The following is a 72089-nucleotide window of genomic DNA, read 5'->3' on the forward strand; positions in this document are numbered from 1 at the left end:
TGTATACTGGTCAGTACCTGTCTGTTGTGGTCACTTAATACCCGGATGTCCAGAACCTGCCTTAGAATAAGCCCAGGTCATCAGATAATCCATCAACTCTGTAGGCACACAGCTTTTGTGTGTAGGACAAGAGGAGAGAGTCCATTTTCTTCAGTTCAGTTTATATTTTCATCTACTTTGCTGAGGGAATTATTAGGGCCCAGTTCCCCAGGATAAGAGTTTCTATCACATACATGTGACAGAGTATTTGCTTTGATACTTGTGATCCTGAGATTCTAAGTAATCTTAAAATCAAAGCATATAAATAGTGTCTACCTTGCTTGCTCTGAGTTCACTTTCTTGGTGGGTCTCATATAGTTTACAATGTGATGGTCAGTTAAGACCAAAAATTTTACTTGAGCACCCTCCAGACAATGTCTCCACTCTTCACTGCTTGAAGTTTTCAATTCCCCACACTGTAGTTTTGCCCAGCTTGTGGAAGTTGGAGAAGTAACACATGAATAAAGTTTATGTCAGTCTTCCTGATTTTGGGATAATATCCAAGTAGCATTCACCTCCTCTTCAAACTGTGAACTGAGATCAGGATGCTTGTGTGAGATGGAAGATGGCAGCAGCAAACTTGGAACAGTTCGGTTTGAGAAGTTCACCTTTCAGGAGTGAGCTGAGGGAGGCTGTAGCGAAGCTAAATACACAAATGAATTAACAGTAAAAGTGAACAAATCCAAGAGAACAAGAGGTCTTTCATTGTTTTGAAAATAAACAGAGATTTTTCTCATCCATGTCTTCCACTTTGGAGCAGTTATGTACCTGGGGTTAGGAATTGGCTGAACAAACTGTCATTTGTTAGCTAATATAGTGGTCATGCCTAACATGTTCTGGAAGATGGATTTTTTTAAGCCACATGACATCACCAGGTACTCATAATAGCTGTTAGTGGTACTGAAGGCCATCTTCCACATATCTCCTTCTGGGTGGATGTGATTTTACATACTACACCTCTAGTAGTGCTCACCTCTGAGCTGCCTGATGACCACTGTCCCAGGGAGGAGGAGGTTGAAATACAAAAAGAAAAACAGTACAGAGGCAGGAGGGGCTTTCGAGCATCTTCTATGTACTCCTTACAATTTTGATCTAATCTAATCTCTATCAAACCAAAAGTAATTATTCTGTGGTATAGTTCCCAAGAACCCTTATTGGATCAAATTGGCATCTTTATTTTCAAGATAGCTTGTATACATTTATGCATGACGTTATTTTAGATTGATAAAATTTAAATAAAAAATCATTACACATGTCAAACATATTTTAAAACTCACTGTTGTAAAATCACTTGTGTAAAGCTGTACCATGGGTCACTGGTTATGATCTTTGAGGGCCAGCATACAGCACAGTTTGCTCTAATACATGTATTTCATCCTGGCAATTAACTGATGATTTGAAACAGATGTGTTAAAACAGGGAAAGCATCAAGCCTCTGGACTCTGGCCCTCAAGACCCAGAAAGACTCTAAATAAGCCCACAGTCAAGACTGGATAATGTGATAAAATTGGTTATTTGCCAAAGAAAATATTTTTGAGACATAATTCACAAGAGACAATATAACTCTGCCTATTTGCCAGAATGCATTTCTTTTAAGAGTTAATTGTGTAAATGCACTCTTTATGTAGGTTGTATGAAAATTCCATGAATCTGTTTTGTAAAGACAGTGGATCAGTGACTTCACAGGAAACTTTTTGCCCTTTAAAGGCTTTATCTTGTCATTTTGTAAGAAGGAGAAAATTGATTGACATCTATGCAGAGATGATAGTATTTTTACTGTGGTGCCCAGAAGATTTGTCCACACAGGGTTGGATAAAAATAGACTCTCAGGGATTATGATTTACAGAAATAAAAGCCAGTGTAGTGTGGAGGTGGGACCAGAGTACGCAAGACTACTGATGATACATTATTTAGGCTTAATTATTGTAATTTTCTTATCCTCATTTATTCACATGGATGGCATTGAAATAGCATCCTTTAGGTTTAGCTTTTGAAACTCCACACTTTTTTGTCGAATTCGTACTAATTAATCATATCTCATGCAAGCTAACCATTCTAGCATTTCACTGCTTTTGCGCATGGAATCTCTTGACATCCCTCAGACTGGCATATTACCCACCTTCATCATGGGGGTTGTTGCCTACTGCTTCATTCTCACCTGCAACCTCACCGTTTTGCTGACCATTGCTCTCGACAACAAACTCCACAAGCCCATGTATATTCTCCTGTTCAATCTGCCAGTGAATGATCTGATAGGAGCTACAGCTCTTTTTCCACAGCTTATTGCCAGCATTCACCTGCAGAACCGCAACATCTCCTTCCCAGCCTGTGTGTTCCAGGCACTGATGGTTCATCTGTACTGTGGTGGAACTCTCATCATCCTTACTGTTATGGCTTATGATCGCTATGTGGCCATCTGTCAGCCACTACATTATCACACTGTCATGACTCCCCGCAACCTGAGGAGAATGACTGTAGGCATATGGCTCACTGATGTGGTCTTGATAGGGGTTTTATTCCTCATGCTGACCCCTTTTAGCTTCTGTCAAAATCTTATTGCTGATATGTACTGTAATAATCCCTCTATTATGAAACTGACTTGTGAGATCACCACTGTCAATAATGCCTATGGACTGTTCTTGTCTGTGTTCCTACAGGGAGTATCTACCATTGTGGTTATATTCACCTACATTCAGATTCTAAAGACCTGTCTGCTCAATAAGCAGGCTGATACCAAAAGCAAGGCCATTCGGACCTGTGCAACACACTTAGTGGTGTTTATTGTGTTTCAAGTCACCACAATCTTCTCAGTTCTGTCTCACAGATTCAGTCAAGTGTCCCCCTATCTGCGGAGATCTGTGGGCATGTCCATTTTAGTTTTTCCTCCAATCCTAAATCCGCTTATATATGGCCTCAACACTAAAGAAATAAGAGAGAAAACAATGTTTCTCTTTATTAGAAACAAAATAACCTTCACCAAATAAATTGAAAAGAAGATACATATAATTCTTTCCATGTTTGACACACTAATCTTTTATTATGTAACTCTGATGTAGATCAATAATTGAACATTTATAAAAATAATAATGATGACTTTTAGTAAATGTTTGTATGCAACTATGCTATTCTGCTTAATGATATGCTAATTATTATATGTTGGATGAAATAGAGACTGAAATGTGACACTGTTGGACAAACATGATACAGTTCATAAAAAGTTCAAGTTTACAAAACTTTCAAGCACACTCAGTTGAATATGAGGCATGATATTGGCCTTCGCGCAAAAGTACAACCTTTTGGGCTTGTAAATGTTAATCAGAGATAAACTGCTGCATACTTTTAAAGTGTGGATTTGAATGTTATTCTTCAGCTGAGGTAATTCTGCTTTTTTGCACCCACTGTTTATAACAATCCAGTAAAAAAAGTCCAGAATCACTGTTTTTAATGATATAAAACCATTTTGTTGAAGATACATGTGTAAAATGCTTCTCTTATAATACTAACAATACATACATGTAAAGGCTTCAGTTTTATTGAAGGAACCTGTGAAAAATAAGGAAATGTTGGCTGTTTGCAGAATGATGAACAGAACTGTGGATGTTCCTGTAAGGGCAATTACAAGCATTGTAAATCTTTGAACAGTAGTGTATATGGGTATGTGTTTATTTTAAGTTCAAATGTAAATTTTTGAATAATAGTTTTTGAAAAATAGTTTTTGCTCTAATTCTAAATCCGCTTATATATGGCCTCCACATTAAGAGACAAAATAATGCTTCTTTTTAACAGAAACAAATTAGTATTAGTTTCACAGAATAAAACATGCAAGTATATTATTCTTGTATACACACACACTCACTTTCCAAGCCGCTTATTCTTCTGGGTTGTGGGGGAGCTGGAGCCTTTACCAGCAGTCACTGGGTGGAAGGCAGGATACACCCTGGGGAGATCTTGTTGTGTATAATTCTATGCAAAAATACTAACCGTTATTTAACAAGATACTGAATGAAAGAATGCCTTGAAGGACAATGAAAGTTCATAAGAAGTCCAAAAAAGTTTAATTGAGTTAAGCTGGTTAAGAAAGCTATAGTCTCTTCCAAAGGTATTGGATTGTTATGGTCAATTCTCTTGGTTTTGCAATACACTGAATATATTTGATATTTATGTGTTAAACTATTTAGAATATGGCACCTTTGGTGGCAAACCATGCTATTTTGCTGTTGAACAAAAGTAAAGGAACAGATTATCTTGATGTAAATTAAATAACATTAATATTTGGTTGCATATTTCATATTTGGTTGCATCAAGCCAGCAACCTACTGACATCACCAAAATGTTGCATTCTTCTGTGATATTGTTTCAGGCTTTTAATACATGACATGTGGCCCCAGTTTCACGACTGACTGGGGCCCCCCTTTGGGAAACCCACACTAAGCCCTCATATGAGGCTGCCACCACAGAAGCCCCATGGTGCATCGCATATATGCCCCCAGGAAGCCCACACTAAGCCCTTTAATGGCATGTGCGGGCGCCCAAGTTAGGGCCCTATGCTGGCAGCCTACGCTAAGCTCTCATATCAGGGCTTATGGTGCGCTTAAAACATAAGGGCCGCTTGTAACACTGGGGCCTGCATGTGGCGCAGTTTTATGACTTGGTGGGCTAAATTTTTAGTGCACATGTGCCCATCATTTCACATTATATGTAAGCAAACCACTCTTAGTGGCAGTATAAGGGCTAAGTGTGGGTTTGCATGCAATGGGGCCATTAACATTGTCGATATACATTACTATGTTAAGACTTAATATCTGTTCTAAACATTGAATGATAAAATGCTCAAATATATACATGACTACAAATAATTTTGTTTATTAAAAATCTTTATTCTGACAACATCCTAATAACCAACTTTAAAATGTAGCAGTTATTTGTAAACTACAATCAGGGAATTTTCACACTTGGGGCGTTTGAGCGTCTGAAGTGGACTAAAACCGCTGAGTTTCCGATGGTTTCTGTCGCATATGTGAAAACGCCAAACAAACTCAGACCCCTCTAAACGACAAACGTGTTAAAAGCTCGAGCTGGGCACGCAAGGCAGTTTTCAGCTACTTTCACACTGAACGCTGAATGAATGAAACTTCGCCGGGTGGAGCTTCAGTGAGGAACACAGCCGAAAACGGGGCCCACCCCGGTGGACCTGCAGGGCCATTTTTCCAATTTTGCTCAATACACTTTGGCCAATCGTTTCGGCACAGCCAATAGGAGAGGAGCAGGCTGGTCTGGTGGTTCTTCTCGACACCTGATTGGTCTGATTTTTCAGAGACCGCTGCCCACTTGGGGAGCGCTGTGCACACTGTGAGTGCTGTGAAAGGGGTCCGAGTTCTAATGGAGTTGTGGTCTGAACGAGACATGGTCTCAGATCCCAAAGGACCAGAAAGAAAACTGAGTCCTCTTTAGAGTTCACTTATTTTGTGAAAACTAAAGGACCTGAGGCCATTTGCACTTGGTTCCCCTCCTGGTTCACTTTAACAGAACTAGGTTCTTTTAAAATGAACTATATGTGAAAACACTGTCAGAATGCAAAGCTTCCAGGTGAGTGTGAGGTACAGAACTCCATGCTGCAAATGAATGTCCAGTGTCCAGAAACTTCTATTCTCAGACACTTTCTATCCATGCAAGCCTCAATCAAACACGCATTCACAAACACTACAGAGGCCTGCTAATATGAAAAATAAATTCAATTTTGAAAAACAAATATGAATTGTGGCAAAAACTATGTCACAATAGTTTCTTTTCATTCTTCATTTCATTGGAGATTGGATTGCTGAAGAAATTTGTTCAACTGGGAGTGACTTTAAATTAGCCATTCCCCCTTAAATGATACAGCAATTACATTCTGTTGCTTGGACATGTACCAGTATGAAATTTCTGCACTATTTGAGATGTGAAACAAAATTCAAATCAGTAACTTGGCTGCAAATACAGGAAGCAGTAAGTGGTAAAAACAGGGGATAAAGTTCTAAACAAAGCTGAAGTCAGACTTTTGCAAACTACATTTATCTTTTTCATTAAACTTTCCACCAGAGGGCAGTGTCATAAAACAAATAATGTCATATGCTCAGCCCACAAACAGCTATGCTGACCATCTGATGTATGTGTAAATACAAATGACACACTTCTGAATTTAGCCAAGGTGTTCAAAGCACTTATTGAGACAACACATGTGTGGATATGGTTTGTATCTTTGTAAGGTGGTTAGTCATGAGTGTTCTAAAAATGTTAACGTTTTCCCGGTATTTCTGAAACACTGCGTTCAAATGTCACCAATACATGAACTGCAGGATATGCACTTAGCTTAGTACTGTCCCCATGCAGTACAAAACCGCACGTGTAAACTTTAGAACATTATATATATATATACATGTCCATCTTTTTAAGTCATTCCATTGTATTAACTGATTTGATTAGAGAAACATACACAACATGTCCAAAAGTATGACTACTGAACATCACATCTAAATGTGCTTGCTGAACGTCTCACTCCAAAACTATCAACGTTAATATGGTGTTTCTCCCCTTCAGCATGATTTTGGAACCTAGCTACAGTGATTTGCTTCCATTCAGCCACAACAGCATTAGTGAAGTTAGGCACTGATGTTGGCTCACGGTTGCATTTTATCCCAGATATTCGTGGGGTTGAAGTCAGAGCTTTGTGCAGGCCAATCAAGTTCTTCTGTACTTGACTAAGGCAAATTGTTTCCTTGCTTTTAAATGCTTTCTGCATGGGACACTGAGGTGGGGCATGAAAACTCAACCACAGGAAACAGAAGTTGGGGGCAAGGGGGTATAGGATGTTGGATTGGAAGGAAAAGGGGTATCAGGCATGGTCCTCCATAATTCCATTTTGCAACTTCAGACCATGGCTTTTCCTTGGTATTATTAGAAGAGACTGTATAACTGAAAGAGAGAACAGAGCTCTGAGGAGTTACATTCAGAATGAAGGGTTGGTCAGATGGTAAAGCATCTGAGTGTCTGAATTAGATGTGGTACGCTATGACTTTTAATGCTTTTGTGGAGGGACTTAAACTGAGCAGGTAAAGAGAGATAAAGAGAAGGACCGCTTGAGTTGGCCCTTCTTGTGGTGCTTGGTAGTGAAAGCAGCAGAGGTGGTGAATTCAGGTCTAGAAAGTAAAAATCCTCTTTAGGACTTTGTTCCAACTACCTGGGCAGCTCTGCTGGTGGTTTTATCTAACTAGAGAAGCCAGGCCATTAGAACAAAATCCTGGGAAGGACCGCTAGAAAGCAGTATTTTGATCTTGAGGGGTTCAAGATCAGAGAAGATGGCAGAAAAAATAGAACATTCTGTGAAATTACTTGTTTAGAGGATTCAGGACATCTGGTTTTAAACCATAAATGAGCAAGCCAAGGGTGACAGTGGCAAGAAAAAACTCCCTGGGGCCTGAAGACGGAATCTAAGTTCAACAGGGGAACCTATACACCTCTGATTGACAACAGATTGCAAAGGCTGTGTTAGATGAACACAAGGCATTAGATATGAGAACATTGCAGGTAAAGGGTTAAATGAGTGTAAGGTAGATTATAACTTCTTGAAACTGAATGAACGTCATGTAGGAATTAACTATTAGAAGGTAATAGCTGAGTATGAAAGTTGATGAAAGTGATGGGTGTGGTGATTGTAAGTTGCTTGTAATTGAAGAAAGCCAGAGATGACGATGTAGCACAACCCCCATGGGATGACGCAGCGAAGTCAGCAGTTTGCGGGGAAGCAAGTCAGTGATGGCAGAAGCACAGGCAAAATTACTTGTAGATCAGCAGGTTAGCCTCTTCACAAAATATACCAATGCCAGTCCAGTCAAAGGGGGAAGAGTAAGACTAAAGGCCCACAACACATGTGTCATCCAGTGAAGGAGCAGATGGAGCAAGATTCAATTAGTGTTTGTGCTGGGGATGTTTGACCACAGAAAATCTTTAAACAGCATGAGAATAAGTGGGACACACAGGGTCAACCCATCTGTTTCAGCTGTGAAGAGGCATGCCATGTGCAGTCTCCAGCTTAGACCAATGTCAGGTTTTTAGAACCCAGACAGACAGTGCCCTCAGTCCCACCACAACAAGCAGCTGTGATTGGTGAGGGCAGTTTTACCTTAACTAGGTAAAGATCATGCGACAAGACAATAGAGGGAGAGGATTGGATGAAATAGAGATTTAGGTGGACAAGGGCCCCCAAGGACGTTTATGATGTCCAGGAACAACAGATAATGTTAGAACCTAACCAAGTGTTAGAGCCTAAACAACAGATAATGTTAGAACATTGCTAATCAGATATCATTGTCACTATGGGTTAAAACTCACCATATGAACGCACGAGCATAAGCTGAGGCCTCTGTATGACGCAAGCCCTAAGGCCTTATGCGTACCATAGGCCTGAACCCCATAGGTCATGATATAGTCATGGACCCAGGATTGTGCATTGATCAGTATGCGCTGACATTAGGATCTAACACAGTTAAGGTAAAAATGAATGACAATTGAATTCAGTGTCTTTTAGATATATATTTTCAGATGACACTATTCAGCCATTCAGTGTTTCAACTCTCATTAACTCTCCAAGAAACTGGTCCACAGATGGTGAAAGCAGCAAATGAACTGTGTACTCCAAAACTGTGCATGTCGATTTAACACATTAAAAAAACAGGTTTATGACATCCTAAGGCTTATTATTCAGTAACTGCAAGGACTTGCAAACTGGCAGGTCCATTACTGAGTTATAGAAGTGTGTAATAAAACATAGGGCCATTTAAGGGACTTAAAAGGAGGGAGGAGTTCCATTTCAACAGAAAGGCTTTTGTATTGTAGCTGATTTTTTTTTGACCCCAGATTCTGCTACAACAGGCAAGAGTATGATTTCACAATGTTGCCAATAGGCCGCACAGGGAGTACATCAAGAGGAAGCTGGTTTTAGTGTTCTAGCGTCTTCTTCAGTAGGCCCAGATCATTTGTTGGGTTTTATGGGCGTTTGCCTAGGGGTCCAAAACCACACAAATTTGTCATTGTGTTATGGTCGATTATAATCCTGAGGCTCTCCACATCTTTCCTAAATGTCCACTTTGGTAACTGTTACATTATCTGCCATTACCTGGGTCAATCTTTCAGTTTTCTGCTTCATTCTGCGTTCTGCTTCTAACTATATGGCATCTACAGCAACTTCCACAACAACAGAGCCTTCTGTTCAAAGAAGCAATTCCTTGTGCATCTGAATGCCTTCATTTGACTTCAGCAACACTGTGTTCACATGGTGAAACCAGTGTTTTTGAATTATTAACTGAAGCCTAAATTGTCTACTCATAACCATGTATATTCTCCTCTTCAATCTACAGGTCAAAGATCCAGCTTGCAACTGCTGGTCATCTGCCAGCCATTAAGTTACCACATTATCATGACCCTCACTAACCAGAGGAGTATTTCTGTGGGCATGTGGTAACTGATGTAGTCCTCATGATGACTTCTTTTGACGAGTCCTCATGATGACACTTTCCGACGAGCTGGCTAATGTACTGACCTCCATTTTCAATCTCTCTCTCAGCCAGAGCATTGTTCCCACCTGCTACAAAAGGACAGTCATTGTCCCCATTGCTAAGAAGAGCCCCCCCCACCTGCCTGAATGACTACAGACCAGTAGCACTCACTCCAATCATTATGAAGTGCTTTGAGAGAGTGGTGCTGGCCCACATCCAAGACAGCATCCCGGACACGCTGGACCCCCTACAGTACGCCTACCGTCACAACAGATCCACCTCGGATGCAGTCGCTGCTGCCCTTCACTACTCCCTCTCCCACCTGGAAAACAAAGACTCCTACATCAGGATGCTCTTTGTTGACTACAGCTCAGCCTTCAATACGGTCATCCCACACAAACTCACCCACAAACTCTCCACACTCGGCCTGCACCTCACCCTCTGTGACTGGCTTTTGGACTTTCTGACTGGCAGGCCCCAGTCTGTCAGGATCAGCAACAGGACTTCAGCCAGCATCACCACCTACATCGGCACTCCACAGGACTGCGTCCTCAGCCCTATTCTCTACACCCTGTTCACCCATGACTGTGTCGCCTCCCACAAGGACAACATCATCCTGAAGTTTGCTGACGACACAGCAGTGATAGGACGTATCACTGGTGGAGATGAAGCAGCCTACAGGAGGGAGGTGACCAGACTGGTGTCATGGTGTGATGAAAACAACCTCACCCTCAACACGGACAAGACGAAGGAGCTGATAGTGGACATGAGGAAGGAGAGGAGACCTCATCGGCCACTTTTCATCTGGGAGCTTGAGGTGGAGAGGGTGAGCAGCTTTAAATACCTGGGTGTCCATATCAGTGAGGACCTCACATGGTCACTGAACACCAAGCAGCTAGTCAGAAAGGCTCAACAGCGGCTGTACTTCCTGAGGAGGCTGAGGAAGTTTGGGATGTCTCCGGTGATCCTCAGCAATTTCTACAACTGCGTCACTGAGAGCCTCCTGACCAGCTGCATCACCTTGTGCAGAGAAGATCACCAATTCTCCACTGCACTCTCTGCAGAACATCTACAACCATAGAGTCCAAAGGAAGGCTGCCTCCATCATCAAAGACCCCACCCACCCCCAGCATGGACTGTTCAAACCTCTGCCCTCAGGCCGGAGGTATAGGAGTATGATGTGCAAGACCTCAAGACTAAAGAATTCCTTCTTCCCCACCGCAATCAGAGTTCTGAATCAGAAATAACTATTCACACTTCGGTCTGCCCAGACTTAGGTACAGATGTGTGATGTGTATCCCACTGGTAAAGAACTCTTTCCTCAGGAATAACCTGCACCTACTGTCACTTTACTGTAGCACATGTTTACAATTGCACTATTGCACTTTACTACTCATTTCTGCTGCAGATAATCATGTTCCCGGCAAGGCACAGCACTATCCATACCACTGTAATTTATACATTGTAACCTAACCTGTTGTAAATTTAAAAACCTCTATTTGTAGCCTATATTTAGTGTGTTATTTCTTGATTAATATATATGCTTGTATATATACTTTTTTGTATTTTTAATGTTATATTTGGCATTCTTAGCAAAGAGCAAAGTAAGCTTTTCATTGTATATAAGGAAACCTGTTTACTCTGTGCAAATGACAATAAACACTTTGAACTTGACAAACACTTTGAACTTGAGTAGGAAATACCAGTGTTATTAATACCTGTGGGGTGTTGCTTACTTCGTTCCTACATGGGGTACAATCTATTTACCTGCAGCCATATGGAAATGTTTTGGCTCCCCTGGTCAAATGGCATGTTTTGGTGTTTTTCTAACTGAAAATATGTTAACACATCCTCTACAGACAACCCACCTGCCCATTCACATTGTAAAAGAATAAAATAAAATGTAGACTCCGCAAATATTATGATACATTTTAAATTTGATGCTTTATTCTTTCCAATATGTTAAACTTAGGCAATACAATTTGCATCTTTACATTCCCTTCAGAGGATACATTTACTGATTTTTACACAGAAAATCAATAAAACGTAATTTACTGAGTAGTGCTGCTGTCCAACATAAACAAAATTAGTTGCTAATGGTGAATTCAGGAAATCGCTGCGGAAAAAAAATCAATTACATTAAATAAAAGAGCTGCCCTGCGATGGACTGGCAACCTGTCCAGGGTATATCCTGCCTTCCACCCGATGACAGTTGGGATAGGCTCTGGCACCCAAACCCACACCCCCACCCCCCCATGACCCTAAAGGAGAAGTGGCTTAGAAAATGTGTGTGTGTGTGTGTGAATAAAAGAGCATTGAGAAAGAAATATTATGTTCTATAGGAAAAACTAATGCAGTTCAGTGGAGACACAAACAAAGAAAAACATATATTAATATTAATAAAATAATATTTTTTAACATACATGACAATAAGGGGGCAGCTATGAGAATATAAGAGTAGCTGTTTGAAAATCTGTTACAGAGTACTTTGTCTCTATCTTGTGGTCACTGTGCTCACAGCAGCCTTCACTTCAAATCTTAGCAATATGTACATTGCTTTTTTAATCTACAGAAGGCTAAATTACCCTATGAAACCTAAACCGTCTTAGTCTGTAAAGCATAATCTGAACAGTTAACCAAGTTTCTTTGAAATCTGGAGTGAGGTGCCATTTATCTATTCATTTTAACCACAGTCTTTATTTTGACATCAACAAGCTTTTCATTTAAAAGTGAAAGGAGGACAAGAGTGAAAGTTCAAGATGTTTTAAATCCATTTTCACTCCAGAAGTACATTCCAGCAGACGATTGTGAAATGTCTGAACCTGAACTGAAAAGCCCGCCCTTTTTTTTTTCTTTTTTTTTTACCCTCATGGAGATTAGAGTATGAGTCTCCTAAAGTTGGGGAAAACAAAGTGAAAGCAGGATAGACTACATTTCAGCACCTCCACAGTAAGTGCACTCCTGTTAATACACGTGCTTGATCTCATCTTGTTACGTTTGTAGTCTGCATATGTTTCTGAGCTGCATATGTTACTGAGTAATCTTGCTGAGTAATGACTTTCTGTATTCATCACACTTAAGGTTGGATAGGAAATTTAGCTTTCAAAGTGTCTCTTATTACACTATTGCACACATTTTTGGGTACTAGGACAAAAAGCCTTTAATTGGTCCAGAATGTATACCAGTGCATGTAATTACAGAAAGCATTTAGTAATCTAGCTTCCCAGAGGGGAACACAGGACAACAGGGGAAAGCATTGTTCAGCAACACTGACAAGAGCATGTGAACTACTTTTTGTGAAATGACTATGTAGGTTTATGCGTGCACGCATATGTTTCTGCTTTGACAATTCTTAGAGAAGAAGTCAACTTCAAAAAAACTTTTCATGGTCCAACATATGTTCCATGTGTTGATTATTGGTTTTGGGTTTATCTTCCCGTGAAATATTACTAACACTGTTCATTCCACTTATCTCATAATATTATCTAAGGGATCAAAGGTCATTCCATAACTTCTGAAAACTGAAGTCACGCCTCTTTTTGAACATTTAACTCTTTGTTTGTCATTGACAGTCATTATAAAGCAGGTGTAATTAAAAAAAATATGATTAATTATTTCTCTTAACTCGAATCGAAACAAAGTGGCATTTTTTTATAATGTGCACATTCTATGTAGAAGAGGAAATTTTTTTTTTGAGAATAAAACAAAGTACAGACCTGTTGATACAGACTGTAAACTGAATGTAATATAATTCCTTGAGTATCTAACTATGTAATGTCACCTAATTGTGTTATTACATTTAAATAGTGTAGCAAAACAACAGTAATAACATCTAAGGGTTAACTGCTTTGTAGAGCTCAGCATGCTTGCAGGAGAGCAGTTAGTAACTTTGCTTTAAATGCAGCACATGATTCTGTGGGGAAAGAAGAACCTGAGTTATAGTAGGGAGTTAAATCCTCAGTAGATGAATAAAGACAGATAGATGCATAGATAGACAGATTCACATTTACATTCAGTGGTGTTTGGAATATGAAGTATTGTGACGAAACATTTTGTGCAAAAACAAAAAACATGAATGTAGTGTATAAAACATTCTGTGTTTACAGTTTGGGGTGTGTTGAATTCAGATAAACATGACATGCCAAGAACAACATCCTGTTGTTCCTAACTGCTTGAAATACGGGCTAAAACATCTGCTTACTGGTATTTGGTTGACATAATGCCTCCAGAATTGTTGTAAGAGAGCACTGATGCAACTTATTGTGACATGTTATCTAGAGCATGTTGTGCATGTTATTAAGAACCTCAGAAGCTTTCATTGTGAAGACTGTACTCAGGGCTGGCTCTAGCCTTTAGGGACACTAAGCAGAATTTTTTTGGGGTGCTTTCATCTTGCTATACTATATGTACTACACATTTTTAACTGGCTAACTATGTGTTGCTGTTGATTTGTTGCTGATTTTGGGTTCTAAGCCGCAACTGTGTTTCTTGGTCAGAAAGCCTGTTTAAGCTGCCACAACTGGACTATTTCTTGTTGTCCAACCGCAAACCATAACATTAAAACCACAAAAACAAACATGCCTTTGTCTTTAAGCCTTTTCTTTTCTTTTTGTTCTCTGTTTCGGCTCTAAACATATTGCTTTTTATTCACTCACTCAAGCATTTTAGACAACATGGTGCAGTATTACTCCAGAAGTTTTTAGGTGGCTGCAGGGCCCTTAGAAGCTGCTTATGTCTGTTATTAATTAGAGTCAGCACTTGTTGTTCTTGAAGTCTAATGTTCCAAACATGTTAAATGTTTTGAGTATCCATCATTAAAGCTTTGATCAAAGGTTGTCAACAGAAAATATAACACGGTATCACCTACATGTACTGCACTGTTGAGATAGCATCAGCCTGTGGAAAGGAAGAATACTTCAAATTCAACAATTGGACACATGAGACACAACAGATCACAAAATAGTAAAAAGCAAAAAGATTGTCCTCTGTGTTAATCTGTGTTGAATACCAGAATATAGCCTCTCTAGTCGAAAAATTTTCTAAGCGCAATTAAAAGGGAATGCATGAGGGGTGAGTGTGCAACAAAGTGCATCCTCAGTGCAGCCACTGTTAGACAAGCATTACTACTGCTGACTGGAACAAATAAAAATGTATTCTATTCAGTTCCAAAGAGAAACCTGTTGGAGATGCAGACGTCTTTTGTGAAACAATTCTTATTAGAAGAATCAAGTAATGAAAGTAGGTTAGTTGAAAGTATTTAGAAATGAGAGTGCTGTAATAATTTGGTCAGTCTATACTAGATGACTCACAGAAAGCTGTTTCACACGGCAGGTGAATCATAGCACACAGACATTTTGAGGTTGAATAATATGTGTTTGAGTCACAGAAATCTTAGTAATCTGTCATATCAAGATCTATTTGATGAGAGAGATGAAGATAAGATTCTGCTTGCCTACACACCTAACAGTACCAACATTCTTCTGTTCTCATATTAAAGGTGTGATATCACCATCATGCTTTCATAAATTTCCAGGAGCCTTGTTAAACCAGTGTGAATGTGTGGTGGAGAAGTATGGTAAAGGTAATTAGCAAGGAAGTACTGTATTAAAGGAATATGCAAGATTACCACAAGATTTCCGCTGTAAAATTGCACAGAATTTCCAGAATACATTAGCACAGCTCTGTTTTGCCAAGCACAAGTATATAACCCTAAGCCTTTGAAAACCAAAGGTCTTTGAGATCAAAGGTCCTAAGGGATTGTTTCAGATAGGCATGACAGCTGACATTAATATTATTTGTTTTTCACAGATTGTGTTTGACTGTGAAAGACTGGTAAAGAGAAGTAATGACAGCTACAGAGCCACAGGGACCCCCACAGAGGGTAAAACCTTACAGGGTCACAGGCCTCTTCAACAGTATCAAGGTGAGATTTCCAAACACCGGTTTTACATTAACTTTATGGTACATTTATATAAAGAAAACTATTCTGGACTGTGTCTTAGTGGACTGTACCAAAGATTGGTAGAGTGACAATAAACAAACAAAAAAGGAAGTAATCAAATTTTAGTGGCAAAAATGTAACTAAGTAAAAAAGTAGATTCCTTTCCTCAAGAATACACCAAAGAAGTAAAAGCACTGAGTTCTTAAGTACATCACCGCTGTCAGAAGAAAACCTTGTATGTCCGAAATGCTAACTTTACAGGAAAAAGAAAAAAACTACTTTACTTTTAATGTAAATCAATGGAACCGGACTTTTTTCACATAATTTTGAGCCATTTCATTTGGTCCATTCTTCATGAAATTTACAAACAATGTAAAGAGTAGCAGGAATTTTCAAATTATGTCAAACACTGAAAAACAACAAAAAATGGAGATACAAGTTTTTTTTACGACAGCAGTGACATGTAACGCTTTATTGTAGTGTGTCGTAGTGTTTTTGAAGCACAACTGGAAAGCTTCTGTGGTATCACACCATTCCAGCAAAGCTTAGCCTAAAAACATTTCCTGACTTGTGTGATGAGCTTCTTGCGGATGACTGTTTCCTGACTTTCATTGCATATCCTCACATTGTTCTTTACACAGATTTTCTGTTATTTTTATAGATTCTGAAAGTGCAGTCAAAACACTACAGTAACTGTTACTGCATACAAAAGTTTAAAACTCCTTTACATGTTTTGTTGATTTTGTAGGTTAAAATGAGTTAAAACATCTTCTGCAAAGAATAAACTTAAATATGGGATTTTTCTTCATGTGCAGTGGAAAAACATGAATGAAATAAACAACCAATAGACTTTTAGTAATAAATCAACAATGTAGCAATAGTGAATACATTCAGTAGAATATCAAGAAACTTTTAATTAACTGCATAAGTTGTGTTTATAATCTGCTGAATTCAGTTGTTTTCACTTTTATTTTGGAGTGTCCACATTCATAACTGTAGATGGGAACCTGAGAATCGCTGAACATGTTCTAATACAGACAAGCTGCTACAGACATGTTACTGACACCATTCTATACCTAGATTTGAACTGTAAAATCTAGGTATATAACGGTTCATAACGGTTGATGTTATGGTTAGGGTTAGGATTAGGGACAGGGTGATGATTGGGATTAGGTTTTGGATTTAGGTTAATGTTTAGGTTAGGATTAGGGGCAGGGTGAGGATTTGGATTAGGTTTTGGGTTAAGGTTATTGTTAGGATTAGGGCCAAGGTGATGACTACGATTAGGTTTTAGGTTAAGGTTAAGGTTAAAGTTAGGGTTAGGGCCAGGGTAAGGGTTAACCATGTAAAACCCAAATATAGAAAAAAAAAATTTCTTCTCTCTAATGATGTTAACATTAGGTTTTGGATTGAGGTTATGGTTGAGGTTAGGATTAGGATAATGACCAGGGTTAAAGTTAGGTTTTGGGTGAGGTTAGATTTTGTGTAATGGAAGTAACGTATTAAAATTACTTCATGTAGCATATCAACAATATAACTACATAATGTAAGTAATCTATGAACAGTACATCTTCAATATATTTCATTCAGTGTTTTCAGATCCCTCATGCTGCTACTTCACTGATATTCTGTTGGGTTGTTACTGATACTCTGATAAGAGTTTATTAATCACCTATGAATGACCACTAAAAAGACAGTGTTACAAAAAAAAAAAAAAAATTGAAAATAAACAAAACATGTGACATTATCTTCACAAATAATACATTTTCTAGGTTTTCCTCCAATATGTTAACTTTAGCAAATAAACAGTAATTTTCTATTGAACTATGTAGAAGTTAGTTCTCTGCAGAGAATGTGTTACCCTATGAGTTAACCCAGCTCAGATTTCTTGAGAACTGTAATTCTTGGAACTTTATACTTTTGGCCTGTTTTTTGTAATAATGATGTAAATTGGATTAGTATGACTTGTGCTTCTCCTGAAATCCAGAATAAGCTCTTTCTTTGGAGACATTGGCAGCATACACAGATTTGTGTTTCAGTTCTTTGTGCTGTGCCATGGAATGCTGCAGCTTGCCCAGCTGTTGGTGTCTGGCTATCTGAAGGGCTCCATATCCACCATAGAGAGAAGATATGGCCTTTCTAGTCAAAAGTCTGGAGTATTTGCATCTTTCAATGAGGTAAGCAAGGAATGTCAAATGAAGGTTCCCTTATTCATCAGGCTCTTTTCATAGCAACTAACTATTGATACCCTTGATAAAGAGAGAAAAAGGCAATTTTGTGTTTAATTACCAAAGTTTAAGACTGAAATTATGACAGGAGTCTATCTTAAATTTAATCTTAAATCTTTAAATTTAACTTAACTATGTAAGAAAATGACTTTCTTAGAACCAGGTGTAATAGTTACTGGCAACCCTGCATTTAATACTCTGTGCAGTCTCTCTCTGCCAACATGGTAGCAATGAGTCCTGTCCTGCAATGCATGATGAAATTGGAGAATGCAGCACAAAGAATTTGAGACCAAGATGCCAAGTATCCCAACAAGGTTTCTAACAAGGATTACCAGGGTCTTTGGTGTGAAAAACACAAAATATCGTAGCTTGTCCACCACACTTAGGACTCAGCATGAGGTTCTTTTCTTTATTATATTATACACTTTCTTTAACATCAAGCCCAGTTTGATTATTTGCCTAAAAGCTCAATTTTCATCCCATCTGACCATAGAACTTGGTTTGAGTTCCAGGAGCATCTAGCAAACTCCGGGTGCTTATGAGGTTAGATGAAAGAAATGTCTTCCTTCTGGCACACCTTCCAAATAGTTGGAGACTTAGTCACCCCAAAATGCTACCATCTTCTGCAAATCTCCAACTTCTGTTTCTTTCCCTCTAACCCTCCTCCTCTCTGTGTATGGGGACAAATACTCACTTCTCTTCCAGGCATGTTCAATACAGTTTCAGCTGTAACAGTGCATTTGGGTATTTTCTGGGTATTTTTTATATTCATTATCTGATTTATGAAGATAGACACACTTTTAATTTCATTTGTTTGTTGTCTTATCGTCCTCATGTTGATGTATGACTAAGGGAATTTTTGATCACCTCATATTTCACAGGAAGTCATGGATGACAGCTTAAGAGTTCCTGAAAACACTGGTAGATTTTAAAAAGTCAGTGGGAACATGCTACCTTTTTTCCACAAGGGGTGCCATTAATCATGCCATTTTTTTTGCTTTGTTTCTTTATAATTGCTTTTTTTAAAGAATATATTTATTTCAATGAAAAGACTGATTACTCATGTAGTTTTAAAGTGTGACTGAGCTATTAACCACAAAGACATTTTTATGACTTCTTTTTATCCATCTTTACCAAAGGTGCCAGAAATAATGAAGCTGACTGTTTAACTCTAGTGATTGCATTTACTGAAATTAATAAATTATTAATAAACTGTTGAGTGTTAGTGTTAGTGTTACACTAGAACTGACTGCCTCTTTCCCAAGGTCCCGTGAAATTCTCAGCAGATATTCTGAGTAATGTCTATCAGTAAGTAAGTCAACTGTGAGAGCTGTTGGCTGTCATGCAGCCAGGATTACATCATATACTTTGGAAAGAAAACTGGCATGATTTTTTAAAACAAGCTAAAGTAATAGAAACAATGGGCCTTATTCACCATCTGTTCTTATGAAGAAATCTCTTCCTATAAATTTCCCACTTACACAGTTTTTTCTAAAGATTCTGCCATTGACCAATGTCTTCTTATCAGGGATGTGTTCTCAGGTAAGAACAGAATCTGCACACACTCAAGAGCACAAAGGTGCCAAAAGTTCTGCAGTTTAAGAACACATCATGAATCTGACACAGCCTTTTTTAGGACCTTTCTCAAGAACAAACTTAGGAAGATATTGGTGAATGAGGCCCATCGATACAACAACATCCAATCACTTCGTCTCATCAGCCAAGCATAGATCTTATTGTTGCTATAACCTTGCTAACTTAACCTTGCTAACCTTACACACTTAACCTTGCTAAACCCCAGCCCAGTGCAGTAAACTATCATTATACACGTGGCTGTTTCTGTGCCTGCAGGTGGGAAACACTGTGTTCATTGTGTTTGTGAGCTTTTTTGGAAGCCGTGTACACAGACCCAGATGCATTGGGATTGGAGCAATGATAGCAAGTATGGCTGCGTTTCTCATAGCGCTGCCTCACTTCATCAGTGGAAAATATGAATACACAGAAGATGTAAGCGGTGAGTGGCAAATACTTATGCATGTTTTCAATAATACTTTTTTTATCTGATTTACTTATTAGAATGGCTTGTTATCTCATTCCTATAGTGAATGCACTTCTGTTAATGGTTACACTTTTGGTTACTTGTGTAGATTGATCCAACTACATTCCTTTGATTGACAGGCTCAGATGAAAATACCTCTGGTCTTTGCCAGAGAGAAGGCTTTCTGCAGGCATCCAATCAGACATGCTCAAAAAATGAGGGCCATGCCAACCATGCAGTGTTTCCCATACTCCTCCTGGGCCAACTGCTATTGGGCATCGGTGGTGTTCCTATACAACCCTTTGGGATTTCCTACATAGATGACTATGCAAATAAAAAGAACTCACCAATCTATCTTGGTGAGAGTACTTTACTACCTCTGCATCAGTATTACTTACAGTAGCACTCCTTTCCTAATCACCACTGCTGTCCATTCCCCACAGGAATACTGTTTGCATTAACTGTGATTGGACCAGCACTTGGATACTTGATGGCGTCGTTTCTGCTCCGTTACTATGTTGACTTCAACATATTACTTGGTAAGTGGCAGATCTTCATTTCATACTAACCATTGTAATGTGTCCACATTTGCATTCGTGGGAAATACTTCACGCACATTGACATACTTTAATCACACAATGCAACAAGCTGGAGTCATTGTGGTGTAATTAAAAAAGCTTAGTTTGATGACGTACATACATCAATACATAAATACATACATACATACATACATCCTATACAGTTCCATGCAGTTTTATTACCAGAATAAACATACTAGCACTTCACACCTGTTCCTTGCTCCTTCCTTTTTGTACTGTTTAGCACACCCTCACATTACTGCCTTGAGACAAGCCTAAACGCTATGCCTGGATAAGTGAAAGCTTCACTTTACAGGGAGAACAAGTTTGTGAGCTGTTTGCTGACAAATCAAAAGCACTGGGGGGTGAAGCCGTTTGACGCAGAACAACCAAGATTCAACATGTTTGTTGAATACTGCATTGATGTATTAATTATTAGAGATCTAGGGAAAATAATCATAGAGGACCAGCCTGGGCCTGTCTACATACACATGCACCGCACACCCTCTGATCTGAGAGACCGTAGGAGAACTATCATTTTTAAATAACATCTACACTTTTTAAAAGTAACAGCAATAAAAGATGCTCTTTAGAGAGCTGTCATTAAAGCAACACTTCTGATTCCACAAAGGACCTGTCAGTGGATGGGTTTTTGAAGAAGCATTTTTGTAAATACATTCTTATAAGAGCCAGAGTCTTAAGTAAACATTTGGGTGACCCTCTTCAAATGACATGTTCCTCTTAGCTGAGTTTAACATTTTGGGGGAAAAAAACTAAAATGTGGCCTGTGTTAAAGTAATGGCACATTTAATATTTTATTTGTTAATAAAATATTTATTTATTATTTATGTGTTAACTTATTTTGCATACAATAAGGAACCTTCACATTATTTGGAGCTTTTTAATGCAAATACAACAGTAAATGTAAAGGTTTTGTACTCATTGATGGTTTTTCCTTTGAACCATACACGCAAGCAAAGAACTATTGAGGAACCTTTATTTTTAAGATACTGTGGTATTGAACAAAAAAACGTGTAACCCCTTGTACCAAAAAAAGGCCAAGATTTTGTTGTAAGTCATTTTGGACCATATCTATTTATTTGTTCATCACAAAAAAAATGTACCACAGTCTAAACAGCAGCTGGCATTATCAGTTTTCAAATAATATAGAAAAAGTGGAGATGGTTTTGATCTGACAGTGATGAGCAATGACAACATAACTTGAACTTCAATGAAATAGTTACTCATTACAATGTGTCTGCAGGTCAGTAAGCTAATGATGTCCTGTCTGCACTTAGGTGAACTTCCCCTAAAGAGAGATGACCCCAGGTGGGTTGGAGCTTGGTGGCTGGGCTTTCTTCTAGCTGGAACCTTCCTCTTCCTTACATCCCTGCCGTACCTGTTTTTCCCTAGAAGCATGACTACACAGGTATGTTGGAATATATCACTCATTGGTTCTTTTCAACTCTTTTCGTTTTGTTCTCATTGTTGCACTGGTTATGTCTGTAGCAGCAGATCTAAATCTTACTCAACATTATGCAAGCGGTATCATTATTAATTCCAAGTCTTGGAACAGTGTTTGACATCACTGTAATAGAAAACCAGGCTTATCTAAGAGAAACTAGAAGCTAAATGAGCTGTGAGTCTTTAATGCTGTTTTTGTTGTGACCAATCACAGTTCAAACAGCCCTTCTAGCTGCTGGTTTTATCCCAGACAAATGTTTGTAAAATGAGATGCAGCTTAGTTATATAAACTCTTCCTGGTCCCGCTTCACATGAGAAGTGAAAGTAACGCAGGAAATCTGAGACACTTGAGGATATCTAACAATTAACAAGAATGCTTGATTTACTTGCCAACTGTTGCTCAACAGAATGGATGACTGAATATCATGCTAACCTCCCATGGAAAGACAAGAAATGTCTATGCATGCAGTCATGATACTGACGCAAATCCTAGAGGGAAACAGATCCACCACCCTCAACCCATTCATGCAGCATATGTGGTCCCTTAAAACCCTTAGCCAAATATAATCATACTTTTGCAAACCTACCATGCAATAAACCATCTTGTATGAAACTTGCTTAATGAATAATAATTAATAAATAATTAAGTCACAGAGTGCCACATTTATAAGAACTCAGAGTAACTACAGAATACTCTATTGTTTATATGGCAACACTTAATGATGGGTTTTTTGAATCTTAATGCTGGAGTTATTTCTCAGCTGTTTGAGCCTTTTTCTGATAATGCTTTCCTTGTATTATAGCCTTAAGCTGTAAGAATAAAGACTGAAGAGATTAAAAAACAGGATGAAGCTGCTGAAAGAAGGAAGAAAGCATACTTGGCAAACGTGAATTGTTAAGAAAAGATAACTGATCTAATGCCTGCTGACATAAGATGAGTGTGATTTAAAGTTGGAGTAAATAAAAAATATATAAGTATAAGCTTGACACAAAGAAATTGACAGCAGTGACTGCAACTCACATGACAACAAAAAACCCACAGAGAGTAGTCCTGAATCATAATAAATGTTACTAAAAATACTCCCCTTAATTCTCTTTTATGCTCTACGACCTACAATATTATTTCATTGTGATCATTTGTTTTTTGTCTCTACAGGAATCTACAGAGACCCCTGTGGAGCCCACACCAGAGAAACTAAAACTAGAGAAGGAAGCTGAGCCGGATACAACACATGAACTTTCTCTCATCCAATTCCTCAAAAGTAGGTTTAGTCACCCTGTTTGTCTAGGGCTGACTAAAGTCTACAGCAGCAGGCCTTAGCATTAAAGTTTCATTTAATTAAACTGAGTAGATTTAAATGCCTACTGAAGACCGAAAGCACAAAAGGACCAACTGACCTACATTAGGCTGAAAAAATCCACCGTGCCTTTCATATATGTTTATTTTAGGAATGACATTGTTCAAACATCAACAAATAATCTGCCCTTTAAGCAAGTGAGTAAAGGAACAAACACAGATTAGGATTGTTGACTTCACTGATACTACAGTAATTATGACAGGAGAAAAACATGCCTCTCCCTATTTCAGTAAAAACAATGAAAACAGCTGACCATACTAAAAGGAATGACTCTATACACTGTTAGAAATAACAAACATTGCCATACAAATACAAACATTGTAAACATACCCTCAAAGGTACAACAGTGGCATTAAGGTCAAAAAAGTTTGTCCAGTGGAAAAGTATATATATTTGTCTTTTCATGAACTAAAGCTTTGAAACAGAACAGTAAAATAAAAAGGCTGGAGACAAGACATGAAGTCAACACAACAATTTAGTTTCAATGGATTATGGTACAATTATATTCCAAGACTAAAGACACTGAAAACTAAACATACCTTGAGGGTACCACCCCAGTGACAGTTTTGTACATTTATTTCTCAGAGTGATCAGTACTTTTTGAAACATTACAGCAAGTGTTAGTGAGCATTGTTCAAAGTTTAAAATCATTGCATAAGTTGTACTGGTTGTTTCAGTAACATGCCTCTTATCCTACAACTAAATCAAAACAGTCTTCTTACCTTGATGTTTGTCAAGCAGTGTCATGCTGAGTCAAGCAGAGTCACATTGACAACCGAGGTTATAGAGATCATAAGAAAGATTATGTCTTCCCAGAATCACAATTGCCACTGGTGTCATGAAAATAGTTTCACCTGAGATAATTCAGTCACTTAGTCTTGACAAAAGTCTTGAAAACTTGCGTTATTTCTGAATTGACTAGGTTAAAACAGAAACCTTATAATGGCAAATTACCATAGTATTTCAAAAATGAGCTGAAAATCAGAAAGCATGTTTTTCTCAAGTACCTCAACCTCATACAATAAACTTACATTTATTGCTCTCCTACAGAATTTCCGCAAATCGTGCTGAGAACTCTGAGGAACCCCATCTACCTTCTGGTGGTGCTGGCCCAGGTGAACTTAGCAGCCATGGTTGCTGGCTTGGCTACATTCATGCCCAAATTCATTGAGAGACAGTTCACACGAACAGCCTCCTTCTCCAACATCATGATTGGTAAGCTGACAAAGTTACTCAGTGCTACGTTTGTACTCAGCACTTGAATCAAAGGATGTGCATTTCCTTCTATTCTTCATAAACAAACAGTGTCAGGAAATTCCTACCATTCATCTTAGTTCAGAGCTCATAAGGCATGTATAGACCTACTTTTTCTTTCCTGAGTATCTGTCTTATTAGACATAAAAAGCCCACATTTAATCTTAACTCCGAAATAGTTCGTTGGTGTTCTTTAGAATTTCTGAAGTACTGAAAATTTAGCTTAAAAACATTTTTTTATTGTAAAAAGGTTCTTTGGAGAAATATCACAGTTACCATAATTATTTTGATTATTATTAGTAGCACTAGTTATAGTAATAATACTAGCTTAAAAACATAATAGTATAATAGTAGTATTAACAAACAAAATGTTTAATTAATATTTTAGTGTTAAATCAACTTCCAACTTCACAAACTTACATTTAACAGTAGAATCATAAGGGGTTCTTAGTGTGATTGCATTGGCATTCCTGCAGAATGTGAGTAAAGTTATTGCAAAGTAATATAGGTGCAATCTAATTCTACATTCTCAGTGAATTCATTGATAACTGTTGGTCCAATAGAATAGAATAATAGTTATGGTGGCTACAGCTAAATTACAGCTATATTCTCACCGCACAGCATTCATGCTGCGTCAGGATTTCATTTGAATGGTTCCTCTTGCATGCAGGACACTTTTTACAATCAGCCTAAGTTGATTTCACATAGCAGATGATGAGTAACCACCTACAGGGTCTGGTGGGTAAAGCAAACCCTTTCTGTTAAATGTAAATATTTGGGTATACTTAAAAAATAAATTTGTAAACTTGTTTAAAAGTAAAAGTGTGTAAATGGGAAAAGTTTAAGAATTACCACATAATGTAAAAGTTCACCAATTCAGTTTTGTTTCTATATCCTAAAACCATACATCCATGCCAAGAACCATTAAGAAACTTTTATTTTTAGGAGAGTAGAGACAGCATAACAGATAGAATTACACTGGAACCAAAAGATCCGGGTGAAGTTTTCTTTAAATCATAAAGACAAGAATTTAGTGGCCAGACAGCAGGTTATTTATTGGAGGTGTAACAATTCTCCAAATCCACGATTCGGCTAAGATCTAAATTTTTGAGCCATTATGTGGTTCATGCCTTGTTTTGTTTGTTTGTTTGGTTTGGGGGTGTAAGGTCTAAGTAGAAATATAAATGCCAAACAGCAGGCACATTTACAGCAGGTATGTTAAACTGGGGACCTTCTGGACCAAAATGTTGCAGATATCAGAATCAGTACACTGGGATAAAAATATTTCAGGAGTACTTTAATCTCAGCACAAAATAGCTATTAACCATTGGCCAGTTCTTTGTTTATTAACATAAGGACTCTGTCCATAAGGCACATATCAGCTCAAGCCAAAACAGTAATTTTGCAAAGTAGAAACAAATGTTTAAACATTAACAGATGTTCACTGGGGAAGACTTTGTGAAAAGGATTTGTGATTTGAATTACACAGCATGGGTGCTCTTCCACCTACATAGCATATGCACGTAATAAGGAACAATTTTAAGGAGTAACATGTGTGTTTGTGTCCTCAGGTGGTTTCAGTATTCCCTCGGCAATGCTGGGCATCATGGCAGGAGGCATGATCCTGCGCAGGCAGAATCTGTCTGTAAGGGCCTCTGCAGCCATGTGCAGCACCGCTGTGCTGTTGGCTATCATTTTCGCTCTGCCACTTCTCTTCCTTGGCTGTTCGACACAGAAGATTGCTGGGATCTACCCTTTCAGGTGAGTATCCCTTAGTCTTGATGTTCCACGCAAGTTTCAATTCATTATGTTCTTAAACCACTTGTGTTGCCACAGAGAAACACTGTCAAAATCTGTCATTTTCTCAGAAAAATAGTGATGAAGCAATAGAAACCAAGATCAAAACATAATAGCCTGTCTCCAGTTTGTTGACACGATCAGTACCTTGAAACTGCACAAAAGCTGGCAAACATTGATAAAACATGATTTAGCTTGTCACAGACCTGGGCCAGAGGCTGGCATCACAGACAAAGGAATGTTTCTGGCCTCAAATATTTGGGCTTTTTAAAGTTCCTATAAACATGAGTAAACAATGTTAAAGGACTGGAGAAAGAATTATTAGATTGGTTTTAAGTGGAAAAAGTGAGAAAATGAATGTTCCCTCTTTAACTAGGTCAGCTAGCTCTTCCACTCAGAATCTTACTAGTTCTATTTCTCGCTGTCTGATTCTATCTCTTGCACAACATTTTTTTGTGGCTATCTCATGTCTGCACTCTTACGCTCAAATGGAGGCACATAATTTTACTTTGAAACCAGAGGGGAATCCTTAGGCCAGGAATAGAGGAGTAGCTAAGTAGTGCATTTTTAAAGCTAACTACAAATTTCTGTAGCTAGTAGCTGTAGTGCCTATAATTTTTTTTGTGTAGCTATAGCAATAATTTTTTTTTATAATTTTGCTACAGGCTTCAAGCAATCCGCACAAAATCTGAACCACAGAACATTAAAGTTAAAGTAGTTTAAAAAGCTTCATCACTTCATTCAGAAGCTGAAACTTTGAGCTTTCACACAATTTATAACTTAAATCTTTGTAGCACAGAATTTGCCCTGTTTGAGCTTCTTTTGGAGATACCAATCCTTTTGATATCTATTAAAAAGTTCTATTTGCTGGAACGCAGCTGCAGCTGTTCCCATGCATGATGGTCAGAGTTCTCGTCAGTGCTGAAAGTTTGCAAAAATCGAAGAGAGAGTGAATGAAATAATGTTGCATTTTCAGTGTACCAAAACTCATGCTTGGTGTGCAAGATAGTGTCAGTTATACACATGTTTGAATAAATTTATAGTTGTCTATGTAAGGATGAGGAGCCATGTTGCGGACGCATACACTGAGATAAGCGACTTTTATTAAGGGCAAATCCAGGGTCATGGTCAAAACAGGTTCAAACAGCCGATATGGAGAGCAGGAGGGACAGACATGACAAAATACAACCACGGAACCAAACACTTCCAACAGAACAATCAAACAACAATTCAAACAGCACGATCAAACAACACAAAGACCAGCGAAAACTAAGGGCGAACACTGGGCTTATAAAACACCGGGATAACAAGGGGCAGATGGAAAACAGGTGCCGACAATCAGGGGCTGGACTAAACAAAGCATGTGGATGAAAAAGTAAACAAAAAGTAAACAAAAAGCACATTGACATGACAGGGAGGATGCCAGTCGAGACAGTGATTCACACAAATGAATCACGCTCAGTGTGTAAATATCTTTTTTGGTGTCACAGGTCTTATTGTGATTTAGCTGGAACATGGAATGGAACTCTCATTTGCAAGGCAATGGTGCATCTACTAAAGCCACCTCTGACAAAAGCCTTGGTCTTGCTACAGAGAAAAAAGGCTTCTAAATGCCTTTTAACTGACTAAGAAAATAGACTTTAAATCCATAGTAAATTTCAACATTTTGACCTTGGTACCAGTACTATTTTTCATCCCAAGTATTCGGACACGGTTTTGTATCAATTATTATACCAGCCCTACTTCTTGGCAAATGTGGTGCAGTGTCAGTGGATTTTTCAATCAATTTGTTTAAATTGATTAATTAAATTCAATTCTTGTACTTCATTATTATTGTCAAATGCCAAAAACAATGTTGCAAATATCATTCATCCCTGTTTTTTTTTTCAGTCAAGATGGTTCCCAGCAGTGCAGTCTGAATTGTTCCTGCTCTAATGAAGCCTTCAATCCTGTTTGTGGTTCTAACAACGTGGAGTTCCTATCTCCTTGTCATGCAGGCTGCAGACAGAGAATCACAAAAAACGGAACCATTTTGGTAAATTATGTTCAAAATCTTTCCACTCTGAAGTGTCATATTAACACTTAGGCTATAAATAGTTAGCTGGTATTGAGAAAAATAAAACCTGATTTATGGTTCACAAAATGAATACAAAAATGCTTCTCTCGAGAAATAAATCCAATATGTGCCCTACTCTGTAAAATGATAACTGGTAACAGTAAGGGGTGGGACCTTTCCTGAAGGAATACCTTATAGAGATCATATTTTATTGCCATAGAGGCCTGTTTCCTAAGTGCACAGTTTGAAGTCTCATCATAAACACTGGGAATGTGCTCAGAATGCTCCAGCCACTGTCAGACATGTGAGTGTGACCACACTGTAAGCTCACCAACCCCAGAGACACTTGTGATGTGTTTGTTGTAACTCTACCGGTACTCGTGTTTTGAACTGCTCGTTTGTAGGCTGATATAACTAAGAGCTGTTTAAAACGTTTATGAGGGCACCGTCATGGTTACATGCACTTTTAGGTTCATCCAAATCATGATAGGCATGATTTATTTTTCTCTACCATAAGTCGGCAACATAGCGATTTAACTTAATCATATCATATTATGTTACATGCCGCTCTGATGTTCAATTTTCAATTAAGGTCAATTTCATTGGGTTTTCAACTCTTCTGCTTAATTAAATCTCTGTGATGTAAAAAAAAGTCATTCAGAATAGTTTAGTTTAGTTTAGTGCAATGCATCTTTCTAGACAAACTTACTGACTCAGAACTGTGGTGATTGGAACTGTAACACTGCTTGAAGGGTGTCTACATATTCACCACATTTACATAAACACTTCATATCATGTCTATGAAGTATGAAGTATACATGTTTTACATGGTATTAACAGGGGCTACTGTCTTTATACTTCAAAAAGTCCTCAGTTTTGATAAATCTTTTCAAAATAAAAACAAAACTTTTATTTTGAAAAATGTCCCTCAGGAAAATGACATAGTCCATATTAATATCATGTAAAACTTGTAAGTTTTATAAATGTTGATTTACACATTCATGAACATGTTATGAAGCGCTTATGTAAGGTGTTATGAATGTGTTATGTAGACACCTTTCAAGTAAAGTGCTACCATTGGAACTAGCCGTCTGAAGAGTTTAGCACCTCTAACAGCTATTTTACCATTATCACCATTGTATATAAAGACTCAAAAGACCTTTGTAGGTTCAGTGGCCATTTTGGAGTACAAGTTAAATGAAATGAAATATTTTTATTTTTCTTCCTGGGCAGAGTCTAGGGGCCAAAAGCCATTCAGCCTTGGGTATGTTGTGCATAGGTTATGTTTTCCTCTCCTGCAAGAACCTGTTGAGGCATGTCTGTCTTGATCTTTGTGATTGACCTAGTAAAAATTCTCTTCCTGCTTCTCTAGAACTACACAGACTGCAGCTGTGTGAGGTCAGACATTTATCCAGGTCATGCAGTACCAGGATCATGTAAGAACGGCTGCTCTGATCTATTAATTCCCTTCATGATCCTGTCCTCCCTTACGTGCTTCTTAGCCTCCCTCTCCCAGACTCCATCCTTCATGATGATTCTCAGGTTTGTGTTCTGCACCATGCTTTTCATACATTTCATTTGATTTCAAGTTGTTTATTAGCAAACATGAAGGCCACATAATGTGAGAGATATGATACCTTCAGTAGCTGCCCTGGTGCTCTGCCAGACCAGCCTAGAAACTGACAGCACATTTTAAAATCAGTTTGCCTGGTTTTAGATCTTAGTTACATATCCTTACCAAATGCTTAAAGAGAAAGTGGTTTGATGTGAAATGGTGCATTGTAGAGAAATTTACTCAGATTTCTTCACAGTGGTGGTGACTGACACCAAGGGCCACAATGTATACAATGCACAGTATACAGCCATTTTATTTACTTTCCAAAACAGCCAGTGAACCTCCATTTGTCTCCTCAGTTTTATAAATAATGTTATTTATGGTAAAATAGTGGTAAATCTTTCTGGTTCCTATCACCACCACTGTGAAGAACTGTAACTCTGTAAAGTTTTCTAGAAAAGGGCATTTCACACCAAACCACTCTGAATGAATTTGTTTACATCTTAACCAAATAATTATGTATACATTTTGAAAAATCTGTGAAATTCTCCTTTAATATTGACACTATAAATGATATTTATGTCATATAGGATGCCCATTATGTGCTTTACCACTGTCTACAGAATATTTGTTAGCCGAAGCAGAAGCAGAACTTTTAGTCAGCAATAACTCTTGTTACTAAGCCTGGAAGAACTGCTGGTGTGCTGCCTGTGTTTATGTCTATTACTTTAATAGGAATGTGGGGGAAAAAGAGTTAAGCCTCCAACTCAGCCCATAAAGTCCAGCTATTACAAGCTGTTTAGCCATCAATTGAATCATGTTTTAGCTAACTAACAAAAAGCAAGCTGAGACCTCAGAGACACTTAAAACTAACATATATCAATAGATGATGATAAACATCCCAGTGCTAAAGCAAACTAACCTGAATATGTGTAATAGTTGACTCAGTGATAACTCCGGTCCACTTTAGTTCGATAGTCTCCTATAGATAAAGGTTCAAATTCTCAACAGCATAAGGTTTGGGATTAGCACCAGGGTTAGGTAAGAGTTAGGTTTAGGTTTTAGAATTTAGCTCAAGGTCAGGGTTAAATGCAAAATGAGCATGTACAAAACATCTAAATTGGGCTTTCCTGTTTCCAGTGAAACCACACAGACAAAGCAATAGTTTCAATCCACCATACATTAAAATACACATTACAGTTTAATATATAATACAGTAGAAGGTACCATCTAAGCCAGAGAGTAAGTTACAAGTCAGTGTCATGAGTTTCTGAGATGCTTTGTATCTTAAAAAGCTCCAAGCAATAAAAAAACAAGAAATGAAGGAAGCAAAACGATCTGATAAGATTAGGTGTGATGCTTAGAAGAAGTCTCTAAAACTAGATATTTTGATGCAGTTAAAAAGGTTTTGCAACTGTGTGTGAACAGGTAAAGAAAGAAGCAGTAGCACATCCTGAGTACGTCCACATATTTACATGGTACAATGCATTTAACTGCATCATTAGAGATGTTGAAAGATGTAATGCTGACTGTGGTTCATGTGTTCGTCCATAACGCCCTTGCGTGTTATCTTAGAATACAAGAGGACTCACAGGCGAGTTCTGGCATGACATGAAAAATCACTTGATGGGTGCCTCAGGCATCTCAGCACCACTTCATTACTTATATGTGTCACTCTCTGTCAAACCTTTAGTTTTCACCTTTTTCAAGACGTTGTGCTTTAACTGAGCTTAAAAGTGAATTTAAAATACATTTTGTTCCTTAGAAACCTGTGAATACAAAGTCAATTATGACCCAAATCTAGTGAGCAGGGGTGCCCACATTCTTTGATTGTAGGAGATGAAATGGAACATTTTTGGTGGGCTGGGTGGCAAAAAGATAAAATAATACACAGATGGATAAAGTAGATTTCAAATCAACTTTATAATAAAATCCTGTTATTAAAATATTTTTAAAAATCTAATTTTAATGGAAAATAAGAATTTAACAAGTTATATACAGTACTGTGTAAAAGTCTTAGGCATCTAAGCAAATTTTTAAACTGTTTACCTTAGAAGTGAGTCTTTCACAATATACATTAGAATAAAGTCACATTCATAATTCAAATAAAAACAATAAAAAGTAACAAGAATTTCTTGGGTCCATATTTTTTCCTGACACCTTCACAGCCACCACTTGTTAATATCATCAATTACATCATGAGCACAATTTACTGAAGCACTGATTGGTCAAACCAGGAGTTGCTTTTTAACTATGTATAATACTGGGCTTCCTCGAGGAAACGTTTAAAAATGGTTAAACAAACACACTAACATCCATAAAATATATATATATAATCATTATTAATTAATATTCTATACATTTTGTTTATTCAAATATTAACACTTTTCTCAGCAAATAAACACTACACAAATAAACAGATTTTGAAAATGTGTCTTTGGTGCCTAAGACTTTCGCACAGTACTGTATAGTAAAACAATAAGTTCGTGTTTGATGTGGGGCTGGGTTTTCCTTCTAGTGGAGATAAAACTGTAATATTCATAATGTTATTCAGAGGAGGAACTTTTAACTTTATCTGCAGGGGATTTATTTCACAATTGGATTTCAACAATAAACTATATTCAGAGTATAGCTTATGACCCACAGTGCATCACAGCCAGAGGTTCACATTAAACATGAAGATTGTGGGACTTTTGGAAAGCTAGGCTTCATGATGACAGCAAGTCTTTAATATAATAATTACATGTCCTATTGTAAGTAAGAGAAGAAAAGACTCAAATATGCATAGCAAGTTTGTTACACACAGTTACCTGGGGATTTAAGAAGATCATAAATAAATAAGTAGTTACATGTTTCATTAAATGTTTAGGAAGTGTTCCCATGTGCAATGTTATGAAAGCCCCTAAGAGTAATAATATCTAGCTCACTAGTGATCGGCATGCCCATGCAGGCCTGGGATGAAAAAAAATGAGCTAAATTGAAGACAAGACACTCCTCACAGAACAGTTATGAAACAACAGAATTTGAGAAGAAAGACCGTGCCTGAAACTCGTCACCCCTCCCCCATCCAACACTTCCTGTGTTCCAATTTCTCCCTATCACACCAGTGTTTCTCCTGAATTCTAGCTCTCAGACTTTAAGTGAAAGCAGAAGTCCCCCTCAACTCCAGGCCAACTTTTCAGATCACAGTGACTCCTCATACCACAGCAATGAAAACTAAAAGTTGCATTATTTCAATATAATTATTAGCAAAGGGAAGTAAGCTGAAAAGTGCATTTTAAACATATATATGTATTACTCCTGAGTCAGAGTAAATTCTTTTTGATCTACAAAATTACCCAAATATGATACTTTTAACACATTGTAACACATGCAGAATGTTGTTTAGTGTTGTCATAGCAAAATAAGCATGGATGGTCCTGAAAAAGATGTCACCTAGAAGGCAGCAACATGCATTAATCCAAAATCTGTTTATATCTTTCAGTGCTAATAGTGCCTTCACAAATGTGCAATGCCATGAGCACAAATATACCCACATATCATGACACCATGGCTTTTGAAATTTATGCTGGTAATGACCCTCTTCTTCTTTGTTCTGGAGAGCACAACATCCATAAACAATCTGAAAGGTTGACTCATCAAGGCACAGTGCATGTTTCCATTGTGCAAGAGTTCATTTCAGATTGCCTTGGAACCAGAGAAGTCTGAGTTCATTTCTGGACATTGCTGACATTGTTAGCCTTGCCCTTTATGCTCAGAGATTTTTTCAGATTTCCTGAATCTTTTAACGATATTATGCTGTGGCGACCCCTAAAGGGAGCAGCCGAAAGAAGAAGAAGAAAATGAACCATAGAGGATGAAATGCTCCAAAATCCTTGCAAATGCCCATTGAGGAACATTGTTCTTAAAAAAAACTGGTGGATTGTTTGTTAATACTTTTTTGGCAAAAAGGCTAGCCTCCACCCATCCTTGTAAAACCCTAGGCCTTTCTGGGATGTCCTTTCATACCAAAGCATGATTGTTGTCTTTTGAACATTTTACTAGTCTTCAATTGCTCATGAATCCCAACTTTTGAAACATATTTTTGGCATCAATTTAAGAATGAGTGTATATTTACAAAAACAATGGAGCTAAAAAGAAGAATTAAATATGTTGTCTTTGTAGTGTTTTCATTTAAGTACAGATCGAAGAATATTTACAATCCATTGCTTTCTGCTTTCTGTTTTTTTTTGGGGGGGTTTTCTTTTTTTTTTCATTTTACATCTCTCTTCATGGAATTGAGAAATTGGGCATCTGAGAAAATGATATGTACAGCGACGTATTTGGAAAGTAAACATTTATTTGATTAAAAAACACTAACATTGGTACAAATACAAATAAACAATACTTTGATTTGGTGCATGTCAGTGTGTTATTTCCAGACCTCTCCTCAAGAAACTCCAATATTTACAGTTCAATTAAATGATATCAAATCAGATGCTGCTGATGGAATTGAATAAATTTATACAGTGCCTGCATATTACCAAGACATCAGGAACCTTGTGTCCTTCTAACTGTATTCCTCTTATAGCTTCTAATACAAAACTGTCTTATTACACTGAACTGTATTAGTTCTAAATATTAAAATAAAATACATCTTGGATGCTTAAATATTTTGGGCAGTACAGGAAATATAATGTTCAGATCAGGGAGTAGTTTTCTAAACGTGACATTTGTGCTTTTGTCTCTACATCTAATCAACAAGATTATTATTTATTTGTCCTGACTTTCCTCCAGGACTGTGACACCAGAGGACAAATCCTTTGCTCTGGGAATCCAGTTCATGCTCTTCAGAGTGCTTGGTGAGTGCCAACCAAAACAGAGATATTATAGACTTAAGGAGACGGAAGCTGCCTTGAACAATAGAAGCAGTTACAGTGATCAGATAGTCCTCCCATAAAATGGCAACAAGATGAATGCATGACTGACAGAAAGTGACTATGTTTTTGCTAGTGATCTAACATGCCCCTTTTCTATTCACATACCTGTTCTATAATGTTCTGCCTTCTTGGCATGAGTACTTTTTTTTTACCGTCAATCATAAACAAGCTTGACTTGAATGTTTCAATGGATGTTGGCAGATATCAAGAATAAGTGGAATGAGAAACAACAGCTATGCAAATGCAGGTAGTATGGGATGAGCAGTAGGTCAGACAGGTGCAGTCAGTTTACTTTCATTTGTGTGCAGCATTTTATCTTTGAGATTTTAAGCAATTTATAAGGAAAGTAATATGTGTTAAAGAAACATTTTATCCCTCTGCTATTTCTGCTGTCAACAATGCTATCTTTTACATCATATGAACATTTCATGGTGTGTGGATCAATAGAAATAAAGCCAAATTGATTGGGATAAAATCTTCTTACATTAACTTACAATGCAATTAAGAATACTGGGCCTCTGTGAATCTACACACACTCAAGAGCACAAAGGTGTGAACAATTCTGTGGTTTAAGAACACGTCATGAATTTGTCTTTTTCTCGAGAGAAAATTAAAGAAAAAGCTATTGGTGAATGAGGCCCAATTATTTCCCTACCTATTATTGTTTACAAGACAGTGACTGTTTATATCAGTGCTACAAACCTGAATATTGATCTAATCTGTGGAATATTTCTTCCATTGATAGCATTTCTTCCTGCTCCTGTCCTGTATGGAAGTGCCATTGATTCTACCTGCATTCTGTGGGGCAAAAAGTGCGAGAAGAGGACCTCATGCAACTACTACAACTTAGACCTCTTCAGACAACGGTAGGACCATCACCTTCTCTACTTTCACACTGCAACACTTTGGGGTTGAAGAAAGAGCTGTGGCATTGTGAATTTATGATTCATTTAAATATAGATTAAAGGAAAGAAACAGTTCCTGTATTTTATGTTCACAGTGATTCTATGGCACATTTTAAGGTACATTCTTATATATAACAGTTCCAGAAAGAATTCTGTGTAACTTTTTAAATTTTATCCACCCAGCTGAATTAAAAGTGCTGTTAAAAAACACATTTTTACTACTGCATCTCTTGTTAACTTGATACAAGCAAAAAAAGTTTTTGCTTTCTTCAAGTTTATGATATAATACTTAGTTCTCCAGAATTTAGTCACTGCACATTTCCACCCACAGACTATAACTCCCCTATTACACAGCAGTCTGTATATAATCAGGCAGTTAGGCAGTTTTGCCACTCAGAACCCACAAAGTTAGATTTTTTGTGTCCAAAAAAGGAATGAAAAAACAGATTAACTGTGTTTAATTATTGATTAGACAGATGCTTAGATCATTTGAGTCATTTCAAAGTCTCAGAGTGGCATGTCTTAAGAGAGCAGCTTGACTCACAGTGATGCCTCAGCACTCTGCGGTCAGAAGTCAGACTGCTCACTCCCCCATGCTCTGTGTAATAGGGGGAGTTTTTATGGGGGGAGGCATGAAGTGAACATCTAACCAAATATATAAACAACTTCAGCAAATAAGGAGCAAATTCTGACTGTATTTTGTGACATAATTTGGATGCAGTTCTAACAATGTTGTACATCAGTACACTGTTAGAAACAAAGGTTCTGTGCAGGTACATTTTTCACTCATCATTCATTTTCATTGATACAAATAATGTAATTGTACTCTCAAAGGTACAACAGTGGATTTGAGGTCCAATTGTGTACTTTAAATAAGTTTTTTCCAGGTGAAAAGTACATATTTTTACCTTTTCCTAACCCAATGATTTAAAATAGAACAATAAAATAAAAAGGCTGGAGATGAGACGGGGTGTGTGGAGTCAATGCAATTTAGAAACTATAATTTTAATGGATTATGGTACATTGATTAAGGGTAGTGAGATGTACCCTTGTGCGTACCACCACAGTGACAAGAGGGGTACTGTCCCAGTGACGGCTTTGTATCTTGTTTTTTGAGATTGTTTTAACTGAACTAACTTGGGAAATTTAAAGAAAAGGCTATGCAGATCGTTGACCTGACTTTTAATTTTCTGCAAAAATGCAAATTCACTGAAGCACTGTTCTCCAAACTCATCCTCAAAGCCCCCCAGACAGTCTCATTTTTTTCTTCATCCCTATGTGTTGTGAGATGGGTTGAAGCAAAAATGTGGGCAGTCTGGGAGACCCTGAGGACTGGATTGGGAAACATTACTCTAAATAACTTTTTCAGTGGTTCTTAAAGCAGTACTTCTCACACTGGCCCTCAACGCCCCACAATTCCTCCACTCCAACACATAAGGAAAAAGGAAAAATGTGGAGTGGGGGCTGTGAGGACCAATCTGACAACCATAGCAAAAGAACCATATTTTTTAATGAGATGTGTGAATGTTTTTAACCCCTTTAAATCCCAGATTAGTCACATCCTAAGGCTTCAGGACCTACACGCACTACAATACAAAAAGGCTGAATTATTCTTATTTTATAATAATAGTAAAAATACTGTAAAAACTGATAAAAGATGATTGTGTCTCCAGAGGGTTCTACTCATTTAAAGGGGAAAGCTACCTCTACGTAATGTAAACCATACAGAAAGTGAAGAACTTTTATTTATGACAGTAACCACTAATGTAGCTCTCTTTTTCAGATTCTTGGGACTCCAGACTTTTTTCGTGGTTGGTGGCCTGATGTTTTTCTTTCTGTCCTATGTGGTTCTGAAGCGAGCCGATTCAGCCCAGCAGCAGCAAGCCAAACAAATGAACATCATGGAGAAAGGAGGGGATAAAAAGGAAACAAAACAGCTTATAAACCAATCAAATGTAAAATGTGAGAAACAAAGCGCTGTGTGAGCTGTAGCTTTAGAATTCATCTTTTGTAAACAACAGGTCTTTAGGGGCATCTACGGTCTGATTGACATGGCGTTTTTATGAAACAGGCCATTCCAAAATGTGAGGACTGCTCTAAGACTACTGTAAGTAGCCAACATAGATTATATTCTACATTATATTTGAATCCCGCAAATGTGGAAGCATGTAGCCACTCCCATAATGTGCACTGCACGTGCTACTATTGTGTTGATAGTACACTGTGTCTGCATCTGTGAATAACACTGAACCAGCAGCAAATTCACACTATGAAGTCATCACGTCCTTCCTTATTCTGAGGTGTGAAGCTGAGTCATGTGGTTTGGAATACCTGTTTTAATGTTTTTGTATTTGCCTTTGTTTTAGAATCAGCAAAATGAAAGGATGTTTGGTTGGAGTACGTGTATAAAACAGAAAGGGCATTAATAAGGCAACTGTGATGTTATTTCCTATAGGGAATATATATTCCATGCTAGGAATGTGACATTGTTGGTTTTCTCTTTCTCTTTTGAAAAATGTAACCTTTCTTTTTTACCTTATACACTGAACTATATTTGAATGCTTCTCTATAATTTGCATTGTATAGCAACAGTTTACAACTAAACTGTTTTTTTATATTCTTTTTTATACATATACTTTTTTTAACATGTGAAATATGTTTTTGATCATTTCCTGTTAAGCATGACCAAAGATTCAGAAACACATACATGCACCAATCAACTGGAAAAAGCTAGTTAACTGTACATTAAGTCAGTACCATTTGTCAGCAGAAAATCAGCTGCTGAAATACAATTGCATTTTCAGGAATATTATCAGAATATTTCATTTTCAAGGCATCTCAAGTTATGAACTGGTTGAAAGCTCAGCTTCCAAACAGAAAGCCATACCTAGTAACCAAATCAAACAAATAGGGAGACAGCTTCTATGCAGAATTAAGGGTGCATCCAGTAGCAAGATATCATGATTGTATTTGCTGGTGGACATTTTGTCTGTGTCATTAACCATGTATGCTTCTATGAAAGTTTTGTATAATCTTGAATGAAAGCCATTTATTACACAGCTTTTGATAACAGTTCTAGACAGTTCTTTGTCTCTGAATCTGAAAAAACTGTAACCTGGTGAAAGGCACATTCATGGTTTTACAGTAGTGTACAGAGTCTGATTTCAAACAATTGAGTCATCGTTTCAAGAGAACAACAGCAACAAGTGTTCAGGTGTTTGGATAGTGTGATCTCCTGTAGAGCTGTGGGGAAGAGGGACTCATATTCTTAAGTTTTAAATTAATTAAGTGATACTTATTAGTCCTACAACAGGGAAATTTCACCATTGCTTTTAACCCATCCGTGAAGTGAAACACCACATACACACCAATGAGCAAGGTGGGCAGCCCTATCCACAGTGCCTGGGGAGCAGTTGGGGTTAGGTGTCTCAAGGACACATCAGTCACGTACTGTCGGTGCTGGGGATCAAACCAGCAACCTTCCAGTCACAGGGCCAGTTCCCTAACCTCCAGCCCACGACTGCCCTAGTATTTTTGTTATAGAGTTTCACTTCTGCCCTTAAAAATAAAGATGCCAAAAGGGGTTCATTGGCACAATCCCATAGAAGAATCACTTGTGCAAACATTCTAAACCAAATGAATGGTTTTCCTAAAACTGTAGGGCCAAGCCAAGAATCATTTATGGACTTTTATTTTTAAGAATATTATAAGCTGTAATGTAAGAATACCATTAACTTTTAAGGTTGTAGCACATAGTACAAGACAGTAAGTTTCTGATCTTATGTAGCGTAGCCAGAGATAGTTTGGGGCAGAGAAAAGCAATCCTGTTCTTGTTTTGCCAATCCAAAAGAGAACCTACAACCTCTGTTAAAAATTCAGAAAAGTTGGTTATTAAACAAACTCTGCTAGATTAACTGTAACTCTGTTACAAAAACAGGAAACAAAAATAAAATTTCTCACTTGATGAATTCAATTATCCATCCATCCATCCATCCATCCATCCACCATCTTCCGCTTCTCCGGGGTTCGGGTCGCGGGGGCAGCATCCTAAGCAATGAGGCCCAGACCTCCCTTTCCCCAGCCACTTCCACTAGCTCCCTGGGGGGGATTCCGAGGCGCTCCCAGGCCAGCTGGGCGATATAGTCACATCAGCGTGTCCTGGGTCTTCCCCAGGGTCTCCTCCCGGGTGGACTTGCCTGTGACACCTCCCAAGGGAGGCGTCCAGGAGGCATCCTAACCAGATGCCCGAACCACCTCAGCTGGCTCCTCTCGATGTGGAGAAGCACCGGCTCTACTCCCTCCCAGATGACTGAACTTCTCACCCTATCTCTAAGGGAGAGTCCAGACACCCTGCGGAGGAAACTCATTTCGGCCGCTTGTATTCGTGATCTCATTCTTTCGGTCATTACCCAAAGCTCATGACCATAGTTGAGGGTGGGAACGTAGATCGACCGGTAAATCGAGAGCCTTGCCTTATGGCTCAGCTCTTTCTTTACCACAACAGACCGGTAAAGAACCCGCATCACTGCTGACCCAGCACCAATCCGCCTGTCAATCTCCCGCTCCCTTATACCATCACTCGTGAACAAGACCCTGAGATACTTAAACTCCTCCACTTGAGGCAAGGGCTCATCCCCGACCCAGAGAGGGCTCTCCACCCTTTCCCACCTGAGAACCATGGCCTTGGATTTGAAGGGACTGATTCTCATCCCGGCCGCTTCACACTCGGCTGCAAATCAATCCAGTGAAAGCTGAAGTTCACGGCCTGATGTCCCCAATAGGACCACATCATCAGCAAACAGCAGCGATGTGACCTTGAGGTCACCAAACCGGACACCCTCCATCCCCTGACTGCACCTAGAAATTCTATCCATAAAAATTATGAATAGAATTTGTGACAAAGGGCAGCCCTGACGGAGTCCAACTCTCACTGGGAACGATTCTGACTTACTGCCGGCCATGCGAACCAAACTCCTGCTTTGTTTGTACAGGACCTGAATGGCTCGTAGCAAAGAGCCATGTACCCCGTACTCCCGAAGCACCTCCCACAGAATACCCCAGGGAACACAGTCAAATGCCTTCTCCAAATCCACAAAGCACATGTTGTGGTTGGGCAAACTCCCATGAACCCTCCAGAATCCTGGAGAGGGTAAAGAGTTGGTCCAGTGTTCCACGACCAGGGCGGAACCCGCACTGCTCCTCATGAATCTGAGGTTCGACTATAAGCCAGACTCTCTTCTCCAGTACCCCTGCATAGACCTTACCAGGGAGGCTGAGGAGTGTGATTCCCCTGAGGTGGAACACACCCTCCGGTCTCCCTTTTTAAAAAGAGGCACCACCACCCCAGTCTGCCAATCCAGTGGCACCGCCCTCGATGTCCACACAATGTTGAAAAGGCATGTCAGCCAAGACAGCCCCACAACATCCAGAGCCTTGAGGAACTCTGGACGGATCTCATCCACCCCTGGAGCCCTGCCGTCAAGGAGCTTTTTAACTACCTTAGCCACTTCGGCCTCAGTAATGGACAAGCCTATTCCCATGTCCCCAGACTCTGCCTCCTCACTGGAGAACGTGTTGGTGAGATTGAGAAGGTCCTCAAAGCGTTCCTTCGCCCAATGACGTCTTCAGTCGAAGTCAGCAGCACATCATCTCCACTATATACAGTGCTAGTGGCACGTTGCTTTCCCCTTCTGAGTCGCCTGACGGTTTGCCAGAATCTTTTCGGATCTGACTTAAATTCACTTTCCAAGGCCTCACCAAACTCTTCCCACACCCGGGTTTTTGCCTTGGCAACAACTGGAGCCGCAGATCACTTGGCCTATCGATACCTGCCAGCTGCCTCTGGTGTTCTACAGGCCAACCATGCCCAGTAGGACTCCTTCTTCAGCTTGACGGCATCTCTCACCTGGGGTGTCCATGACTGGCTTTGAGGATTACTGCCCCGACAGGCAACAACTATCTTGCGACCACAGCTACAGTCAGCCCCTTCAACAATGGAGGAGCGGAACATGGCCCATTCTGAGTCAATGTCCCTCACCTCAACCGATATCTGGTTAAAGTTCTGACGGAGGTGTAAGTTGAAGATCAATCTGACAGGTTCTTCTGCCAGACGTTCCCAGCAAACCCTCACTATACGTTTGGGTTTGCCTGGTCTGACCGTCATCTTCCCCCACCACCTGATCCAACTCACCACCAGGTGGTGAACAGTTGACAGCTCAGCTCCTCTCTTTACCCGAGTGTCCAAAACACATGGCCGCAAGTCTGATGACACAACTACAAAGTCAATCATTGAACTGTGGCCTAGGGTGTCCTGGTGCCATGTGCACTTATGGACATCCTTGTGTTCAAACATGGTGTTCGTTATGGACAAACTGTGGTTTGCACAGAAGTTCAAAAACTGAACACCACTCGGGTTCAGATCAGAGAGGCCATTCCTCCCAATCACACCCCTCCAGGTCTCACTGTCATTGCCCACATGAGCGTTGAAGTCCCACAGTAGGACAATAGAGTCTCCAGGAGGAGCACTTTCAAGCACCCTTCCCAAGGACTCTAGGAAGGCTGGGTACTCTGAACTGCTGTTCGGTGCATAAGTACAGACAACAGTCAGGATCCATTCCCCAACTCGAAGGCGAAGGGAAGCTACCCTCTCGTCCACCGGAGAAAACCCCAACATACAGGTGCCGAGTCGAGGGGCTATGAGAAAGCCCACACCTGCCCGCCGCCTCTCACCATGGGTAACTCCAGAAAAGAATAAAGTCCAGCCCCTCTCAAGGAGATTGGACCCAAAGCCCAAGCTGTGTGTTGAGGTGAGCCCGATTATATCCAGCCGGTATCTCTCAACCTCGCGCACCAACTCAGGCTCCTTCCCGTCAGTGAGGTAACATTCCAAGTTCCAAAAGCCAGTTTCTGCAACCGAGGATCAGAACGCCAAGGCCCACGCCTTCGGACACTGCCCGATCCACAATGCACCGAACCCCTACTACTGACCCTCCCATCGGTGGTGGGTCCCATGGGTGGTGGGAGGGGGGACTCATGTAGCTCCTTCGGGCTGGGCCCGGCTGGGCACCATGAGTAAATGCCCGGCCACCAGATGCTCGCTGGCGAGCCCCTCCCCCAGGCCTGGCTCCAAGGTGGGGCCCCGGTAACCCTGATCCAGCAGGATACACAAGTCGTGTTTTCTTGTTTTCATAGGGGTGATTATGGATCACACTCTGTCTGGCCTGTCACCTAGGACCAGTTTGCCATGGGAGTCCCTACCAGGAGCCTTTGCTCCAGCCAACATAGCTCTTGGATCATTCAAGCACACAAACCCCTCCACCATGATAAGGTGGTGATCCATGGAGAGGATGAATTCAATTAGCCAAGCCATATTTGGTGTCTTTTTTTTTTGATAACAAGGCTAACATCGCTAACAATCACTAGACATCAGTAGTCACCCAAATCAGTTCTGTAAATACATCCCTACAAATTCCCTCAAGCTGCTCAAACAATATCCAGGACTTCATTAAGGTCACACAGGTTTACAGTTTTAGTTTTTCAGACACACCCATTGCTAACAGGTGGATAAATTTAAGCACACAGCCTTGGAGTCTCAATACATAAACACTATAAGTAGAATGGATTGAACACAAGTCAGTTTGTGAATTTTCTGTCCTACCCTTGTCAACTGTAAGTGCTGTTATTGTAAAACTGAAGTATCTAATATCTAAACAGCTTAGCCACAAAGCAGTAAACCATGCAAACTCACAGAGTGGGTCCAGTGAGTGCTGAAGCAGCAAGTACCTATTCTCTACTGAATCACTCACTAAAGAGTTCCAAATAGCCTCTGGAAGCAACAACAGCAGAAGAACTGTGCATCAGGAGCTTCACAAAATGGGTTTCCACGGCCGAGTAACTCAGCAACACACAAGCCCAAGATATAAGTGCACAATACCAAGCATCGGGGGAAAGTATTGTATAGCACGCCATTACTGAACTGTGCAGCACTGAAAAGATGTTCTGTGGAGTGATGAATCATTCTTCTGTATCTGGCAGCCTGACGGATGAGTCAGGGTTTGGCAAATGTCAGGAGAACATTACCTGCCTGACTGCATTGTGCCAACTGTAAAGTTTGGTGGATATGGGGTTGTTTTTCAGGAGTTGGGCCCCTAAGTACCAGTGAATGGAAAGCTTAATGCTTCAGCAAACAAAGACATTTTGGACAGCTATATGTGTCCAGCATTGTGGGAACAGTTTGGAGTAGACCTTGGCAAGGTTTCATGTGTTACTCATTTTTTTCTATTGTTATCCATGTGTAATTTTATGAAAGTGTTGCATAATATTTTATTTAGCCTATGTAGCTTACTTTGATAACAGTTCTAGCTACTATTTCTAGTTCTAGCTGGGAATTTTTTACCATTCTTCCAGAAGCCCATTTGTGAGGTCAGAAACTGATGTTGGACGATGTCTTTATGGACCTTGCTTGGTGCACTGGTGCGCAGTCATGCTGGAACAGAAAGGAGCCATCCCCAAACTGTTCCCACAAAGTTTGGAGCATGAAATTGTCCAAAATCTCTTGGTCTGCTGAAGCATTAAGAGTTCCTTTCACTGGTACTAAGGTGCTGAGGTCAACTCCTGAAAAACAACCCCATATCATAATTCCCCCTCCACCAAACTTTACACTTGGCACAACGCAGTCAGACAAGTACCGTTCTCCTGGCAACCACCAAACCTAGTCTCGTCCATTGGATTGACAGACAGAGAAGCGCGATTCATCACTCCAGAGAATATGTCTCCACTTCTCTAGAATACAGTGGCAGCGCTTTACACCACTGCATTCGACACTTTGCATCGAGCTTGGTGATGTAAGGCTTGGATGCAGCTGCTCGGCCATGGAAACCCATTCCGTGAAGCTCTCTACTCTGTTCTTAAACTAATCTGAAGGCCACGTGAAGTTTGGACATTTGCCCCCCTTTTACTTTAATGACAGTGTGCACTCGAGCTGGCATGCACTCCACAACTGGGCCACGCACACAGACATCCAGAACAAGAGTCAGGATCATTGCCATACCGTAAGTCATAATCATCATACTAGAGTTACTTTCAGCATTTTGTGCTGATGTGCTGAGTTTTATTCACCATTTTGCTAAAGAAGCTACTTTTCAGTTTCCTGTCTATAGGTAAACAACATCAACAGCCCAATCGATTGTGAGTAGATCAAATCCAGCTCAGAGGCATCTGAAGAGGCATTGTACAAAGGTCTTAACATTGTCAGTCTGCTTAAATGTGAATATTTCTTCCATGTGAAACTACAGATGGAAGAACCAATGTGTAATAAGAATTTCCTAAGTCTAAACCTAAACCCCACCCTAACTTTACCTTCAGTAGAAATGGTTTAACTCTTTTCATTTTAGAAAATGAAACATAGTTTTGTGAAAAATAGTACTTTACACAGTCAGGAACATTTTGATGATACCATAGGTTAGCTTTGTTTCTCTGAGGTTTTCAGGACATTTTGCCTAGAAAATGTTCTCCAAAAAACAATCAAAAAACCCAATACACACACACACACACACACACACACACAAACACATATGCACATAATGATATCCTGTTATCATTCCAAGCCTACAAGCTTTTTTTTTTACATCTGCTCTTTTCCTCTTCTCTTCCCCCTAGGTGTTGTCAGCTCCAGTCCACCCACAGGTCCACATACACTGTTTTCTCTATATGCAAGTCATATTATTAGCTAAGTAGCAAGCTTAAGCCTTAAACTGAAACAGATGTATTAGAGCCAGGAAAAAAATCAAAACGTGCTGTGTTGTAGACTTCCCGGACGGAGTTGAGAAACACTGCCATGAAAGTGTACTGCGTAATCATGTCAGGGTCAGGCTGTTGATTCCAGATGTTTGCTCTAGATAGTTTCCCCAACCATGGTGGCCCCTTAGCTTCTTATCTATAGCTAAATCACATCAACAGTCCAATTACCTAGACTAGGGAACTGAAAGGCAACCTGGTTTTGAGAAAAAGAGTTGAAATGCTGTTTCATTGCAATAATTAACTACCACTGATTACAAAATCCAGAAATGAAAATTGGATTCAAGCCTGATTAAAGATCAGAAATGAAAAAAAAAAGAATCAGCATGGTTGGGGTAGCTACTGAAAAATGAGTTCTTTTCCCAAAATTTGTAGCTAGCTTCAATTTAGCTACTTATCCAGAAAAAGTAGTGGCTACGTTTAGCTACTTTCATAGTGTAATTGTCAGAACATTTGTGAATTCCCACCTGACACACTAAACAGGCCCGTCTGACAGTGTGAACAAGACACTGCATTTAATCCTGTGCTCGAAAGAAACACACAGTTGAAAGTCAAAAAGAGGCAACTGGAGGCGACTGTGCGATCCTGACTGAGCCGCAGACAGCTCGAGCAAACGGGCACGCGCTCGCCCCACACGCTGATCACCCCTTACTAGCAGGCTTAACTCAGGGGTCGCAACCGAAATGTTAAGAAAAGCCGTTTTGTCCTTTCAGCCAAAATCTAATAACCCACCTTGGGAGGCTCGACGTTTCTGTCCGTTTTACCCTCTTGGCTGTAAGTTAATGTCTCAGTATGATGTTGTAATACGGGCTGGAACATAAACCCAAACCCAGACCTGCTCTGCTCTGCTTTAACCTTCAGCTCAGCTGTAGCCGCTTTTCTCACATCTCAGGAAACTTCTCCATGACTTTCCCGTAAAATGTCTCTCAGTGTTTGACTTTTTATGAGGTTGAAGTCGCTTCTCATCCTCCAGCTTCTAGTTCGATTTGTCCTGTTCCACCTTAAATTGTGCCTGAGGCGCCAGATTGTCCTACTGCGCCATTTAAGGTGGAACGGGAGAATTTGAATGAGAAGCAGAGGAATGTGAAGCTGACTTAAGTTTTGCAAGTTGCTGCAGATTAAACGCATCAGCAAACCAGAGTGATTATAAATGTAAATAAGTCCGTTCATCTGCAAATGATCAATGTTCGTCTTCTTTCTCTCTGCAGCTTCATTCTCTGCGCGTCAGTCTTCAGCCTTAACAGTTATGCGTTAAGTCCAGCGTTTAACACCATTTATTGTGAAAACTGTGTTAGAATTGTGTGTTATAAAGTTTTTACAGCAAAGGAGGATTATTATGTTATTTTATCTGGAAATCTAGTTCTGCTGTGGAGCCGCAGCAGCTCTGCAGCAGTGGAGAGATTATTCAGGCCTGATTCTCACCCCAAACAGAGTCAGAGTCAGTGATGAGGATTTTGAGGCTGAAGTGTTGCTGAAGGTTATTAAACATTTACATTTACGGCATTTGGCTGACGCTCTTATCCAGAGCGATTTCATTTTTCGACTTCAATCATTTTTTTACACAGGTAGGCCAAGGCTGTGTTAGGAGTCTTGCCCAAGGACTCTTATTGGTATAGTGTAGGGTGTTTGCCCAGGTGGGGATTGAACCCCAGTCTACAGCGTAGAAGGCAGAGGCGTTAACAAATACACTATCCCAACCACATAAAGACATGTGAATGGCTGTACATACGACGATCAGGAATAACATTATGAGCACCTCTTTGTTTCTACGCTCATTGTCCATTTTATCAGCTCCACTTACTGTATAGGTCCACTGTGTAGTTCTACAGTTACAGACTGTAGTCCATCTGTTTCTCTGATACTTTGTTAGACACCTTCTACTCTGTTCTTCAGTGGTCAGGACCCCCATGGACCATCACAGAGCAGGTACTATTTGGGCAGTGGATCATCACACCACCATGTCAATGTTACTGCAGTGCTGAGAGTGATTCACCACCCAAATAGTACCTGCTCTCCATGGTGGTCCTGTCCACTGAAGAAAAGAATAAAAGGGGGATAACAAAGTATCCAGAGAAACAGATGGACTACAGTCTGTAATCGTAGAACTACAAAGTGCACCTATATGGTAAGTGGGGCTGATAAAATGGACAATGAGTGTAGAAACAAGGAGGTGGTCAGAATATTATGCCTGATCATGTTAAAATTGGGCAGTTTTATTTCAACAGTAGACAACACTTTGCACAAAACTCTCTATAAGAGAGTTCACTATTTTTGTTAGGAAAAACCACCAATGACTGGCTTTGCTTTCAGCCTTAATGTTTGTTGGATATCATGCCTTTGGGTGTGTCAGTTTGATTGTTGGTTACACTTTCTGGTGATCTCTTTGTATATTTGCAGCTTTTCAACTGAATGTTTCTTTCTGTCACAGGATTAAATGCAGTGTCTTGTTCACATTGTCAGTTGGGCCTGTTTGATGTCAGGTGGAGATTCACAAATGTTCTGAGCATTTTGCTTTGAAAGTAGCTAAAAAGTAGTGTAATACTTTTCAAAAAGTAGCTAAAAAGTAGCCACTACGCTTTCAGGAAAAGTAGCTAAATTGTAGCTAGCTACACATTTTGGGAAAGTAGCTACAAAGTAGCTAACAACTCATTTTTCAGTAGCTACCCCAACCCTGGTAACAAGGGACTCACAACATACATTCAGCTGATATAATGATCGACGATGTACAAATGGCGAGTGGATTCTCACTCTGGATTTCCATTGTATGATTCAAACACAACAGCACACTCAACAGTGCCCTAAAACACAAATAGAGATCAACTTTTGTCACATTAACGGTTCTGTTCTGTACAGTTCTGTACAGAATGATGACGTTTTCAGTTCTTTATTTTATTCCTGGAAAAATATCATTTATTTCTGGTTTTTGATTTCTTCTGAAAAGTTTAGAGCCCTGGGCCTGGCACTGTCTCTTTTTTTAGCAATGTCCAGTGCTAGCTTGTTTCAGCAGAGAACAGTCCTGCAATATATGCTTGATGTATTCAAGCCATCCCATGTCCGCTTGTACCTGTAAATGAACTGCAAATTTTCCATCAGTCTCTAAGTTGTTTCTGTTAACTGCTAAATACCAGATCAAATCTGCGCTAGCAATACACGCCCTTGTTGGACTGAACATTGCTTACAGATGAACCTAAGTAGGCTAAGAAGGTTCATTAAATGCTGTAATGCTGCCTGGAAAAACAACAGGAATGTTGACTGCAGTTTTACAAGTCATTTTAAAACTGAAAGTCAGCCGCTGCAAGCAGTTCTGTATTTTCTTAAACACATTCCTTTTTTTTAAAAGAGTTTAGTTCCTTCTTCAGGATAACACCCCACCCACCCCCACCCCCTTTTTTTTGGGAATAATGAAATTAGACATTCTCTGAATAAAGCTTCATGATGAAAGGACTGTACAAAACACCAAAGCTATTTTGAGGCAAAAACTAAATCTTTCTGAGGTATTTTCCTGAGCAAAAATAAAAGTGTGTGGTCATATGTTATTGAGCACAATAGTGGGATCAGTTCAACAAAAATGAAAAAGAAGCACATCTATAAAAAATGTGGAATTTCAGATGGTGGATTTGCTGGAGATTGTGGCCATCTGCTAGTGTCAAATGAACATCCCGCGCATCTAATGGGAAACAGATGCAAACATAATTCGCTTAGTGAATGGAAAGTGAAAGTCACAGGCTTTTTTTTTTTGCCAAATTTACCCATCTTAGAACACAAAACAGATTTACCTTCTTTCTTTCAAACTGGGAATTCACAGAAGAGAAGTGAATGGAGTGAAAAGAGGCTGATTCTCAGAAAACGTATTCCGTCCCCAGGATTAATGTTAAAGTGCTAAAAGTCAAAGTGATAGGGATCTGAATGAGAATATAATCCCACATCTCCATCTCCAGAGATTCCATACTGTTAACTCTTCTTCATGAAAGTGAAAGAAGATATCCATTCAGAGATTCACATATGATTTAGTGTGAATGAGAGACATTGCCAAGTGAGTGATAATATACTTGTGAAATGACTGATCTGTGAAATTGATAAGCCAGTGTGAGACAGCATGGAGGTGGAAGGTTATGCAAGTGTTTATTTCACTTTTCAGTACTTAACATTAGGGTTTACTTTTTACTCTTACCCTTCCAGTACCTGATCCTCAATTATGTGTTACCTATTCCAAATACTGACACTAACTCCATCTAACCTGAGGTGCCTTGAAAATCTGAAATTTCTAGTTACTCTTTATAAATGTTTTACTTTTGTAAAATCAATTTTCTGTACCAAAAATAAAATACCAATCTTGAAACAACGGCATTTATTTGTTGGATGATTTATACACCAATGAGCCAAAACACTATGACCAAATCAGAAATGAAGCAAATAATGTTGTTTATAAAATGGATATTTCTGGTCCTAAAATCTGATTGGCTGAGCTTCATTAAAAAGCTGTTGTAAAATCCATGATATAAACACACCTATGATCACCTCACAACAACTGAATTGTATATTACTGCGCCACGGCAAAAAAACCTGTATGCTGTAAATGGAGAATTCTTTGACTCTAATTCTGCTTGTATGGATCATTGAGTACACGGATGAAGTACAAACCCATTTTTTGTTTAAACTGAGGGGCCGACAACTTATGTTCTTAACTAGAACTAGGCTGTTAGCTAAGCTAGCTAACAGCCTAAACAACTCCGTCATTAATATCACAGGCTTAAATTAAAGTACTTACGGTGTGATTAACTGTAAAACTGCAATATGAAAGTCTAAAAATGTCACTTGAATTGATTACATGCTTCAAATGTTTGTGTTTCAGTCAGTAGTGTCAAACCCAGGCTGAATCCAAAATGGCTCCATACTCCCTAAATAGTGTGCAAGCTATGAAAATCTCAAATGACTAATTCTTAGCTATATTTTGCACTGTTGGGGTGCAGGATCCAATATTTCAATTCCTATGTAGTGTACTATGTAGGGAACAAGGAGCTATATGATATTCAGCCCCAGCATGAGAAAAGAGTGCCACTGGATTGGTGCTAAATAAGACTCATGCTGGTAACTTGGTGACCAAATAGTACTTATAAAGCGAAGGTATTTGCATTAAACAGTGCTGTGTTATTCAGCTCCATCCTCTGGAACTGCCGCTCAAATAAATGTTTGTTCTAGCATCTTTTCACCTGCCATATTACCCCACCTATCTGACTGTCACCTCATTGATCCCTTTTTCTGCTACTATACACCCTTTAACTGCTGCTGCACTCACCACTTTAACTTTAGACTCATACTTTGCACAATGTAAGGTTTACAGGTATGACTGTGTGTGTGTGTGTGCGTGTCTGTCTGAGTGAATGAGGTAGGAATGCAGGATTTATTTTATTTTGTTATATTTTGTATTTTTTTTTTCTTATTCCCTATATGTGAATGTCTGTCTGATACTGTGCACTGTGAGCTCCTGTAACCAAAACCAAATTCCTTGTATGTGTAGCATACCTGGCCAATAAAGCTTGATTCTGATTCTGATATCTTCATTGTTGTACAACAAAAAGTATAAAGGAACATTTCTTGGTTTATGTTGATTACAACCCCAATTCCAATGAAGTTGGGACGTTGTGTAAAACATAAATAAAAACAGAATATGATGACTTGCAAATCCTTTTCAACCTATATTCAATTGAATACACTACAAAGACAAGATATTTAATGTTCAAACGGGTAAACATTATTGTTTTTTGCAAATATTCACTTATTTTGAATTTGATGCCTGCAACACGTTACAAAGAAGTTGGGACTTTCCTTTTAACAACACTCAATAAGCGTTTGGGAACTGAGGACACTAATTGTTGAAGCTTTGTAGGTGGAATTCTTTTCCATTCTTGCTTGATGTACAACTTCAGTTGCTCAACAGTCCAGGGTCTCTGTTGACGTATTTTGCGCTTCGTAATGCGCCACACATTTTCAATGGGAGACAGGTCTGGACTGCAGGCAGGCCAGTCGAGTACCTGCACTCTTTTACAACGAAGCCACGCTGTTGTAACACATGCAGAATGTGGCTTGGCATAGTCTTGCTGAAATAAGCAGGGATGTCCCTGAAAAAGACATTGCTTGGATGGCAGCATATGTTGCTCCAAAACCTGTATGTACCTTTCAGCATTAATGGGGCCTTCACAGATGTGCAAGTTATCCATGCCATGGGCACTAACACACCCCCATACCATCAGAGATGCCGGCTTTTGAACTTTGCACTGATAACAATCCAGACACTCCTTCTCCTCTTTGGCCCAGAGGACATGATGTCCATGATTTCCACAAACAATTTGAAATGTGCACTCGTCAGACCACAGGACACTTTTCCACTTTGCATCAGTCCATCTCAGATGAGCTCGGGCCCAGTGAAGCCGGCGGCGTTTCTGGGTGTTGTTGATATATGGCTTTTGCTTTACATAGCAGAGTTTTAACTTGCACTTGTAGATGGAGCAACGAACTGTGTCCACTGACAATGATTTTCTAAAGTGTTCCTGAGCCCATGTGGTAATATCCGTTACAGAATAATGTCAGTTTTTAATGCTGTGCCACATGAGGGATCGAAGGTCACGGGCATTCAATGTTGGTTTTCTGCCTTGCCACTTACTTGCAGAGATTTCTCCAGATTCTCTGAATCTTTTGATGATATTATGGACTGTAGATGATGAAATCCCTAAATTCCTCCCAATTGCACGTTGAGAAACTGGTGGACTATTTGCTCACGCAGTTGCTCACAAATTGGTGAACCTCACCCCATCCTTGCTTTTGAACGACTGAGCCTTTCAGGGATGGTCCCTTTATACCCAATCATGACACTCACCTGTTTCCAATTAACCTGTTCACCTGTGGAATGTTTTTTGGTGTTTTTTGAGCATTCCTCAACTTTCCCAGTCTTTTGTTGCCCCTGTCCCAACTTCTTTGGAATGTGTTGCAGGAATCAAATTCAAAATGTGAATATTTGCAAAAACCAATAAAGTTTATCCGTTTGAACATTAAATATCTTGTCTTTGTAGTGTACTCAATTGAATATAGGTTGAAAAGGCTTTGCAAATCATCGTATTCTGTTTTTATTTATGTTTTACACAATGTCCCAACTTCATTGGAATTGAGGTTGTATTATTAATAATAAATAATTTCACCTCTCCATGGATCACCACCTTATCGTGGTGGAGGGGTTTGCATGCTTGAATGATCCTAGGGGCTATGTTGTCTGGAGCAAAAGCTCCTGGTAGGGTCTCCCATGGCAAACTGGTCCTAGGTGACAGGTCAGACGAAGTGTGATCCATAATTACCCCTATGAAATTAAGAAGAAAACAGGACTTGTGTACCCTGCCCAGATCAGGGTTACCGGGGCCCCACCTTGGAGCCAGACCTGGGGGAGGGGCTCGCTAGCGAGCGGCTGGTGGCCGGGCATTTACTCATGGTGCCCGGCCGGGCTCAGCCCGAAGGAGTTACATGAGTCCACCCTCCCATCAACCCACCACCAATGGGAGGGGCAGTAGTAGGGGTTCGGTGCTTTGTGGATCAGGCAGTGTTCGAAGGCATTGGCCTTGGCGTTCTGGTCCTCGGTTGCTGAAACTGGCTTTTGGAACTTGGAATGTTACCTCACTGATGGGGAAGGAGCCTGAGTTGGTGCGCGAGGTTGAGAGATACCGGCTGGATATAGTTGGGCTCACCTCAACACACAGCTTGGGCTCTGGGTCCAATCTCCTTGAGAGGGGCTGGACTTTATTCTTTTCTGGAGTTGCCCATGAGAGGGTAGACGAGAGGGTAGCTTCCCTACGCCTTCGGGTTGGGGAATGGGTCCTGACTGTTGTCTGTGCTTATGCACCAAACAGCAGTTCAGAGTATAGAGCCTTCTTAGAGACCTTGGGAAGTGTGCTTGAAAGTGCTCCTCCTGGAGACTCTATTGTCCTACTGTGGGACTTCAACGCTCATGTGGGCAATGACAGTGAGACCTAGAGTGGTGTGATTAGGAGGAATGGCCTCTCTGATCTGAACCTGAGTGGTGTTCAGTTTTTGGTCTTCTGTGCAAACCACAGTTTGTCCATCACAAACACCATGTTTGAACACAAGGATGTCCATAAGTGCACATGGCACCAGGATACCCTAGACCGCAGTTCAACGATTGACTTTGTAGTCGTGTCATCTTGACTTGCGGCCATGTGTTTTGGACACTTGGGTAAAGAGAGGAGCTGAGCTGTCAACTGATCACCACTTGGTGGTGAGTTGGATCAGGTGGTGGGGGAAGATGCCGGTCAGACCAGGCAAACCCAAACATATAGTGAGGGTTTGCTGGGAACGTCTGGCAGAAGAACCTGTCAGATTGATCTTCAACTAAGACCTCCCTCAGAACTTTGACCAGATATTGGGGGAGGTGAGGGACATTGACTCAGAATGGGCCATGTTCCACTCCTCCATTGTTGAAGCAGCTGACTGTAACTGGGGCCGCAAGGTAGTTGGTGCCTGTCGGGGCGGTCATCCTCAAACCCGGTGGGCAAAAACTCGGGTGTGGGAGGAGTTAGGTGAGGCCTTGGAAAGTGAATTTAAGTCAGCTCTGAAAAGCTGACATGCCTTTTCAACATTGCGTGGACATCGGGGGCGGGGCCACTGGATTGGCAGACTGGGGTGGTGGTGCCTCTTTTTAAAAAAGGGGACCGGAGGATGTGTTCCAACTACAGGGGAATCACACTTCTCAGCCTCCCTGGTAAGGTCTATGCAGGGGTACTGGAGAAGAGAGTCCGGCTTATAGTCGAACCTCGGATTCAGGAGGAGCAGTGCGGGTTCCGCCCTGGTCGTGGAGCACTGGACCAACTCTTCCAGGATTCTGGAGGGTTCATGGGAGTTTGCCCAACCAGTTCACATGTGCTTTGTGGATTTGGAGAAGGCATTTGACTGTGTTCCCTGGAGTATTCTGTGGGAGGTGCTTCGGGAGTACAGGGTACCGAACCATTCAGGTCCTGTACAAACAAAGCAGGAGTTTGGTTCACATGGCTGGCAGTAAGTCAGACTCATTCCCAGTGAGAGTTGGACTCCGTCAGGGCTGCCCTTTGTCACCGATTCTATTCATAATTTTTATGGAAAGAATTTGTAGGCGCAGTCAGGGGATGGAGGGTGTCCAGTTTGGTGACCTCAAGGTCACATCGCTGCTGTTTGCAGATCATGTAGTCCCATTAGGGACATCAGGCCTTGAACTTCAGCTTTCGCTGCATTGGTTTGCAGCTGAGTGTTAAGTGGCCGGGATGAGAATCAATACCTCCAAATCTGAGGCCATGGTTCTCAGGCGGAAAAGGGTGGAGAGCCCTCTCTGGGTCAGGATGAGCTCTTGCCTCAAGTGGAGGAGTTTAAGTATCTCGGGGTCTTGTTCATGAGTGATAGTAAAAGGGAGCGGGAGATTGACAGGCGGATTGGTGCTGGGTCAGCAGTGATGCGGGCTCTTTACCGGTCTGATGAGATCGCGAATACAAGCAGCCAAAATGCGTTTCCTCCGCAGGGTGTCTGGACTCTCCCTTAGAGATAGGGTGAGAAGTTCGGTCATCCGGGAAGGACTCGGAGTAGAGCCTTCTTCATGTCGAGAGGAGCCAGCTGAGGTGGTTCGGGGATCTGGTTAGGATGCCTCCTGGACGCCTCCCTCAGGAGGTGTCACAGGCAAGTCCACCCGGGAGGAGACCCCGGGGAAGACCCAGGACATGTAATGTAATGTTTATCTTGTAACATCTTGTAATGTGAAGGTCTAAGACATATTAGACGGTAAGCAAACAGTTGATTCTCAGCATATTTTATGGAGGAACCAAGTTACACTGACAACGGCGAAATCGTTACTGCCAGACAACTGGCATAGAGCATCTCTAAAACAGCAAGGCTTCTGGGCTTCTGGGCTACTCCTGGTCAGGAGTGGTACCTCCCAGCCTCGAAATGACAAAAGGAAGTGATGTGTCATAATACACAGTGCGTCACAACCTTTTGCATATGGGGCTGCGTTGAAAACAAATATAAAGCCAAAATAAAAGCTTCTTCGGTTGATGGTAAAAGCTGAAGCTGGAGGTTTCCTCTTTTTGGTGGTAGCCCTGATAAAAAAGGACCATTAGAAACCATTAGGATTAAAACTTAATGCTTTTGTTTTGTAATGGGAAGTGGCTTAATGGTTTGCAACCACTACTTTCTAGTAGAACACCTTTAGATCATATTAAAAAACTACCAAATGCATTTAAAATCAGCCACTGGCCATCTGTTAAACCATTAGAATCATTTACACTGTAATGTCAATCCATTAAAAAAGCCAAAACATGTTACACGCTCATCAAGAACCAACAGAAACACAATGTTTTTTATGGGTTTTTCGGCAGGAAGAACTGATGTACAGAAGCTAAAAAATCAGTACCACAAAAAATTAGCAGCAAGCAGAGGAGCACATTTGGAAATGTTTTATTATATAAAAAAAGGGAAACTGGTACCATTCATGTTGGATGAAATGGACTCTTTTTAGATGACAACGACAGCTAACCAATAAAACGCTGGATGCTGACAAGAAATTGTCATCTTACACGAAGCATTTTCTCCTCAGTTGATGATGTGCCAATAGGTTAGTTGGTTAGACAAATATATTTTCACTGAGCGCATTTACTGCACTCAATAATCCAATCATAATCAGATTTCTGCAGGTATCCGATTATTCAAATGGTCATGTAAACACCTTACTCCAAACTAAAGCTGTATTTTAGCTCAGTAATCAGATTTCTCAGTGCATCTATATTCTTATTTGGATTTCTTTCAGATTTCTCAGTCTGCGAATGTGTGGAACAGACTGCTTTTCTGGAAATAAGCAAGCAATGTTGTCACAAGGTGCAGTTCACTTTTGGAGTGACACTGAAACCAACTACATTCTTGACGAAATGAAGGATTTAAATATTCTTCATCTTCTAGATGATGTATGATCATATTTTAAGGTAAAGTGGCATGATGTTTAAAAAAAAACACCATGGCAGTTTGTGTTTACATTTACGTCACAACTTCTTCTGTGAGTATATTGGCCTGTAACAAAGCAGAAATCTGATTACAGCCTGACCCATGTAATGAGTTTTTACATTATTTGATTACTCAAGTGCATAGAAACGTGTTGATTGGATTACTGACAAAATCTTTTCTGCACTTATTGGATTATTAAGTGCATCTAAATGCTGTTTCTGGACCTAATTAATAACACCTGGACCAGTTAACGCTAGCCTGATCACTACATGTGCCTTTTGCATCATGTCCATGGTAGCACGCTCATGTTTCGGCACCTGTATTTTGGAGTGCCATAGTGTAACATACTTACAAATACCTGCAAAACTATAAGATTTTACAGCCCTGCTAAAACCTTTCTCCACCTTACTGTGATGAAGTGGAAGGGATAGTGATTTCAGTTCCCCAATACCGGCACCTCAAGTAGTTGTGCACATCCTGAATATCAGCACAGGACCAACACTATATCTAATATTTAACTACAAACAACTAATGCCTCCATCAACACATTGCATTGAACTTAATCCATGTAGGAAGAGAGCACCAACACTGCATAATTACCAGATTAACTAGCAGTGTCAGTAGGTGACAAAAAACAAATCACAGCTGTGACTTCTGTTTGACTATTTTTGTCATCCACCCTGAACTTCGCCCTAGTCTGACCTGTTCCCTTTGTTGAAGGCTGTTGTGAAATGGGGCTCACGTGGAGCTTCTGCCACTTCCTGTGTAAGAACAAGACATGCATGCTTCCTTTGACAAAGACAGTCTGTTGTGTCTGGAAAGCCTCTGGATCTCTAAAGAACTCTGGGGAGTGAAAACTTGTTCCTCTTTAACGACTTATGAAACCATTTGCAAGCTGGCTGCACCCTATTATTCATATTTCTGACAGACTTTAAACTACTTTTCCTTATAAGGACAGGATGCCATTACTGTCAGGACTGTTTTGGTGTTAACACACTTTTGACCGGCTTTATGAAGACGGAAAGGGGTAAGGCTGTTGTGTTGAGAAGGAATCTCATGCCACCTAATGCTTATCTCCAACCAGTGAAACTGGTCCTAGATAATGCTGTTGGCCTAACCCAACCACGCTGAATCAACATAGCCCAGCAGCAGCAGCTCCCCATTACAAAAAAGCAAACAAAGCCTTTTCCTGCTAAGCTTTGTATGAGTGTTTTTTAGAGCATTACTCTAGAAGGACATTCATGTTCCTTAGCTGCTGTTTAAAGGGGAATTTATCCAAAATTTCCGCATAATGAGCTTGCTCCGAAGTATAAAACTTAACTTTCTCACAGGCTGGAAATGTAGAAATGCTTCACCTCAAATGTGGTTTACATGCTAAACAACATCATGTTTCTTTGACACAGTATTTGTGTTTCCTATTGAGATATCAAATAAAGTTTGAGAGAATATAGACCTTTTGTAATAAGATTGGACCTGTCTTTTGGCGCCCTTTAGTGGTCTTGGTAGGCATTACACCTAGTGTGGAAATTGTTTAAACACATGAAATTGGTCAACTTCCTACCACGTTAAAAGGAAAGTGATCTCTGCCCACTTTATTTGTCCATTTGTCCACTTCTGTTCACTTTCACTTTATTGCTTTCCTACTTATCACATCAGACCGAATATTGACACAGTCTGTCTATGTATTCAGAGGTAAGGACACAAAACTGACAGAGAGGTCAGACAAAAGAATAAGAGTTTATTGCTCTGAAGGACTCAAGCAAAGCAACTGTTTACTCAGAGTTCTTGTTGAATAACGGAATAAACTGTAATTGTACAGCTACTGAAAAAGTACCAAACACTAATCTTTAGCTTGGGTAACTGTGTGGTAGAATTTCCCACTGTGTTCTGTGACCTTATTGGAGCATGTCCATTGTGGGAGGTCCGTGTGCTGTTGCAACCTCAGAGACCCCTTGTACGCACATCTGTTTTTACCTTTTTCTTTAAATGATTTATGTGAGAACAGAGCCCACTCTCACAGAATAAAAACGCCCAGCGGATTCTTACCAAATGAGAAAGGAGCAGAAAGAGACACTGAAATGTAGAAAAGATAGGAGAGAACCTGTAGGAATAAAAGGTCAAAGGAGTGGCACAAACATGGTAGAAAAACATGAACTACTATATTCTAGATTCTAACACTGGGAAATTCTTCAGTATAAAGGTTGCAAAATGGTTCCTGGCTTGGATTTATGGTTCTAGGACAAGGCCTTTTATTAAAATACATACTTTTTAAAAATCAAGGTGGTACAATAATGCCACAGAAGGCTCTCACTAAAGAACTATGTTTGAAAAAGACATTTAAAATTTAAAGACAAAAAAGATTTATGAGTGTCAAGAACCTTTTAAAGTTTAGAAGAACCTTCCCATTGTGTCCTGATTCTATGCTACTTTAAGGGGCCATTCTAGAACCTACAAGTATTTTAAACTTTAAAAAGGTGGTTCACGTTCACACATCCCATTTATGAAAATGTTCCTCTAAATAATCATCTTTGAAAGGTTCTTTAGGGAAACCCTTTTTGGCAACTTTATTTCAAGAGTGCGGTAGAACTATTAGCTTAAGTGGAGGTTCTTTAAACTTTGAAAATGTTCTTCACACTCACCCAAGTCATTTATTCTTCAAAGAACCACCAATTAAAAGGTTCTTTAGGGCAGCAAAACTGAAACTTTAAAAAGTCTCTTCACCCTTTGATTTACGACCTTTAGCTTATGCTCTAGTTCTTTAAAGTTTAAAAAGGTTCTTCATACTTACCCAACTCATTACTAGCATTCTTTAAAGAACTATCCATTAAAAGGTTCACTGGGGAGTCAAACATGATTGGTCTACTTCATCGCTCCAAAGAACCCGTTTTGGCACCTTAATTTTAAGAGTGCAGTAGAACTACATTATGTGGAAGTTCTTTAAACTTACAAAAAGGTTCTTCACACACTCCTGACTCATTTACAAAAATGTTTCATTAAAGAACCATACATTAATAGGTTCTTTAGGGAGCCAAAATGGGGTTCTCCGTTGGAATCACTGCAACCAACCCTTTTCATCTTTATTTTTCAATGTACTTACCACGCAAAAAATAAGGCACATAACTTTCAGATGAAGTACAGAATCAGCACATATGTGAAAGAGTGGTTGGAGCTCATAGTTCAGCTGGATGTCCTAGTTTAAAGTGCTCGCGTTCATTGTTCCCTGCTGAAACCACAGGCCTGTAATGAGTTTTCCATCCAGCTCAGAGAAAAAAATTCCTCAGGCGCCTGAAACCCTTCCCAGAACAAACACAGTCATACGCCTGCCTGGAAAAGGACAGGCTACTTCTCTACGACCACTGTTTACTTTGGTTATCGTCCTGAGTGTAAGAGATCCTACTATGCATTTACTTTGAATGATCACTACCAAACGTGGCTCTCGATGCAAGAGTTCTCAATGGCTGTTACATAAATGATGAGCCAGCCAGCCAGACTTAATGGCTTCAGCAAGGAGTTGGTCTGATGCCTTTCATTTTGAGAAGTATTCGAGTAAAAAGATGTAAGGGAGAGAACACTACTCAAGTAAGAATTCTGATCTTCTGATCTTTTGAAGTGTCCTGAGAACACTGTGTTTAGCCATTTGAATCAAGTCATTTCCACAGCAACAATCACACTTACCAGCTTTCTTTTAATCTGGTTGACAATGTTCTAGTTAACCTCTTAAGAACCCCGAGAACCTGTTTGTTGGCCCATAGCAGTTACCAAATAGTTTAGAATACTTACTAAATAACATGTCTTAAAGGTTCATATATTCCTTTTTCTTATATTCCATTAAGTACTCTTCCTTGTATTTACACTCACTGTACATTTTATCAGTTCCACTTACCATATAGGAGAACTTTGTAGTTCTACAATTACAGACTGTAGTTTCTCTGCATACTTTGTTAGCCCCCTTTCACACTCTTCTTTAAAGGTCCCCCACAGGACCACCACACAGCAGGTATCATTTTTTTTGGTGGATCATTCTCAGCACTGTAGTGACACTGATGTTGTGGTGGTATGTTAGTGTGTGTTGTACTGGTCTGAGTGGATCAGACACAGCAGTGCTGCTTTCTTTTAAACACCTGGGTGTCACTGCTGGACTGTGAATAGTCCACCAACCAAAAATACCTAGACAACAGCATCCTGTGGCCACTGATGAAGGCCTAGAGGATGAATAACACAAACGGTGCAGCAGCAGATGAGCTATCATCTCGGACTTTACATCTACAAGGTGGACCAACAAGGTAGGTTTGTCAATAGAATGGGCAGTGAGTGGACATGGTGTTTAAAAACTCCAGTATCACTGCTGTGTCTGATTAACTGGAACTGGCGCAACACACACTAACACACCACCACCACCACCACATCAGTATTGCTGCAGTGCTGAGAAAGATCCACCACACAAATACTACTTGCTCTGTGGTGGTCCAACAGGGGAAAATGGGGCTGATAAAGCCTAAATAACAATTTTAAAGCATATAAAATTAAAAGCATTTTAATTTGGTCCTCGAATGGTGCAATGGGAAGGCGGGTCCAGAACCCCGAACACTGCCTAGATGCACGAGTGAGGGCAGGAGGAGGAGGGCAGCAGCAAGAGAGTGGGAGAACGACGATAACGGTCACAAAGGTGGGACACAAATTCACCCAAGCCCCGCCTCCTGTTCTGCAGCTAGGCCACTGGACTACACCTTACTTAGATCCGGGTGCTGAAGCTCAAGCTGGGGAGCAGGGACGGTGACAAAGAGGCGGAGCAACAACTTCTTGGTCCCTCTCAATTCAGGTGCTTTCATCAGATCAGTATCAGCTGGCACCATGAGCGCATTTTAAAAAGGTCTGAAAAGTCTAGCGTTAAGGCCACTAAAAATTGGGAAGCTTTTGGTTTGAGTTGTGTTTGTTCGGAGCAGAAAATAAAGTTAAAAAATGGCTGATGCAGATGTTTCTCTTGCCTCCAATGTCCTTTTCAGTCCTTTTCTCGAAACCAAGCTTTTTTGGCTTCTAAGTCTTTTCTGTTGCTTGTCACTCTGTTCGATCTCCACTCTTTTTAAAAGCCACTCACACTGCCGACGCTCTCATTAAGGGCAGCATGAGAACCTGAGCTGAAAGGGAATAAGGGCTCGCTGCTCTGCCTCCCTGACACCACCCTCATTTCCCAGCTCGGCTGCCTGGATCGAATGTAAGGTGTAGTCTAGCAGCCTCGCTGCAGAATAGGAAACAACGTCTGGGTGGAAGAGTTCGGAATTCATGTCCAGACATGCCTCTCATGTCTGTCGTCATCATTCCTCCTCCCCCTATTGCTCAAAGCCCTCAGAGATGTTCGGGCCTTGCCTTCCCATTTATGAACTCATACTTACAGTTCCTCATTCTTATTACTTATATATTAGTATCAGAGCATTCACTGAATAATTTATAGCTGTTAGTCAACAGCTTAACCCCTTGAAATCCCAGTGTTATTAAATACTAGAGTTATTCTTAGGTTATAGAAGTGTGTAGGTCCTGGCCATGTAAAGGTTTAATATTGCAAAGTAAATAAGTGCAGGACTTAAGGGTTTAAGAATGACACTGAGCTTGAAGACCTTGAAACAAATCAGATGATTCACTTTGGGAGAAACAAAGTCATAAAGGAAAATGTGCTGTTGATTTCCTTTTTTTCCTGAGCTCACAGTAATCAGCAGAGGCAACGTGAGAGGCATCATTCATGTGTGCAGCAGCGGCCACAGCAAAACCACAGAGAACAAGTAAACTACACCTACAAAGTTTTTGTGCCTCACCTCAGGTTATTTATATGCCCACACAAAATGCAAAACCATAATCATAAAACACTATACGCACAAGTTTTTTTGTATTTTTTATTTGTCTCAATATACAAATTCAGATAATTCCTGTTGGTAAATATACAAATGGGATTGTCAACCAAAAAAATTTATATGTATGTTTGCCTTAAGCATATGTGTGGGATTACATTAAATTTGAAATTAGAAACAAAGCACTGAAACAAAGCTCCACTATTTCCAATCTGAAAGCTTTCATTTAAATTCACTTATAATCTTGGATTTCTGGTATGAAGGGCGTTTGCCGACATGGCAAAAAGTGGAAATGTATGAGGTATTATGCAGTATAATGCATATATAGCTGAGAAAATGGAACAAATACACTATTGCGGCTAAATGTTCATCTGTTCCGTCTGAAATGAAAGCCTGTCTTTGTTTAAAGGGCCCATATCACTGCAAGAACAGAAAACCAAATTCATAATGAAGTTAGAGAGTCTATTTGGACACAGCTGTGTGCAAAATTTTGGGTGTCCTGGTCAAATTAAGTTTTGTGAAAATAAAGTGAACCTCCACAGAGAACCCACTTCTGCACATTTTTATGCACAATGTTTGTTTATTTGTTAAATTTAACATACTGGAAAAAAATATGGCCACATTTTATATTTTATTTTTTTCAGATATGTTAAATCAAGCAAATACAAAGAAATAATGCACTAAAATTAACAGAAAATGCCAGAATAGAAAAATTAACAGAAAAATATAAGTTTGTTACCTGTAGTGGATGTGTAACTTATTTTCACTTATAAAATCAACAAAACATGTATCTTGACTGGGGGTGTTAAAACATTTGCATATAAGTTTTAAAGACACAGTGACCAAAGTAAATGACTGTTTTTGGTACATAAAACCACAAAAATGTCAAATATGGATCTAAAATAAATGAAAACTGTAGGATATGGACCCTCTATGTGTACTGTTTTGCCTAGAAAAGGGATTTTGTATTAGAATGTTCATGTATGTTTGTAGAATCTCTCTACATCATGTATGCAAATGTAAATGTGCTTTGGAAGAATTTCGGTGCAGATTTGATGAAAATGGCCATTTTCATGTACTTTAAATGTGTTAAAACATAACATAAACTGTACTGTGACAGCTTTGAATATGTTCTTCTTTAAATCCAATGTTAAAGTACAGAAGCTTGTAATATATGTGGTACATAAAAACATTGATATATATATGTATGTGTGTGCTGCTCTCATACACTTGCCAGGTCACGTGGGTTTAGGATCTTTCCAATTAAGAGAAGTGTGCCCGATGGCTCATCTCGAACCAAGAAGAGGAAGGGGCGGTCCACACGGTAAGAAAGGGACAGCGACTGACCAGACGGAGTGGTGCTGGCATACTGACTACCCTCTGGAGCCGTCTCCATGACAATTTTGTGACGGACTGTGCTCAGCTTCGGTGTCTGTGCAGAGATTTTGATGAGGTCTGTGTTCTCCAGCCATTCAGAGAGCCCTTGAAGTGAAAATGCAAAAGGAAGACACAAACAGTCATGCATAATAACACATTACAATGCTGTAAGAGAGAAAGTGAAGAGAAAGAGTAAAACCACAGTGAACTACATGCAATTGGCCTATCCATGCTGTGCATTCCTTCACAGCAACTGTTGCTAAGTTGTATCTGCATTACAGAACATTGGAAAAAATACATTCAGCCCTTATTAATGAAAGTTGCATACAGTCAATTTTGATCATAAAGAATAAGCACAAACAAATTTCATCAATATTTGTTATTTTTCAGTTTGCTCTTTGGTGCAACTGTACAATCAAACTGGTAGGACTACATGTAAATTTGAGTTTAATGTTTTTACGGTGCTTGTGCACAACTAAATATATTTATAACAAAATTAATTGCAATTTAATACACTTTTCAAAAGATTATCTAATTTTTTTATGTATGCACCCATAAAACCAAATACTGTGACCATTAACATTTCATTTAAAGACACTGCACTGTGATTTTGCTTTCTACTACTGATAAAATAAAGGCCTACCACCCACAAAACACAGCTTAGCCAATGCCACAGAAGCCACACCATCCTGCAATAACATAGCTCATGCACCCCCTGTTTTAAGATAGTAATCACACTACACAATCACATAATTCTAACATTTTAAGACATTTTGTTTCACCTTTTTTTCATTTCTTTTTGAATAGCCATGCACTACTTGCTAACCCCAAACAAGGACAATCACTGGCTCACAAACCAATGAGCCAATACTTTTCCTTTACTTTTTCTTTTCTACTGGCACACTATTAAAACATGTGTATGTCATACCCAGCCCAGAGAGAAGGCCCAGCAGGTCTGTACTGTAGCTGAGTTTAAGCACAGGCAGGGTGAGCTGCAGATGAACTGAATGAAGAGTGTTGGCCAGGTCCTGAACAAACTCTGCTGTCAAAGCCTCCTCAATCAGAGTAAAGTTCTGAGTCACCTCATCAGGCAGGAAAAAGTACATGCTCACTCCATCCTCCATGGGAACCTGCACTATCTGCAGTGAACAGTGTGGGAGAGACAGGCTGTAAGCTGGTATCTTAATGTAGATTCATTCATTTAGCAGAGCACATACATTTTTATTTTTTTAAATACGTAAAAGTATCCTCCCCACAGCAATTGCAGCTTTCCAAATGTTCTTTCCACTTTCAACATACATTATCTGAAAATGGACTTCCTAGTCTATAAACCAGAAAATCTTACTCTCAGGAAAACTCTGGGACTGCTGTAAGAAGCAAGTACACAGATTTACCACAGATGGTACAATTCACACTAAAAATGTATAAACTGCATAGAAGCAAGCACCTAACTGGGTGCCAGCCTTATCGCTGGTAACTGAACCTTTTTCAATAACTGTCTTACCATCATAATTGAATATGTACTCCATGGTGTTGTACATATCACTGCCATAACAGTACATTTCCATTTTTGTTTTCTAATTTTCTAAGAGAGCACAGCTAAGTGAAGTGAAGTAAAGTACACAAAAGTGGTATCCACACCACTGCCACACCACATTCAGTGCATTTCTGTGTTGCAGTGTGCTCCCTTTAAATTAGACATGTGCAGCAAGAAGCACAGTTTTAAGCTTCAAGTCTATTGCTGCCACTTGCCTCTTACAGCTTGTACAAAACACTACTGCAAGAAACTGATGTAGAAGCAAATATGCCTAATTAAATGTTAGCCTAATCTGTGCTGTTTCATATAATACGTTCAATGATATGTCATGCAGTAGGCTAGCCAAAGTTAAACAAAGTTCGCCTAAGGCTAATAGGAAAACTCTTGCTAGGATATTAAATAAGCAAATATGTTACATGGTTAAAAAGGCTACATGGTACCCCCCCGCATCAACAACACTAACTCATAGTTTTCTTACAGTCTTTTAAAGTGTGGCTCTACTGTTTTTCTGGTTTATTCTAACTTGTGTAAGTTGTAGACACATGGTATTAAACATACCGTACAGCCAAGGTCTGAATCAATGCCCATCTTGACTGGATAATTCGATTGCTGCATTACTGCAATGCGAGCTGGTGCCTCACCATCCAAACGGAACTCATCCATCTTACCCACCTGGCTGAACCTGGTTTTCCACTTTCCTACAGTCAAACCATGTTCAGATATTACTCAAACATCTTTATCTTTTTTTGGTGCATAATGTAATGAAAATCACTAAAAATCTTCACCATTAATGTATAATGGATTTGTGCTGCTATAAGTACTTCCAAGATAAAAATACTTTTACTTAGACTCAAGTACAGTACTGTGTGAAAGTCTTAGGCACCCAAGACACATTTTCAAAATCTATTTATTTGTGTAATATTTGTGTTTATTTGCTGAGAAAATAGTTAATATTTGACTAAACAAAATTTATAGAATCTTAATGAATAATGATTTTCAAACCACCCCTCGAGGAAGCCCAGTATTATATGCAATTAAAAAGCAACTCCTGGTTTGACCAATCAGTGCTTCATTAAATTGTGCTCATGATGTAATTGATGATATTAACAAGTCTCTGTTGTGGCTGTGAAGAACAAGAAATTCTTGGTACTTTTTATTGTTTTTATGTTTATGTTTTGAATTATGAATATGACTTTATTCTAATGTATATTGTGATAAACTCACTGCTGAGGTAAATTATTTAAAAATTTGCTTAGATGTCTAAAACTTTCGCACAGTGCTGTATATTCATGAGGAAAATTATTCTACATTTCATCTAGTTCAATTTTAGACATCCACACTAAGTTTTTAAAACCTGCTTTCTTTCTTTCTTTCTTTCTGGCCATCTATCTAGCTTACTTGCTCATTTGTCCTGTTACTCACTCATGTTTAGCAGCTAAATATTCTCCACAAGGGGGCCCTATTAGCACTCAAGTAATTTCTAGCGATTGAGAAGAGTAGTGATTTGCTTTAGTGACACTGTGTGTTGGGTTTAATTTCATCCAGTTCTGCTGGTTCAGAATCTTAATTCCTTTGTTGTGGCTCAAACCACTCAAATCGTGATTTTTTTTATGTGACCATTTTTATGTGAACTTAGGAGGCAATCTACCTTTAAAGTAGGCTACTCCCGCAGGCACTACTTCAGAGCTCCGTGGAAGAGGAGTTGCAAGGACACGGTCCACTTTACCGCCCGTCTGCTGTTTGAACCAATCATTGACAGACTTTTGGTCCCGGGGTCCACCCATGAGCATCTGGGGGCGTTCCCCATACTGCTTCTCCACTGCATTCAGGTACTCCAGCTTGAGACGCAGTTCTCCAGAGAAAAGTAAAATATAAAAGGGTGCATGAATTAATGACATTAACATAACTTATTCATAGATTATGTCTCATATAACTAATAACACAATAGGTGTGGAAATATAATGCATCAATGGAAACTCAACTGAACTGTTTTTTTTTTGTCTAAAATAATATTCTAAGGCTATTTTTAAATGCAAAAATCCCTCTAAAATATATTCTTACTTGTTTTCATTGTCTATATCTCACTACTGTGTAAATGGTTCCTCCAGTTACATTAGTGTATCTTTTTATTTTATTAAGGTATTACCAAAATAACCAAGGTTAAATCTGAGATTTCATGAGGCACTGACCTATTTTGAAAAGAACCATAACTGGATCAAATCATTGTGAGAGAGATTTATATTCCTAACCTTTACAACCTTTTACATCCATCAGTAGTGCTCTTCTCAGAGCTATAATTTTTCAAATACACTCACTCCTGGCCAGTAAGATGCGCTCTACAGAGCTGAAGCCCTTGGTGGAGGCTCTGAGAGAGGTCAGCAGGTCTCTGAGTGTGTCATGGAGCTGGATGTCATGCAGGTTATGGTAGCGCAGGACTCGGTGCAGCTGTTTCTCTGCGCGCTCTGAAGCCCCTGAAACAAGTGTTCACATACAGTTTGTCCAGTATCCGGTATTACATCTGTTATGAACTATGTAACCAGAAGTAAAGCATAGGTCAGACATTGCAAGCTTTGCAGTGATCATTTTAAAAACCTCTTCAAAGTAACTTACACTTATATTGATGTCCCTGTGCACAGTCATAATAAAAGGTTTGAAAACCCCTGTCTGATTATTTATTTTGTTTATTTTCCAAGTGAAAACAAGGCAATGCGCCCTCTACAGAGAACTTAAATAATTGTGCAGCAGTGCACAATTTCTATTTATTTATATTTCTATTACAGTTTTAACACTTGGAAAAAAACATAAAATATAAACTTTTTACAGGCCACAGTTTATGATTAATTTTTCCACCAATATGTTTAATTCAGCAAATAATCAGTAATTGTTAATTAAAAAGTATGTCCTCTGTAGAGGATGTGTTAACTTGCTTATTATCACTTGGAACATCAACTAAACATGTAAATTTCCCAGGGGTGCCTAAACTTTTGTAAATGATTATATGTTAGCTCAAGAGAAGTTATGTTAGTTAAATGCATGGCCCTGCACCAAAAGCAAATCCATATTATTCAGTGTGTGTGCACATTAATGTCAATCAAGCATCTAGTCTAAAATCATGTAAATGTAATACTTACTCAAACCTTTCAATGTAATTTCAGGCAAGTCTGGACACTCTGCCATGTACCTGATACTTTTTTGGCTTGTTTAGCCAGACATACAGTTCCAAAAGGCAAGGCTTACCCATGGAGAGCTGTGTGAATGCTGCAGACATGCTCACTGGGGACAAGAGGACGCTGGCCTTAGTGTCGCGGGCAGCCAGCTGACGGAACAGGTTGTAGCCAAAGTCGGACATTGCAGCAGCCAGCTTTGTGCGCGGGGTGGTAAAGAGGTTAACTACCTCCTCCTCACCGCCACCCTCTTCTGCGTCTGTCTGTGAGAGGAGTTACAATGTCACTGCTAGGGTCGGCACAAAACCAGAATTTTGACTTTGATGGTTAAGATGGTTACAATATGATTAAGATAAGAACAGACAATATATCTTAACATTGATTACACTGTGCTTAAAAGAAATTTACAAGGAGTTATACCTTACGCTGACCGTTTCTAGAAGAATAAGGTCCCTTTACCAAACAACAGACAGAATATAATGACAACATGGCGTTAGTCTATTCAAATGAAGAACTGAAAGTATCAAAAGTAAGTGTACTAAAGTTAGGGATGCACCGATTTGGGAATTGTGGGCCGCAATTCTGATGTTTTTCGTGTGAATATCTGCCGACGCCAATATCTGATATTTTTTATTTACATACACATGGACGCCAATATCTGATATTCTTTTATTTACATACCTGCCGACGCCAATATCTGATATTTTTCATGCGCACACCTGCAGACGCCAATATCTGATATTTTTCATGCGCATATCCGCTGATGCCAATACCTGATATTTTTCATGCGCACACCTGCCGACGCCAATATCTGATATTTTTCATGCGCACACCTGCCGACGCCAATATCTGATATTTTTCATGCGCACACCTGCCGACGCCAATATCTGATATTTTTAATGCGCACACCTGCCGACGCCAATATCTGATATTTTTCATGCGCACACCTGCAGACGCCAATATCTGATATTTTTCATGCGCACACCTGCAGACGCCAATATCTGATATTTTTCATGCGCACACCTGCAGACGCCAATATCTGATATTTTTCATGCGCACACCTGCAGACGCCAATATCTGATATTTTTCATGCGCACACCCGCAGACGCCAATATCTGATATTTTTCATGCGCACACCCGCAGACGCCAATATCTGATATTTTTCATGCGCACACCTGCCGACGCCAATATCTGATATTTTTCATGCGCACACCTGCCGACGCCAATATCTGATATTTTTCATGCGCACACCTGCCGACGCCAATATCTGATATTTTTCATGCGCACACCTGCCGACGCCAATATCTGATATTTTTCATGCGCACACCTGCAGACGCCAATATCTGATATTTTTCATGCGCACACCTGCAGACGCCAATTTCTGATATTTTTCATGCGCACACCCGCAGACGCCAATATCTGATGTTTTTCATGCGCACACCCGCAGACGCCAATATCTGATATTTTTCATGCGCACACCCGCAGACGCCAATATCTGATATTTTTCATGCGCACACCCGCAGACGCCAATATCTGATATTTTTCATGCGCACACCTGCCGACGCCAATATCTGATATTTTTCATGCGCACACCTGCCGACGCCAATATCTGATATTTTTAATGCGCACACCTGCCGACGCCAATATCTGATATTTTTCATGCGCACACCTGCAGACGCCAATATCTGATATTTTTCATGCGCACACCTGCCGACGCCAATTTCTGATATTTTTCATGCGCACACCTGCAGACGCCAATATCTGATGTTTTTCATGCGCACACCCGCAGACGCCAATATCTGATGTTTTTCATGCGCATATCCGCTGATGCCAATATCTGATATTTTTCATGCGCATATCCGCCGATGCCAATATCTGATATTTTTCATGTGCACACCTGCAGACGCCAATATCTGATATTTTTCATGTGCACACCTGCAGACGCCAATATCTGATGTTTTTCATGTGCACACCTGCAGACGCCAATATCTGATGTTTTTCATGCGCATATCCGCCGATACCAATATCTGATATTTTTATGTACATACCTGCCGACATCAATATCTGATATTTTTCATGTGCATATCTGCCAATACCTATGGGCAGGATCTGGAGGTTATAAAGTGGACTTACCTCCTGAGCACTGGAGATGGAGAGAAGACCCCAAAAACACAGCAGCAAGGTTATCCTCTTCATCATGGAGACGTAAGGAGATGCTAGACATATACACAGAAACCCTGGTGAGATAATGCAGTATTCAATGTGCATCCCATTAAGTGTCTACAATAAAAACATAGTTTAGCAGTTCCAGCTTCAATAAAATGCATTTCCAGTCAGACACAGCAATCTTGCTTTCTTGGGCAGTACCAGACAAGTACAGTTCACAAGCAGGCCAGTGGAAGTTATGTGAGTCATATGAGGTGAATTTAGAGTGAAATTATACTTGGAAATGTTGAACTGATTGCATAAATGTCTGAAATTTGCTTTTTTGAGTGCCAAAAAATTTGACTCACCACCAAATATTTGGAAACAGTGCAGCATGGCCTTTACAAAAGCTTTGATGTAATTTAGCTACAGATAGACTTCAAGGTGGATTCCCTACAGCATTTTCCAGCAGAACTTTCCCACTCCCTTTCTGTGCAGAACATCTGGTTGTCATTGAGGTTCTCTAAGAGTTTCCTACTGTGAGAACAGAGAAGATCCATCATTGAAGCAGAAACCACATCTGACTCCAAGTCTCTGAACTCATCTATTAACCCTTGCCCATTCCTTCACCACCAGATTAACCTCGCTATCAGCATGTCAGGTCTTACTGCCACTGAATTTTCCAAAGGAAACAGTTGACAACATGCTCCTCTTTGAAAATTCACTGGCACAGGAACAGATCTGAGAGTAAGAATCCACAGACGTGGCTGTTTGTAAATTCCTACAATTTGGCTCCACCATAATGAGATATGACTGCAGTTCAAGGCAAATGGGTCCCTGAAAAGTGATATCTTAAAGAATTAACAGGCACGTGTCAGAGAAGGCACAATACCACATTTTATTCTTTTTTTTCTTTTTCTTAAAAGTATTAAAATCAGCCATTTTAATTGAACTTCACTTGAGGAAAATAAGCATCTGCAGTAGGGTCTCACGCTCAGGCCTGTGCTATACTGTAAGTACACTGTAATGGTTGTATAAATCACTGTTTGAAGCTTTAACACCTCTAGATCCATGTTACAAACACAAGCCTGTGGCCACTTCACTCGTGCACTCAATGCATTCGCTCAATTTTTCCCGTTTACACAGTTTTTTAATGGTTCATCAAGTCATGCAGCAAATGTATTATATCACATTGTACTCATTTAAACAGTGAAAGTAAAAAAATAAAATAAAAAAATAAAAGCAAAGTGCTTTTATTTCGAGTACAGCAAAACATTTAACCAGTGCACTGGTACAATCCAGCGACAAAATACAGACGATAAATAATGAACCGCAACTGCTTTTTAGTTCCACAAAACAGTTTCAGTCCAAACGTCAAGCAAAGATGCAGCGGTTTCCGTTCATAAACGACAATTAAGCAGTATTTGTACTGGCTATCACACTAACCTGTTTTCTGCTAGATCTTCACTGCTCCTCCGTGGCACCGCTCTCCACGCCAACTTCACACATAGACACTTTTTCCAGCAGTTCAGATCCGCCCTCAGTCTGCT

At 39.7% G+C, this 72089-nt stretch overlaps 3 protein-coding genes across 4 annotated transcripts in view; 2 read left to right on the forward strand and 1 right to left on the reverse strand.

The window, feature by feature from the left end:
- The first annotated feature begins 2078 nt into the window (after positions 1 to 2078).
- On the forward strand, positions 2079 to 3023 carry LOC108431249 (olfactory receptor 52K2-like). Its single transcript, XM_017704270.1, has one exon. It carries the CDS (start codon positions 2079 to 2081, stop codon positions 3021 to 3023), a length of 945 nt encoding a protein of 314 aa, XP_017559759.1.
- Positions 3024 to 12417: 9394 nt separating this feature from the next.
- On the forward strand, positions 12418 to 38734 carry slco2b1 (solute carrier organic anion transporter family, member 2B1). The gene is made up of 15 exons (XM_017704409.1): positions 12418 to 12518; positions 15378 to 15492; positions 17550 to 17687; positions 19590 to 19752; positions 19917 to 20135; positions 20220 to 20315; positions 21653 to 21783; positions 22975 to 23080; positions 24227 to 24391; positions 26002 to 26191; positions 28118 to 28262; positions 29656 to 29825; positions 34615 to 34679; positions 35503 to 35623; positions 37446 to 38734. The coding sequence occupies exons 2-15, from the start codon at positions 15415 to 15417 to the stop codon at positions 37645 to 37647; spliced, it is 1989 nt and encodes a 662-aa protein (XP_017559898.1). The 5' UTR covers positions 12418 to 12518; positions 15378 to 15414; the 3' UTR covers positions 37648 to 38734.
- Positions 38735 to 63026: 24292 nt separating this feature from the next.
- serpinf1 (serpin peptidase inhibitor, clade F (alpha-2 antiplasmin, pigment epithelium derived factor), member 1) overlaps positions 63027 to 72089 on the reverse strand; it is a 9119-nt gene continuing 56 nt past the window's right edge. The window contains exons 1-8 of one of the 2 annotated variants that reach the window (XM_017704408.2): positions 71986 to 72089; positions 70528 to 70631; positions 68468 to 68657; positions 67546 to 67701; positions 66879 to 67082; positions 65789 to 65928; positions 64622 to 64832; positions 63027 to 63798 (exon numbers count right to left, since the gene is read on the reverse strand). The exon at positions 71986 to 72089 is cut by the window's right edge and continues 53 nt beyond it. In XM_017704408.2, coding sequence (XP_017559897.1) covers positions 63539 to 63798; positions 64622 to 64832; positions 65789 to 65928; positions 66879 to 67082; positions 67546 to 67701; positions 68468 to 68657; positions 70528 to 70593 — 1227 coding nt within the window. In that variant the 5' untranslated portion in view covers positions 70594 to 70631; positions 71986 to 72089 and the 3' untranslated portion in view covers positions 63027 to 63538. The remainder of the gene's footprint in view (positions 63799 to 64621; positions 64833 to 65788; positions 65929 to 66878; positions 67083 to 67545; positions 67702 to 68467; positions 68658 to 70527; positions 70632 to 71985) is intronic. The other variant, XM_017704407.2, reaches the window with a different exon arrangement.

Source organism: Pygocentrus nattereri, chromosome 16 (genome assembly GCF_015220715.1).
Source record: "Pygocentrus nattereri isolate fPygNat1 chromosome 16, fPygNat1.pri, whole genome shotgun sequence".
NCBI lineage: Eukaryota > Metazoa > Chordata > Actinopteri > Characiformes > Serrasalmidae > Pygocentrus > Pygocentrus nattereri.

Coding starts and splice junctions, on each gene's coding strand:
- LOC108431249 (XM_017704270.1), top strand. CDS start 2,079: ATGCAAGCTAACCATTCTAGCATTTCACTGCTTTTGCGCATGGAATCT.
- slco2b1 (XM_017704409.1), top strand. CDS start 15,415: ATGACAGCTACAGAGCCACAGGGACCCCCACAGAGGGTAAAACCTTAC. Junction 19,753..19,916: donor ATACACAGAAGATGTAAGCG/GTGAGTGGCAAA, acceptor TTTGATTGACAG/GCTCAGATGAAAATACCTCT. Junction 21,784..22,974: donor CTAGAAGCATGACTACACAG/GTATGTTGGAAT, acceptor TTGTCTCTACAG/GAATCTACAGAGACCCCTGT.